Source organism: Chlorocebus sabaeus, chromosome 15 (genome assembly GCF_047675955.1).
Source record: "Chlorocebus sabaeus isolate Y175 chromosome 15, mChlSab1.0.hap1, whole genome shotgun sequence".
NCBI lineage: Eukaryota > Metazoa > Chordata > Mammalia > Primates > Cercopithecidae > Chlorocebus > Chlorocebus sabaeus.
Window position 1 is genome coordinate 82,513,380 of NC_132918.1, and position 72,089 is coordinate 82,585,468.

The 72,089-nt window shown below is 38.6% G+C and overlaps 1 pseudogene; it reads right to left on the bottom strand.

Annotated features, from left to right (window-relative positions):
* Nucleotides 1-22,174: 22,174 nt before the first annotated feature.
* On the bottom strand, nucleotides 22,175-22,286 carry LOC119626080 (small nucleolar RNA U13; annotated as a pseudogene).
* Nucleotides 22,287-72,089: the final 49,803 nt, after the last annotated feature.

A 72,089-nucleotide genomic window follows, 5' to 3' on the forward strand; every position in this document is an offset into this window, starting at 1 on the left:
TTCTCATTTACAAGTTGCAGCTAAATATGAGGAGGCAAAGGCATGAGAATGATATAATGGACTTTGGAGACTTGAGGGGAAAGGTGGGAGAGGGGTGAGGGATTAAAGACTGCACACTGGGTACAGTGTACAATGCTTGGGTGATGGGTGCACCAAAATCTCAGAAATCACCACTATGCAACTTATCCATGTAAACAAAAAAGCACCTGTTCCCCAATAACTATTGAATTTTTTTAAAAATAAAGTTCATTAGTGAGAGAATCTCAGTGCTCATTTAAAAAGTCCTCTGTAAGCGTGGCTCCTCAGTGTCATCCCTTCCTACATGCCTGGTCATAGAGGACTGCTTGATGGTGGCGTTTAGGGGAGGGCCCCTCTTCCATTCTTAGGCTGTGCAGGAGAAACACCACAGTTGTCACTTACAGAGAAATTCCCAAAAGTTGTGGGAGGGGTGAAGGGCAACAGTAACCTCTTGACCTTGTTAGATATTTGGAGTTGGGAAATATCTGAAAGGAATAACTGAAAGGAAGCTTAGAAGTCATAGAGACACACTTTCTTTTTCACCTGGGGAAACTAAAGCAGACAGAGGAAGGAACCTCTTCAAATCTCTACTCTTTGAGAATATTAAGGTGACCTTTAATAATTATCACTGAATGGATGGGAAAGTCTGGAAACCTTGGACTATCATTTCCTTAAACACAACTTCTTTATTTTTCGGTCTCTTTATCACTAAAACGTAGGACAATTTGATGGTAACTAAAAAATATTTCTAAATAAGTGGCCATTTTAAAAACAGCACTAACATTTTTACATAGCTCTGCAGTTAAAAGAAACCCTCATTTTTATAGCCTGATCTTCTTTTAAAATGTATTCTGGAGGTAGAGATCATTGTTTCTACTGTAGAAAGATATAAACCAATCTCAGCCCTTTTTCAGGGTGGCACTGAAGACTCAAGTTGGGACTTCTTATCTCTTTTTGCCTATTTCCACATGCTCTCCAATTTGTTCACATGAGATTGAGAAACATCCATTTTGAAGATGCATTCAATGCCTGCAATGTTTCCAAACCCCAACTTCCCTTCACAATGGTAGAGCTTTTCATTGGCCCAGCTTGGATTCTAGACTTTGGATTTAGACCCCCCTCCTTGTTTGGTTGCAATGGAGTCTCTTTAATTAGATGGGTCAGAAAATATTACCCTACATCTTCAAATATTAATAACTTCATTTGTTTCCAAAACTCAGAGAGAGTGTCATAAAAATTAATGTGTGTGCTGGTGAAAATCAATTGCCTTCTGTTTTCTGGAATGATTGTATAGGAAATTGTGGGGAATTGTGTGGACTTTTATTTTTTTGCCTCTGGGGCAATACATTTTTAACTAAAGGGCATGACTTGATTATATTTGTGATGCACCAAATGGAGACTTGGTGAAAATCAAGCCCTTTGTTTATAGAAGGATAAAGTTTGGTGAGATATAATACCAAGAATGAAAACCCAAGGAAATTATATCAATCAAATATCTCTCATGACTTTGTCTTGAGTATCTGAAATTTTCCTCTCTTCTTATATTTTTGCAATTGAAGCTAGGCTAAAGCAGGTTCTCAATGAGCTAGGTACACAGAACCAGACTTGAAGAAAAAGACAGATTTATAGTGGGTGTCACAATCCAGTTAGTGAAAGAGGTTGCTGATTTGTAAGCCATAATTCTTATTGTACTATATTACCTACCTTCTCCACTTACTCTTAAAAAAAATCAAAAAACAAAAAACTAACATGGGGGTAAAATTAAGCAATGTATTCATTTGTTCTTGTATTTTCAAAATGAAGGTATTTTTATTATATTTAGTTAAGACTTAGATCTTTTTTACTCTGACCCTACCTTCATGTAACATTCAGTAGTGTCATGTGGCATAAAATAGGCTGAAGGCATTTTTGGGGTCCAGTCATGAGGAAGTTGAAATGGGAATACACTTAGGTCTGGATTTGGTAGAATAGATTTTATGTATTTCACATATCCGAACATGAATAAGATTCAAAATTTTATGCAGAAAGTTGGGAACATTTCAATACATCATTTTATTTTATTTTATTATTATTATTTGAGATGGAGTTTCGCTGTTATTGTCCAGGCTGGAGTGCAGTGGCGCCATCTCAGCTCACTGCAACCTCTGCCTCCCGAGTTCAAGCAATTCTCCTACCTCAGCCTCCTGAGCAGCTGAAATTACAGGCATGTGCAATCATGACTGGCTAATTTTGTATTTTTAGTACAGATGGGGTTTCTCCATGTTGGTCAGGCTGGTCTCAAACTCCCGACCTCAGGTGATCCACCCATCTTGGCCTCCCAATCCATGTTGGTCGGGCTGGTCTTGAACTCCTGACCTCAGCCACTAATCCTGGCCTCCCAAAGTGCTGGGATTACAGGCGTGAGCCACCCCACCCAGCATCAATACACCATTTTAACTGGAAAGACATATTGGAACATCTCATTAAATCAAGTGAGGATTTACTGACTCTTGATTTGGACATAAACAAAGGATGCCTTGTTTTGTCCCTTCAAAATTTTTGAAGAATTGAAGGAAAAATCAGATAAAAATTAGTGGATATTTATTGCACTGTAGATCAAAAAGTATCCGAGACAAAGCTCAATCAATTTAGAAGTTTATTTTGCCAAGGTTAAGGACAATGCCTGGGAGAAAAAACACAGACTCACAGAAACAGTCTGTGGTCTGTGTGTTACAAGGAAGTGTGAGGTCCTCAGTTCCTAGTCTTCTTGGAGGAAAGAATTTGGCCAAGAGACCAGTTAGTAAAGAAAGCAAAAGATTTATTAATGGGAGAGAAATAATACACTCCAAGAGTGTTGTGGGAGGTCAGGGACCCCGAATGGAGGGACAGGCTGAAGCCAGGGCAGAAGAACATAAATTGAGAAGATTTCATGGATGTTTATCACTTCCCCAATCAATACTCTTATAATTTCCTATGCCTGTCTTTAATCTCTTAATTCCATCACCTTTGTAAGCTGAGGATGAATGTCACCTCAGGACCCTGTGATGATTGTGTTAATTGCACAAATTGTTTGTAGAGCATGCGTGTTTGAACAATATGAAATCTGGGCACCTTAAGAACCGGATAACAGAGATTTTCAGGGAACAAGGGTGATAATCTTAAAGTCTGGCTGCCTGTGGGCCGGGAAGAACAGAGCCATATTTCTCTTATTACCGAAAATGGGTAAGAGAAATATCGCTGAATTCTTTCCCCAGTAAGGAATATTAATAACTAACAGCCCTGGGAAAAGAATGCATTCCTTGGGGGGGGGGGGGGCCTCTAAAATGGCCGCTCTGGGGGTGTCTGCCTTATGCAGTTGCAGATAAGGGATGAAACACGTCCTGGCCTCCTGCAGCACTCTCAGGCTTGCTAAGATTAGGAAATTCCAGCCTGGTGAATTCTGGTCAGACCGGATCTCTGCTCTTGAACCCTGTTAAGGTGTTTATCAATGACAATGCATGCACAGCAGGACATAGAAGTTCACTGGTGATTCTAGTTTTCCCCTGACCTTGTGATCTCGCCCTGACCTTCTGCCTTGTGATCTTTTGTTGTCCTTGAAGCATGTGATCTCTGTGACCCACACCCTATTTGTACACCCCCACCCCTCTGAAAATTGCTCATAAAAACTTGCTGGTTTTGCGGCTCAGGGGGCATCACAGAACCTGCCAACATGTGATGTCTCCCCTGGACACCCAGCTTAAAATTTCTCTGTTTTGTACTCTTTCCCTTTATTTCTCAGAACGGCCGACACTTAGGGAAATAGAAAAGAACCTACATTGAATTATCAGGGGTGGGTTCCCCTGATATCTTGGAGGAAAGAATTTGGCCAAGAGACCAATTAGTAAAGTAAGCAAAATATTTATTAATGGGAGAGAAATAATACACTCTAAGAAAGAAGTGGGCTAAGCTGGCTGGGAGCAGCTCTGAAAGTTCTGCCTTGCAGTTTGTGTTACGCTGGACTATTTCTTTAAGTTTCAGCTTTTGTCTTAAGTCTCCACCTTTGTCCCCATATAGTTCCCTCCCAGGCTTGTGGGATTCTCCCTTACTGTCAATTGATGTTCATGTGCAGGCCTGGGATCAATACAACTCCTACCTAATGGTGGTGTTGCTCATTACCGCCACCCCAAGAAGGTCGTATAGTGATTAAATCTGTACTTACTGTACCTGTGTACCTCTTAGGACTTTCCCCCTTGCCCTTCTTCCCTTCTTACCAACATGTAGCTAGCTATGTTCTCACAGCTTAACCACAGAAAGAGTGATTACAGGGCATCTTAAGGGGGGTCCTGGGGAGTTACTTTCTGCACAGAATCTCCCCTCCTCTCTGCTTATATTTAGCATGCATGTTTTGGGTGGTATCTGGGGCATGAGATTTTGCAGAGCTTTTCCCCCCTGGGGATTCCTCTCCTGCTCATGTCTAATTATCTGCCTACACTAACATGTGCCTTCCTTCAAAGATGATTTTGAGCGCTTCAAATTTAAAGGGGAAAAGCAGGCTGGAGGGTAAAGAGGGAGTGTATGGTCACATTACTGAATCTACATATTGCAAGGAAACAGGAGCAGGTAGGAGAGTAGTCAATTATGTATTTGTCTCCTCAGTAATTGGCACTGCATATAAGATAACGTGAACATAGAGTAGCTACCTGTGGAGTTATTTGGCCTTTTATCTGGAGCTCTCTGCTTAGGAACAAAAGGAAAGGTAACTTCTTGCATGTCTCAGCTTTCAGCTTATTTTTTTTTTTTCTTTTGGCATCGTGAATTGGGGTCCCAAGTTTTAATTTTCCTTTCACAGCATCATTGTTTTTTCAATTTTTTGTACATTTGAAAATTTTTGTAATAAAAATTAGAAACTGTTTTACAATGAATGAAACATGAAACAATAATGATCAAGATGAGCAAAGAAATGGATAGAAGTTTTCTGATATTGAGAAGCAAATTATAACAAAAACAAAAATTACCAAACAAAGTAATTCATTAAAAGGAAAAGATAACTTTCACATGGCAATAAAGACAGGCTGTTGGGTGGCTTGATACTCCAATTAATGAGTCAAGTGAATCATATAACAAGTCAAAAAATTTGAAGATATTCTGTAGATTTGACTTGGAATGCTAATGGCAATGAAGAGAATATAAAACCAATCATTTGCCACGAGAACAAGGGTATTTTTTACAAACTTATTTTTTTTAAAAATGCTAACAAACTTGTTACTCATTAATTCAAAGAGTATTCAAGATAAGTCACTACTCAAAGAAACCTGAAGAAATACTGTTTACATATGAAAGAAAATAAAGCTTTTCCCTAATTGGACAATAATCTTAACATTTTGCATGACATTATTAATAAAGAGTTATAAAGCTGAAAGGAATTTATCTGTGTTGCAGATGAGTGATGACTACCTGGGCTGATAAGGCAGGGGTAAGAGAATTTACCAAGACAGTCGTAGATAGAGAAAGGCAGATTCACTAGAGAAAGTAGGAAAATACGTTGCAAGGAGGCAAAGGACAGCCAGCAAGAGAGGAGCTGATTGCAAGGAAACAAAGGCTTGCTGGAGATTTTATATGAGGATAGTTCTTGGGCTGATTGATAATACCAAGGTAGCAGGGAGCTTAACTTGCATACTTCTGTTAGTCTAGGTGTTTGGTAAATTGAGGCATTTGACGATAGGCAGGAGATTTCTGAATTATGTATGTTATTTGCACAGGATGTCTCTATGTTCTGGGCCATAAAAAAAGGCAGACCTACAGCTTACCTGCTTTATCTCTTTGCTTTTCCCTGGTCCCCCAACCCTGACTCCTTTTCCCTAATTAGAATGCCACAATCTAAACTATTAATATTTTTTTTTTTAATTTGACTAACTGTGATAGAAGAAAACTATGTCTTTCTTCTTCTTTTTTTTTTTTTTTTTTTTTTTTAGACAGAGTCTTGCTCTGTCACTCAGGCTGGAGTGCAGTGGCATGATCTTGGCTCACTGTAACCTCTGCCTCCCAGGTTCAAGCAATTTTCCTGCTCATCCCCCTGATTAGCTGGGACTACAGGCGCATGCCACCACGCTCGACTATTTTTTTTTTGTAGTTTTAGTAGAGATGGGATTTCACCATGTTGCCCAGGATGGTCTCGAACTCCTGAGCTCAGGTAATCCTCCCACCTCGGCCTCCCAAAGTGCTAGGATTACAGGCATGAGCCACCACACCTGGCCTACATCTTTGTTCTTTACAGAAAATAACATCACAAAATGAAGTTGGACCATTCTTTAGTTCACCAGCAGCTTCTGCTTCCTGCCTATAGGAAGCCAGCTGCCAGTTAAGAAATACAAGTATCTGAGACCACCACGCTGTGAAAAGCCCAAATCCCACAGAAAGGCCCTGGCATGAGGTGCCATGTAGGGAAACAGCACAAGGGTCATGGAGGAGCCCCACAGGAGTAAAGAAAATATCTTGGAAGCGGATCCAAGCACGCACAGCCCCAGTTGACGCCCTGCGGATCCCACACAGATTGTCTAAACAAACCCATCCTAAGTTCATGACTCACAGAATCATTAGATGTAATAAAATGTTTGTTTTTATCCATTGAGTTGGGGTTCGTTTGTCAAACAGCAATAGCTAATTGGAACGATCTTATATGATTCTCATAACTGGCCCAGTACAGATGAATTGTTAGTCTCATTTTATGTGTGAAATAGCCAAAAGTTGGAGAACTCAAATTATATGCCCCATGTCATACAGCTGGTAAATGACAAAGCCAGAGTTCAAACCAAAGTTTGTCAGGCTCTGAAGCCCTGGTACTTTAGGCGCCTTCCTGTATTGACATTCTGTGTGCTGAAAGCTGACAAAGCTAGGAGATGACTGGTCAAGCAGGAGGCCCCTGAGGAGGTCATATTCCCAGACATACTGAGAATTGGGCTCAAATTGAAGTTTGAGCATTCAACTTCTACAGAGTAGAGCAGTTAGTAATATGCCAAACATTCATTCCTTGGCAATTATCACAACCATGTTTCTTTTCCATCCACAATATGTTTTTATTTGCCTCCAAGGCACAGTTGTCTTTTAAAATGCTTTCTTTTAAAATCAGCTTTATTGAGATATAAAACACATAGCATAGAACCCACCCATCCTAAGTGCACAGTTGAGTTATTTCTAGTAAATTTACACAGTTGTACAATCATCACCACAATCCACTTTAGAACACTTCTATCACCCAAAAAGTTCCCTCATACCAACTTGTGGTCAATTCCTATTCCCACAGCTAATCCCCAGCAACCACTGATCTGCTTTCTGTCTCTACAGGTTTGCCTTTTCTGAAAAGGCTGTATCAATGGAAGCATACAATGTGTGGTTTGCTGTGTCTGGTTTCTTTCATTTATAATTTATCAGCAATTTGTTTCTTTCAATTGCTGAAGAGTATTCTATTGTATGCATATCTTATGCTTGTTTTTACATTCACCAGTTGGTGGACATATGGATTGGTTCCAGTCTGGGACTGCACCAATGGCAGCATTTAAACAGTGTTTGATTGCTTAAAAAGACTGACAGGACCCAAAGTGACGATGCTTACGAAGGAGACAAGAATATAGCAATGTTATTCAAGTAAGAACCTCAGGCACTTCCTATCACATTCCCCACAGTCAAGAAGGTTGACCAAGATTTGTGAAGAGTTAGGGGAATCCAAATTGATTATTTAGGGCCCAGGGAATCTCCATCCTTCAATGGCTTGTTCTCTAGACTCTCAAATCTAATCTTGAGTTTTCTTGGATGCAACTCTCATTTTAGACAGCTACTGCTTATGAATAATACAATTTAGAACATTGGCTTTACTTGACAATTCAGTTTAATTATTGGTTTTTTTAAAAAGGGATATTCTCAAACCCTCAGAATCATGGATGGCACTACAAATAGATTAGTTCATGATTATGATAGTGTTGCTAAAATGGTAACACAGTGATGTCTTTGAATGAAATATGCAGATAAATACACTTTTACTTGATTATGCAAATGATCCTTTTTAACAACAAAATGGAAGCAGACAAATCTTTAAAGTATCTGAAAAAAAAGTAACTGGATTTTCTCAGGATAAACCAATAGTTTACCTTCTGATCTTGAGTAATTATGTCTGTCTCATCCAGTAGCTTCTATTCTCCTGAAAGGCAGGAATTGTCTCATTTTTATTTGAATTTCCTTTATGACTAGTACAGTGCCTGGCACACAATCAGCACTCAGAAATATTTTTGCTGACTTAAAGTGTCATCACAAGTTGCTTTTTACATATGCCAGTTCCTTTACTCCTTGGGAGGATTTTGCAAAGCGTTACAACTCTAGTTTTCACAGAGGAAGGAACTAACCCTAAGGGAGGGTAAGTGATTTGCCCAAGATAGTACCACTAGTAAAAGACAAAGTTAGGATTTAGTCCTGGCCTGATTTCTATAGTGTCCTTTATAGACAGGAAAATAGAACAAAAAATAATCTAAAACAAGATGTTTCTTTGCCAGCTTGCTGTTGTGGATTTCATGCTTTTCTCTCCTTTTTACACCATTGATTTATCATATTATGCTCTTCAATTACATGTGGCAGTTTCCTCCCACAATGGCTCTGCAGTCTGTGCTGTAATTGCTCCTCACGGAACCTGGGCCCACATACCTACAATTTCCCCATCAACTCAGCAGCCCCTACTGCCTCCAAAGGACCATGGCTAATACAACCCACAGATGTATACGCACCTGTGATTACTGCCATTTTCCACTCAGTTATCATTAAGAAGCACTACTCTAGAGTGCCTTTTAAATATTGTGTATTGGCAACACTCTGATGCGGGTAGGTGGCTAAGAACCATTATCCTCCAAGTCATTATTGAAAAGTGGTACCCTTAAGGTGGGAGCTGACATGTTCGCTCACATGATTGAGGGAGGATGCAAAGTTCTTCTAGAATTAAGGTCCATTCCCTGTTGTTAAGGTGAGGGCACAAGGCTTCTTCCTAAGTAATTAGTTAAGCTTCCACTTAAGGGGGAAGGGCGGGAAACTTCAGTTAAAAAACTACTAGAGTTTGTGCTGTACAAGAAAAAAGTGGTTGAGAAATAAGGGATTCCCTCAATTTCTTAGGTATATAAATCCCTAAAATACATTTCAAAATAAACTCAAGCAGGTCATGGAACCCGAGAACTAAAAAGACTTTGAACATATGAGGAAATTTCAGTCTACGCAGGGAGCAGGGCTTGGCCAAGTCACTCAGCAAGTGAGTAGCCAAGAATGAGATTTTAAGACCTCCCAACATGGGCCTTCTTCACCATTGTCCAACTGAAGGTTGAGGCGGGACAGTGATGCTAATTTTGCCTTCCATCCCTGGGAGCTTCTTTCAGAAGCAGTAACAGAAACACCAGGTTTCTGGGACAGTGGCTCCTGCCATTGGAAGAACATTATTTCTGGGACACCCAAATCCAGAGCTTAGTCTAGAAACTCTGGTCAAGAAAGTCAAACATTGCTGAAGAGATTTAAAATGAAAAGCATAAAAGTGCTAGTACATGTGTCTCAGATAAACCCCCGTCTCCACCTCAGGACTGAGAGAAGCTGGTCAAAACGCTGATTCTAGAGACCCGAGACACTTCTGGGAGAGATTAAGGGATTAAGTGCAAGGATTTTCCCAACGAACCTGAAGCCCAGGGTAACTAATCATTGTCACAAAAGAAGGGCCTCCCTTTCCTCAGGGTTAACTAAAAGTAAGGAGCTGCAGGAAAGACTGAAAAGGGGTCCAGAAGGGCTGCCTTGAGGCAGGGACATCATGGAGAGCCACAGTCTGAGGAACTTGACTGGCATCCAGCAAAGATAAGGCTTAGCTGAGGCAACCACCGCCTAAAAACACCAACGAAACAGTAGTCACAGCTGAACATATTGGGCACTTATCATGGGCCCAACACTTTTTAAAGTGTTCCGTGTACATGACCTTATTTGATCCTCATAGCAGCCTCTGTAATTCTAATAAGAATTAGAGAACGTGGTAGGGCCACTTTCAAAAGTTCTGGGAAAGGATTACTATAAAGGAGAATCCTCCCATTAATAACATTTTAAAAGAGACCAGTACTATTTTGAGATCTCACCACTTCTTTGTGTATGTATAAATAATAATTTTTTTTTGTATACATGTTAGTTTGAACCAAGGGAAACCTTCCATTTTATATCTCAAAAATGATCAAATAGCAAAAATTGTATATGGCTCAAATATATATAAAATGTATATTCTTTGTTGGAGGCAAGTGAAAAAGTAGCAGGCAAATACAACAGTGTGGATATGTGCTATGTAAGGAGTAAATACTGTGTATGCTGAAGAAAAAAAGACATGAAAGAGAGTTCTAACCAAGTTTTCAGTGAGGTGAGCAGTCAGGAGAGACCTCTACAGGAGGTCTCTTTTTTTCCTCTTAGAGGAGAAAATGACATCTATGTTAAGACTTGAATGGATGACAGTAAAGGAAATTAATCACTAGGAGCCAGATTTAATAAGTCAGCAATGCTTTGCATCATGATGAAGTAGCTGGTACAGCACTTGCACTGCTACTGTAAACAAGTAAAAAACTGGGCAAAATATATGAGGAAAAAAACCATTTGCAGACATCGGATAACAGGCATCACAAGATCATAATTACTGGGAATAGGAACACAAACAAAATGAATCCTTTAATTTATTAAAATCAACACATTTTGAAAGATTGAAATAATAAAGAATATGTTCTCTGATTTTACAGAATTAAATTAGAAATTAAAAACAGAAAGAGATCTAAAAATAAACAACGTAGTTGTAAGTAACTCAGGTTAAAAAAGAAATCACAAGGGGAATTTAAAAATATTTTGAACTGAATGAAAATAAAAATAAATGTGTGGGACACAATTAAAATAGTACCTAGAAGATGTATAACTTCAAATGATTATATCAGAAAGTAATGAATAGTCAAATCAATGATTTAAACTTACATGTTAATCTGCTACAAAAAGGTGAGACAATAAAATTTCAAGTGAGTAGAAAGAATAAAATAGTAGAGATAAGAGCAGAAATCAGCCAAATAGAAAATGTACAAATAGCAGAGAAAATAAATGAAACCAAAAGCTGATTTTTAAAAAAAGAACAATAAAACTAATAACTTCTATCTAAACACACCAAGAAAACAAAGAAGACACAAATTATTTATATCAAGAACAAAAAAGGGAACATGATTACAAATTTTACAGTCACTAAAAGAATAATAAGGTCTATTATAAATAACTTTATGCCAATAAATTTAACTTCTGATAGGAAATGGAAGAATCCTTTGAAAACACACATAACCAAAACTGACAAGAGAAAATAGAAATTCCAAATAATCTATCTAAAAATAATTTTATTTCTAACTAAAAATGTTTCAGAAAGAAAAATCCCAGCCAAGAGATTAATTTCAGACATCTAAGGAAGAAATCTTAATAATTATACACAATCTCTTTCATGAAATAGGGAAAGTGATGGTACATGAGCTGTCACTAGATAGGCATTCAGACAAAACATCAGCAGCACCACGATGACCCTGCTTTCCTAACGGAGCCTTGTGGCATCTACAATTCCACTTTTGGGCACTTATCCAAGAGAAATTAAAGCATATGTCCATAAAAATGCTTGTATACAAATATTTGCAGAATCATTATTTATGCTAGATTAAAAACTGGTAACAATCTAAATATGCATTAGCAGGAGAAGGTATAAACAATTTTAATACATATATATGGTAAAATACTACTCAGAAACAAAAAAGAATATATTACAGATATATGCAAAAGCATGGATTAATCTCAAAAGCATTACACTGAGTAAAAGTAGCCAGACACAGAAGATTGTGTGTGCGTGTGTGTATATATATATATAAATATATATGTGTGTGCGTGTGTGTGTGTATATATACATATATATATATATATTCGAAAGTATAGATTTTTCTCCTGCTAAATCCATGCTCCGTATGCACCATCATTACTCCAGTACCTTGAAGAGCTACAGGAATCTGGAAAGGACCTAAAATACCCTATGTTCAAATAACAATAAGCTCAACACCTTTTAAATGAAAATGTTTGCACCCACTGGTGGTAACTTGAAGCCATAGGAGAAAGATAACATTTATTTCTGAAGTATCAGTTTTGATCAAACCTGCTTTAGTTAGTAAGATTATATATATATACACAAACACAGAGACATACACACAAGACCAAAATATGTGTAAGAAACAAACACTGATGTACTATGGAATATAAAAATTATAAAGTTTTAAAGATAAAGCATGAGGCTGGGTTGTGGTGACTCACACCTGTAGTCTCAGTGCTTTGGGAGGCCACAAAGAGAGGATCGCTTAAGCCCAGGAGTTTGTGACTAGCCTGGGCAACATAGTGAGCACTGTTTCTACAAATTTTTTTTTAAAAAATTAGCCGTGCATGGTGGAGTGTGCCTGTAGTCCTAGGTATTCCGGAGGCTGAGGTGGGAGGATCACTTGAGCCCAGAAGTTGTGGGCTGCAGTGAGCTATGATTGCACCACTGCACTCTAGCCTGGGCAGCAATGAAACACTGACTCAAAGAAATAAATAACTACATAATGAAAGATAAAGTATGAGATTTTGAAGACATTTTATGTTTTCAGCAGGCTAATTTAACCTAAATTTCTAGGTTTCCTTCACCTCCTGCCCTCCACTTCACGTCTTCTTCCTACCCCTGTGAGAGGTATCTCTATTCATTCTCCTTGGTCATTCAGAGACTTAGATGGGTATGTTTGACAAAGACTGATGAAAGGCATATGCTAACAGGTACCAAGAACTAGGAGATGGTGTCAGATGCTCTTTGGCTTTCCTCAGCATCACCTAACCTGAAGAACCTGGAGGACTCTTGCTTGGGACACTTCCCAGAAGAAGAAGTTGTCAATCTTGTGGTTTGACCATCCCATTACCACCCTTTCTACTTATTCTATCCATCTTCCATGACCCTGATTGCACCAGGCCACAAACAGTCCTTAGTGCATTGTATACTCAAGAACCTAGACCCAGAGGCTACAGAGAGGGCACACAAACATGTGGAAAAGGAACTTCCAAGTTTTTGCGAACACCAATACTAGCTGACTCACTACCTGAATCACCAGGAGAGAATGAACGATGGAAGGGGCATTGATAGTCTCCCATGCTTCTGTGCGACCCAGAGAATATCAGAGCTTCTCAGAGCAGTTACTGGAACATTGGCTCTTCTTTATTTATGGACTTTAGGATCTATATACTTCTTTGTTTTTAATACCACATGTTGTTTCTATCAGAAGATTTTGTTGTAATGAGTCAGTGCTTCTCACTGGAACTAATACTGGTCACAGGGCATGTTTTAAAATTTAATGGGATCATTTGGTTTGCTACTGGTATTAGTGGACAAGAGCCAGGAATGACAGACATTTTGCATTGCAAAGGACAGCCCCAAACAACGAAGAATTGTCCTGCATTCCATGTAAAAGTTAAATATCCTTTTTTATACTAGTCTGACCCTAGCATTTAACTCTATTTTATATATATATAAAATAGAGTTTAATATATATATATACACACACACACTCACACTGCTAATGGCATTTGAATTCCATTGTAACACACCTGTGCTGATCTGCATTTGTGCCTATGGCATGCAATACAATTCTGTGAAGAAGTGCAAGCATTTCACTCCTTGCTCATATACTCGAGTGTGATGTGCTCCAGCAATTGCATTGCTAAAATGTTGTTATTTTGTTACAAATTACTTCCCTTTATTTCTTCATGTATTAAGTTCAGGGCATTATATTGCAGTCTGTGAAATGATATGTTTATAGATTACATTATCTATGATTTTTATATCCAGATACTAAATGGGATACCACAAAATGTTTGTTGTTGTTGCTTTTGTTGTGTGCATGTTTGTTTGTGTGCTTTGTTTTGTTTTTTTTAGAAAAAACAGCATTAGATCTAAAAGTCAAGAAAATGATGGATATAGGTGATAAACATTGACAGCTTAAACAAAGACTTGAGGGGTGGAAAAGAAAGTCACTGTGGTTATACAATTAACAGAATTTACAAAGTGATTTGATTCAGTGGATTATAATTAAGCTCTGTTTCAACTTTCCCTTCTGTAGGCTAAATAAACCCAGAGTCATCAACCAACTTGGCCTGCTTTACAAACCTTTTGTCATCGTGGCTGCTGGCTTCAGAAGCACTTCCTTGGGTCTCTAAGTTGTGTTCAGTTATGGCTTTCCAAACAGAGCTTAAACATATTAAGCGAGAAATCAAGTCTCCCAATTCCCACATAATACACCATACACTGGCTCACAGATCTGACCATGTACGTGAATATGCACATGTAGCAGACATTATCAGTGGCCTGTCTATATTCTCCCATCTCTTGTATATGTCGAGTGGCTTGCAACTGCCAGCATCTGCATTTCTTTCATTAAGAGTCTTCTTTGGCCACGGAAGCCCATCATGAAGGAGGCTGGAAGTGCAGCCCATCCACATCCCCCAAATAACACTCAACCTGTAACTTCCTGGAGTAGGTATATAAATACTGGAGCTCCCTCATCGCTTATATGGGATAACTCTAAGGTGTGTGCCCAACACTGCTCTCCAGGGTTTCCTCTGCAGAATTAAACTCCAGTCATCCATAGTAATAGATGATTTGATAAACAACCCCGTGTCCACTGCCTTCCCTGTCTCATTTTCCCCTTCCTTCACCAGTGCTTCTGGCACCTCCCAAATAAACTGCTTTGCTATTGTATCTTTGTTTCAAGGTGAGCTTCTGGTGTAAATCGAACTATGATAATTTGTCATTCATTGGACTAGAGTCCTCTCATTGTAGAGGTCTGTAGTTGAAGAGCTCAGGCCTAGGAGACAGACCTGGACCCTAGCTCCCATCTGTAACAACTCACCGTTTGAGTTTAGGCATGTTACTTCTCTCTGGGCTTTAGTTTTCTTACCTTTAAAATAAGAATTTGGTTACGTTAGCCTTTCCCAAAATGCACTCATTGGAAGAACACTTGGTTTTTGAAATGTTAATAGTTGTTATGGGGAAAACAGAAGAGAAGGAAGAACATTTCTGGTCTGTATCAGGATTATGCTGAAGTAAAAGTAGGAGTGCCAGCTCAGTGCCTGACGTACAGTAGTCTTGCAATAAATTGTGATTGATTCGGAATACTAATGAGTTAGCTCATGCTCCACACAGAATTGCCATAGACAGGGGTTCTTAACCTGAAGTCCATGAACTTCCTGAAATTATAATTAGAATTATGTACCCTGTGCTCCTGTGCCCTTTCCTGGGGCAAATTTCTCAGTTTAATTAGATTTTTAGGCTCCCTACAAAATTAGCTCTGTATTAAGCCATTTATTCTTATCAGTTGTTTTAAAACATAACAGCAAACCACTACTTCCATTTCAGTGATTGATCATCAATAAGCACTTACTAAACATCTTATCTCCTTTTTGGAGGAACAGTTTCTAGGTCTTTGTGCAGTGGTCAGTTGTAGAAGGATGTAGTTGAAGAGCTACATAAGAATTTCTGAGATATGAGTACAAATTGAATAAAATGATATTTAAATATAAGAATTCAGTTGACAAAGGAAAAAGAACTAATGGGTTAAACAAACAAACAAACAAACAAACAAAAAAAACAAAACAAAAAACCCCCTGTATGTCACAGGAAGAGGATCGGCATTTAGGTAGAAATTTAAAAAAAGGTGAATCTGGCCAGTTTGATGGAGATACGCTGTGTGTTGGAATGGGGGTGGGATAGACACTAAATGGGTCAGGATGATCAGGCTGCTGTTAGAACACTTTCTCCACTCTTTTCCGTTAGAGCAACAGAACACAAGTCTTAGATTAAAATGTTTTGCCCCACCGTCAGTCCATCCATTGGATCAGTGTGTCCTGGTGTTTATTATTATTATTGTTTTAATGTTCACTACATCTGTCTTTGGTGCCTCAATAGCTTGCACAGTCCTTTCCTATGTGTAAGGCCTTAATAACATTTTTCAGGCTGTTTGGAGATCTGATGTTATCCCAAACCATGAACAGCGAGCTGTCTTCATATGAATCAACCTCAAGGAGAATGGAACAAACCACTAGAGGTGTTCCAGTTCCAATGTTTTTTTTCAGCGTTTTTCTCCATACAAAGCCTAATCTTTGGTTGTTATTGACAACTGTTATGACCACATTTGAGAGTGTGTGCAAGGAGCTGTGTGGAGGAAGTGTGGAGGCAGAAAGAAAAAGAGACAAATTGGCAGAAATAATTTTAAGTGACGCCTTTTCCCCCAATTACTTAAACTCACCTGGCTTTGTCTACATCAAGAGAGGCATAATTTTCTTATTTTTAAAAACAAATTATGCCTCAGTAGAAAACAAATACATTATCATGGGTAAAAGGCAAATACATTGTCAAAATAATTGCTATGGGAGATAGAATCCAGTTTCAGCAAACTCTTTTCAGTTTCTTATAGGCAGCAAATTGTGTTTAATGAGAATAAATTAAACAATATCATTGGTACAATGACCTCTGCTACGCTTTTTCAGTTAGAATTTCTAGCTCAGTCAGTCTTCACATTTTTGTGAGTTAATAACTGAGGATTTTAAGTACTGGTAGTTGTATGCTTGGTAACTATTAAAGAGAAAATACATAAAATGATGTTGTAGTTATTGTTGATACTGGTTGTGGGACCACAGCTGGGACTGTCACCCATAAAACCTATACATAGCCTCCCTCTGTAGTCTTTACTTTCTCATGTCAAGGTAGTTTGGTTTCAAGGGCAAGTATCTCAAGAAAACCTGATGTCACCTGTATCATCTTTTATGACCCAGACTTAGGTCACTCGGACTCAGGTGTCCTTGGCTCAAGTCACAGAACTCACTCCTGCTCCCATAACAAACCAACCCAGACTTATTTGCTTCAGGTCAACATTATATTATAAGAAAAATATCTGGGATTAGAGATAGCATTGTGGCCATTTTAAAAAGTACAATCTTGCACACATAGAAAAAATGGTATCACCATTTTTGTAACATTCTTAAGTGAATATATGAGCTTATTACACCTGGCAATGAGATTTCAGTGTCTCAGTATCACCTCCCCTCATCGAGCTTCTCTGCTGTAGAGCAAATGCAGGTAAAACACACTCCAAAAAGATCAAGGCAAAGAGGCACTGCTTGCCACCCTTACTATGCCATTTCCACACACGGAAGATTGTCCTTCTTGGTCTCTACTGAGCATACCTTCCAGCACATTCCATATTCTGCCCTTTCTAGCCTTCTTTTAATCATTCTGCTACCTGAGATTTATCCCGCATTCAGACAACAAGGTTGAATGAAAATACGTACCTCGTCACAAAACAAAGCATCTCACAAATCAACTCTGGCTACATTTTTTTGGCAGAAATAATAACAATGACATATGCAGCTACCAATTTTGAGCACTTAAATGCCAGACACTGGGCTAAGTGCTTAACAGACGTTAGCTAAAGTAACCATCAATAGGATAAGAAGACAGGTCCTAGCATTATCGTATTAAAAAAAACCAAACAAACAAATCAAAAGGCTCCATGAAGTTTATTATAAATTTGCCCAAAGTCCCAGCTAGAACGTCATGGACTGGAACTCACAGAAACCTTGCTTTTAATCATTATGTTGTTATGCTTCTATACAGACTAAGATTGTCTATACAATGTGACACTGATGGACTTGCATGATCTGGACCGTATTTTTCAGGTTTAACTGTTTTTCTCCAGCCCTATGCAATCTATGCAATAGTGACGTAGTGCATCTTACTATATCCCCTTCCTCCAGAGACACATAGTCACTTTCACTCTTTTGTACATGTGCTTAAGGCATCTTTCTATTTTCCAGTTGGCAAAATAAAAATTCCCTGTGAAATGCCATTTCCTTTAGGAATCCTATACTGACTTCCTCAGACAGTTAAATGTCTCTCCTCTCAATCTCTATGTCACAGAATACATTCCTCTATTAAAGCTTCTCTGAAATCATTGAATTTAATTATCTGGGTGTCTTTTCCACAAGGTACTATACTACACGAGGCCTGAGATGTACCATTTGTCTGCAAAGCTCAAAGATGAATACGGCACTTGTACCAAGTAGTCATACATTAACTATTTTTTAGAGCTTTAGCTTCTTGCCATGATGAAGTGCACTAGCCTTCTTGTACTAAATAATCATAAACTGGATAAATACTATAACTGTTTTCTGATGTTGAACCAAAGGTAGTGGAAGACTGTGCTCTCTGAGAGCTGGGAAACCACAAGATAATCCCCACAATAACTGTGGCTTTCTGCCTGAAGGCACCTTTCAGACTGTAGGGCAGTGAAAAAGAAGCCAAAACAGCACAGCTACATCACTGAGCTAAAAAAGATAGAGATCAGAATTTAAGACTACTGAAGCAGTCGGAGTTTCTGGAAACAGGATAGGAGGGAAAAGGAAGTTGAGTAGAGAAGGAGTTCCAGAAATCTGCATAGGGAGCCCTTTGAGTCTTTGGCTGAATATTAACCTGTATATATGCTAATTTCATATTTAGCCAAATTTAGACAAATTTCATAAAGTTATGCTAAAAGCATTTACCAGAGGGAAAAAAATACTGGGGAACTGTGAGCTAACCAAACCCCAGGGTTTGCACAGGGCTAGAAGATGATTGCATTCTGATCTGCCACAGTGGAGACATTTGGCTAAACATCCCAGATATGCAATAAAACTTAGAGAAAAGCAATACTTTAGGAATAGAATTAGCAGAACCCTAAGGTAGACATAATTCCAGTCCTAAAAAGTTTATGAATAAATCTCAAAAGGAACATGTTAATCCTTGAGCAAATTCAATGCCGAGTGGAACAAAACACAAAATTCTATTATGAAAGTAGACAAAATTCTCCAAAAACGTAATGTCTACAATATCATCTGTACAATCAAATTTACTATATATGTAAATGAACATAAATATGTGATCCACAACCAGAGAAAAGTGAGAAAAATAGAAACAAAGAAATGGGAAAAGTGATAAAATTAGTAAACAAGAATTTGAAAACAACTATTATAATTATATTCAAGATTTTAAAGGATAGCATAAGCATAGGGAGAGAATAGGGAATCTTAATAAAGGGAAATGTAGCATAATCAAATGGAAATTCTAGAATTGAGCGATGTAATATTTAAAAGGAAAAAATTATAAGACGAGTTTAATAGCAGATTAGACAGTCCATAAGAAAGGTTAACAAACTAGGATAGAAGAATAGAAATTATATAAATGGGGAGATGACACAAAAAATGCTGAGGGAAGTGAATAGCATCTCTGTGAGCTCTGGGACAATATAAAGGAGTCTAGTATGTGTGTAATTGGAATACCAGGAGGAGACACAAGAGAAGTTGAAGTGGTGAAAAATATTTACAGAAATAATGGTTGAAACCTTTTAAATAACATGAACAATATAAATCCATGGCTACAAGAAATTCAGTGTACTTCAAGCAAGATAGACACAAAACTAGACCATAGTATATTAGAACCCAATTGATGTAAACCAGTAATATGTAAAATTAACAATAATATGCAAAATTAACAATAAAGAAAAAAATCTTAAAAACAGCCAGAGGGCAGAAGAAAGGACATATCAAAAACAAACAGGAGAACAACTGATCATCAATTGTTCTCAATTATCAATTATCACTGATTTCTTATCAGAAACTACTCAAATCAGAGAAAATTAGAACATCCGATGTGGTGGCAAGAAAACCTGTCAACTTAGAAATCATATCCAAAGAAAATGTAAAAATGAAGGCAAAATAAAATAGTTTCAGATAGACGAAAGCTGAGAGACTTTGCGACTAGCACATCTTCCTTTGGGCTGAAACTCTCTTTAATGTTCTAGCCCAAAGGAAGATGACATTCAATGGAAACTGAGATCTACATAAAAGAATAAAAAGAGCCAGAAATGGGGCCAGGCGCAGAGGCTCTTACCTGTAATCCTAGCACTTTGGGAGGCTGAGGCGGGCAGATCACTTGAAGTCAGGAGTTCGAGACCAGCCTGGCCAACATGGTGAAACTGCATCTCTACTAAAAATACAAAAAATAGCTGGGTGTGGTGGCATGTGCCTGTAATCCCAGCTACCTGGGAGGCTGAGACAGGAGAATTGCTAGAGCCCAGGAAGTGGGGGCTGTAGTGAGCCAAGATCACAGCACTGCACTCTAGCCTGGGGACAGAGTGAGACTCTGTCTAAAAAAAAAAAAAAAAAAACAAAAACAAAAACAAAAACAAAAAACAGAGACAGAAATGGTAAACACATGTATGTATTTGAATTTTTTCTCAACTCTTAAAGTTTTAAAAAGACAACTGACTACTGACTATTTAAAAAGGAAAAATAATGTGTTATAGGGTTCATAGCACATGAACAAGTAAAACACGTGATAACAATAGCACAAAAGATAGGGCTGAAATGGAGACAGAGTGTTAAAGAGTATTTACTTTACATGTGAAGTGATATATATTATTTGAAGGTTGACAGTGATAAGCTAAAGATGTGTATTATGAACCCTAAAATTACCTCTGAGAAATAAAGCAGAGGGATGGCTAATAAACCAAAAGGGAAGATAAAATAAAATAATAGAAAGTACTTAGTTGATTTAAAAACAGGCAGAAAATAGGGAGAAAATCATGAAGAACAGAGCCAAAAATTAGAAAGTGAATATCAAATTGGCACAGTAGTACTCCATATAATAATTACATTAAATATAAATAGACCAAAAAAATCCAGTCAAAAAAAGATTTTAAGATTTGATTAAAAAGGAAACACTAGCCATGCAGGGTGACTCATACCTGCCATCACAGTACTTTGGGATGCTGAGGCAGAAGGATCACGTGAAGCCAGGAGTTTGAGACCAGCCTGAGAAAGAAAGCAAGACCTTGACTCTACAAAAAAAAAGGAAATAGCTGACTATAAGCTGTTTATAAAAGACACATATTAAATACAAAAGACTTATGTTAAATATAAATACATAAAAATATAAATATAAGTTAAAGTTAAAAGATGGAAAAAGACAAACAAGGAAATTTAATCATAAGAAAACCAGAGAGGTTCTGTTAATATAAAACAAAGTAGATACAGAACAAGGAGTATCACCAGAGATTAGGAGGGAAATTTCACAATGATTAATAAGTAACAATTCATCAGGAAATCATAAAACATGATCCTAAGTGTGTATGCACCTAAATACACAACTTCAAAATACATAAAACAAAAACAGAGAATTGAAAAAAGGAAAAATTCCACAACTACAGTTGGAAATTTCAAAACTCCTCTCTCAGGAATGAATAGAACAAGAAGGCAAAATCTAATAAGGAGATAGTCTTGAGTAACACTATCAATCAGCTTGTCCAATGGACATTTATAGAAGACTACTCAATAACTGCAGTATACAGGTTTTTCTCAAGTACACATGAAACACTTATCAAGAGAAGCCATATGTTAAGCCAAAATCTGAGTGTTCATAAATTTTTAAATATATACAGAATATAAACATCTATTATATATAGAATATAAAATAGATATATAACTATAATATCTATACAGAATATAGACATATAGTAGATTATATATATCATAGAATCCAGGGGTAATGTGCAGATTCGCTACATGGGAATATCGCATAATGCTGGGATTTGGGCTTCTAGTGAACCTGCTTCTAGTGAACCTATCACTGAAATAGTGAACATAGTATCCAGTAAATAGTTTTTCCAACTCTTGCTCCCTCACTCCGTCTCCCCTTTTGGAATCCCCAGTTTCTACTGCTTCTGTCTTTATTTCCATGAGAACCTATTCTTTAGTTCCCACTTGTAAGTAAGTGAGAATATGCAGTATTTGATTTTCTGTTTCTGCATTAATTCACTTAGGATTATTGTCTCCAGCTCCATCTATGTTGCTGCAAAGGATGTGATTTTATTCGTTTTTATGGCTATGTAGTATTCCATGGTGTACATGTAGCACATTTTCTTTATTCAATACACCATTGATGGACACATAAGTTGATTCCATGCCTTTGTTATTGTGAGTAGTGCTGTGATAAACATATGAGTGCAAGTGCTTTTTTTTTTTTTTTTTTTTTTCCTTTTCAGGTCAGATGGATAATGTGCTGATGGCTGATGTCATAACAAGATTCAGAGGGTGGCACATCTCACACATGTGCATGAACATCCAATCATCATGTTCATGAACTACAAAAGGATCTGCAGGTATCTTTTTGATAGAATAATTTATTTTCCTTTAGGTAGATACCCAGTAATGGGAATTGCTGTGTTGTATAGTAGATCGATCTATTTTTAGTTCTTTGAGAAATCTTCATATTGTTTTCCATAGGAGTGGAACTAATTTACATTCCCACGAACAATGTATAAGTGTTCCTTTTTCTCTGCATCCTCACCAACATCTGTTATTTTTTGACTTTTTAGTAATAGCCATTCTAACTGGTGTGAGATGGTATCTCCTTGTGGTTTTAATTTGCATTTATCTGATGATTAGTTATGTTGAATTTTTTTTCATATATTTATTGGCTGTTTGTATGCTTTTTTTTTCAAGAAGTGTCTGTTCATGCCCTTTGCCCACTTTAATGTTTATTTCTTGTTGACTTACTAAAATTCCTTATAGATTGTGGATATTAGACCTTCACTGGATGTATAGTTTGCAAATATTTTCTCCCTTGTTGTAGGTTGCCTGTTTACTCTGTTGATTGTTTCTTTTGCTGGGCAGAAGTTCTTTAGTTTAATTAAGTCCCATTTGTCTATTTTTGTTTTTGTTGCATTTACTTTTAATGTCTTAGTCAGAAATTCTTTGGCTAGGCCAATGTCCAGCAGAGTATTTCCTAGATTTTCTTCTAGCATTTTTATAGGTCGAGGTCTTACATTTAAGTCTTTAATCCATTTTGAGTTAATTTTTGTATATGGTGAGAAGTAGGGATACAGTTTTATTCTTCTAAATATGGCTAGCCAATTTTCCAAGAACCATTTATTGAATAGGGTGTTGATATAGCTTGATATTTGTCCTTGCCAAAATCTCACGTTGAAATGTAATCCTAGCTAGGCATGGTAGCTCATGCCTGTAATCTCAGCACTTTGGGTGGCCAAGTCAGGTGGATCATCTGAGGTCAGGAGTTTGAGATCAGCTTGGCAAACATACTGAAACTCTGTCTTTACTTAAAATACAAAAAATTAGCCAGGTGCAGTGGTGTGTGCCTGTAGTCCCAGCTACTCAGGAGGCTGAGGCAGGAGAATTGCTTGAACTTGGGAGGTGAAGGTTGTAGTGATTCGAGATCCTGCCACTGCACTCCAGCCTGGGCGAAAGAGCAAGACTCCATCTCAAAACAAACAAAAGAAAGAAAAGTAATCCTCAGTATTGGAATTGGGGCCTGGTGAGAGGCGTTTGGGTCATGGGGGCGGATCCCTCATGGATTGCTGCTGTGCTTACTGTAGTGAGATCTCAAACGATCTGGTTGTTTAAAGTGTGTGGTACCTCTTCCCTTCTCTCTTGCTCCTACTCCTACCATATGAGATGCCTGCTCCCCCTTCACCTTCCATCATGATTGTAAGCTTCCTGAGGCCACTCCAGAAGCTGAGCAGATGCTGATACTATGCTTCCTGTACAGCTTGCAGAGCTATAAGCCAATTAAACCTTGTTTCCTTATAAATTACCCAGACTCAGGTAGTTGTTTGTGACAATGCAAGAACAGCCTAAGACAGATGTTCTTTCTCCATTGTTTATTTTTGCCAACTTTGTTGCAGATCAGTTGATTGTAGGTGTATGGCTTTGTTTCTGAGTTCTCTATTCTGTTCCATTGGTCTATGTGTCTGTTTTTGTACCAGTACCATCCTGTTTGGATTACTCTAGCCTCCTAATATAGTTTGAAGTCTGGTAATGTTATGCTTCTGGCCTTATTCTTTTTGCTTAAGATTGCTTTGGCTATTTGGGCTCTTTTTGGTTCCATACAAATTTTGGACCAGTTTTTTCTAGTTCTGTGAAAAACGACATTGGCAATTTGATAGAAATTGCTTTAAATCTGCAATTTACTTGGGAAATATGGCATTTTAATGACATTGATTCTTCAATTCCATAAGCATGGAATGTTTTTCCATTTATTTCTGTTGTTTCTGATTTCTTTCAGCAATGTTTTGCAGTTCTCCTTGTAGAGATCTTTGACCTCCTTGGTTAAATGTATTCCTAGGTATTGTGTGTGTGTGTGTGTGTGTGTGTGTGTGTGTGTGTGTGTCTATTGTAAATGGGATTGATGTCTTAATTTGTTTCTTAGTTTAAATGTTATTGGTGTATAGAAATGCTACTTATTTTGCAGATTGATTTTGTATCTTAAAACTACTGAATTCATTTATCAGCTCTAGGATTCTTTCGGAGAAAATTAGAGCTTTCTAGGTATAGGATCTTGTCATCAGCAAACAGAAGATTTGTCTTCCTCTTTTCATGTTTTGGTGCCTTTTATTTCTTTCTCTTATCTAATTGCTCTGGCTAGGACTTCTAGTACTATATAGGAGTGGTGAGAGTGGATAACCTTATCTTGTCATAATTCTTAGGGGGAGTGCTTTTAACTTTTGCCTGTTCAGTATGATGTTGGCTGTGAGTCTGTCATATATGGCTCTTATTATTTTGAGGTATGTTCCTTCAATGCCTAGTTTGTTGAGGATTTTTGTCATGAAGGGATGTTGGATTTTACTGAACACTTTTTTTTATCTGTGCCTATTGAGATCATATAGTTTTCTATTTTAATTCTGTTTATGTGGTGAGTCACATTTATTGATTTGCATATGTTGAACCATTCTCGAATCCCATGAATAAAAACCACTTGATTGTGATAAATTATCTTTTTGATATGCTGTTGGATTCAGTTGGGTATTGTTCTGAGCATTTTTATGCCTGTGTTCATCAGGGATATGGACCTGTAGTTTTCTTATTTGGTTGTGTCTTTGCCAGATTTTGGTATCAAGATAATATTGGTTTAATAGAATGAGTTAGGGAAGAATCCCTCCTATTCAATTTACCAGCTGTTCTTTGAATGTCTGGTAGAATTTGGTGGTGTATCTATTTGGTCCAGGGCTTTTTTTTGATGGTAGATATTTTTATTGCTGATTTACTTTCATATCTTGTTTTTGGTCTGTTCAAGATTTCAATTTATTAGTGGTTCAATCTTGGGAGGTTGTGTTTCCAGGAATTTATTTCTATTTCCTCTAGGTTTTCTAGTTTCTATGCATAGAGATGTTGACAGTAGTCTTTGAGGGTTGTTGTATTTCTGTGTTGTCAGTTGTAATGTCATCTTTGTTATTTGTGATTGTGCTTATTTTAATCTTCTCTCTTTCCTCCTTAGTTAATCTAGCAGGAAGTCTATTAATTTTGTTTATCGTTTCAAAGAACCAATTTTGAAAGGTTCGTGGATCATTTTTAAGATTTTTTCATTGATCATTTGTATGTTTTTTTTTTTTTGTTTCGTTTTTGGTCTCAAATTCATTCAGTTCGGCTCTAATCTTTGTTATGTCTTTTCTTCTGCTAGCTTTGAATTAGGTTTATTCTTGTTTTTCTATTTCCTTTAGGTGCAACATTAGGTTGTTAATCTGGAATTATTCTATCTTTTTAATGTAGGAATTTAGTGTTATAAACTTTCCTCTTACACTGCTTTTGCTGTATCCCAGAGGTTTTGGTATGTTGTGCCTGTCTATTTTTGTTTCAATTTTTAAAATTTCTGCCATAATTTCATTGTTTATTCAAAAGTCATTCAGGAGCAAATTGTTTAGTTTCCATGTACTTGTGTCATTTTGAGAGTTTCTATTGGCACTGATTTCTAATTTTATTTCACTGTGGTCCAAGAAAATGCTTGATATGATTTTCATATGTTTGAATTTATTGAGACTTGTCTTATGACCAAGAATGTGGTCAATTTTAGAAAATGTTCCATATACAGATGAGAAAAATGCATTTTCTATGGTTGTTAGGTAAAATATTTTGTGTATGTTTATTAGGTCTATTTGATCAAGTGTCTGATTAAAGTCCAGGGTTTCTTTGTTAATTTTCTGCTTTGATGATCTGTCTAGTGCTGTTAGTGGAGTGCTGAAGTCCCTTACTATTATTGTATAGCTGTCTATCTTTTTTTTTTTTTTGGTAGGTCTAGTATCCTTGTTTTTTTTTTTTTTTTTTTTTTTTTTATGTTCTGGGATACATGTGCAGAACGTACAGGTTTGTTACATAGGTAAATGTGTGCCATGGTGGTTCGCTGCACCTGTCAACCTAGCTATTAAGCCTATTAAGCCTTGCATCCATTACCTATTTGCCTGGATGCTCTCCCTCCCCTCGCCCAGTCAACAGGTCCCAGTGCATGTTGTTTTCCTCCCTGTGGCCATGTGTTCTCATTGCTCAACTCCTACTTATGAGTGAGAATATGCACTGTTTGTTTTTCTGTTCCTGTGTTAGTTTGCTGAAGATGATGGCTTCCAGTTTCATCCACGTGCCTGCAAAGAACATGATCTCATTCTTTTTATGGGTGCATAGTATTCCATTGTGCATATATACCACATTTTCTTTATCCAGTCTATGATTGATGGGCATTTGGGTTGATTCCATTTCTTTGCTCTTGTGAATAGTGCCGTGATAAACATATGTATGCATGTATCTTTATAATAAAATGACTTATATTCCTTTGGGTATATACTCAGTAATGGGATTGCTATGTCAAATGGTAATGGCATTTCTGGTTAAAGATCCTTGAGGAACAACCACATTGTCTTCCACAATGGTTGAACAAATTTACATTCCCAACAACAGCGTAAAAAGTTCCTATTTCTCCACAGCCTCACCAGCACATGTTGTTTCTTGACTTTTTAATAATCCCCCTTCTGACTAGCATGATATGGTATCTCATCATGGTTTTGATTTGCTTTTCTTTAATGATCAGCAATGTTGTGCTTTTTTTCATATGTTTGTTGACCATATAAATGTCTTCTTTGGAAAAGTGACTGTTTGTGTCCTTTGCCCACTTTTTGATGGGGTTATTTGTTTTTTTCTTGTAAATTTTTAAAGTTTCTTGTAAATTCTGGATATTACAATGTTGTCAGATAGATAGATTGCAATATTTTCTCCCATTCTTTAGGTTGCCTGTTCTCTCTGATGATGGTTTCTTTTGCTGTGCAGAAGCTCTTTAGTTTAATTATATCCCACTTGTCAATTTTAGATTTGCTGCAATTGCTTTTGGCAATTTCATTATAAATTTTTTGCCCATGCCTATGTCCTGAATGGTATTGCCTAAGTTTTCTTTCATGGTTTTTATGGTTGTAGGTTTTACATTTAAGTCTTTAATCCATCTTGGGTTAATTTTAACGTAAGGTGTAAGGAAGGGGTCCAGTTTCAGTTTTCTGCATATTGTTAGCCAGTTTTCCCAGCAGCATTTATTAAATAGGGAATCCTTTGCCCATTGCTTGTTTTTGTCAGGTTTGTCAAAGATCAGATGGTTGTAGATGTGTGGTCTTATTTCTGATTTCTCTATTCTTTTCCATTGGTCTGCATGTCTGTTTTGGTACCACATTGTTTTGGTTACCATAGCCTTGTGGTATAGTTTGAAGTCAGGTAACGTGATGCCTCCAGCTTTTTTCTTTTTGCTTAGGATTGACTTGGCTATACAAACTCTTTTTTGGTTCCATATGAATTTTAAAGTAGATTTTTCCAATTCTGTGAAGAATGCCTATGGTAGTTTGATGGGAATAGCACTGAATCTATAAATTACTTTGGTCAGTGTGGCCATTTTTGCAATATTGATTCTTCCTATCCATGAGGATGGAATGTTTTTCCATTTGTTGTTGTCCTCTCTTATGTCCTTGAGCAATGGTTTGTAAATGAATTTTCTTAGGGTTTCCTTGTCTGGGAAATACTTTATTTCTTCTTTGTTCTGAAGCTTAGTTTGGCAGAATATGAAATTCTTGGCTGGTATTTTTTTTTTTATTTAAGGAAGCTAAAAACAGGCTTTCTTCTGACTTGTAAGATTTCCGCTGAGAAGTCTGCTGTTAATGTGATGGGATTTCGTTTATTCCTAATTTGCTTCTTTTCTCTAGCTGCCCTTAAGACTTTTTTCTTTTGCATTCACCTTGGAGAGTTCAATGATGATATGTCTTGGGGATGGCCATCTTGTATAGTATTATTCAGGTTTTCTCCGAATTTCTTGTATCTGAATGCCAACCTCTCCAGAAAGATTAGAGAAATTTTCCTCATCCCCTAAAACATGTTTTCCAAGTTGCTTGTTTTTTCTTCTCCTCTCTCAGAAATGCCAGTTAGTCACAGGTTTGGTCACTTTACATAATCACATATTTCTTGAAGGCTTTGTTGATTTTTTAAGAGTTATTTTTTCTTTATTTTTGTCTGACTGGGTTAATTGAGAAGATTTGCCCCGAAGCTCTGAAATTCTTTGTTTTGCTGGTTCTATTCTGTTGTTAAAGCTTCTAACTGTATTTAGAAATTCCTTTAGTGAATTTTTCTTTTATATATATTAATTTTTATTTTTTTAGTTTTTTAAAATTTTTATTAGTGCAGAGATGAGGTCTCACTATATTGCCCACGTGGGACTCTTGTACTCAAACGACCATCCTGCCTTGGCCTCCCAAACTGTTGAGATTATAGGCGTTAGCCACCACACCTGGCCCCTTTAGTGAATTTTTCCATTGCAGGAGTTCTACTTGGTTTTTTTCTTAATGTAACTATCTCACCTTTCATACCCTGAGTAGTTTGTTTGTTTGTTTGTTTGTATTGGGTTTCAACTTGGATTTCGTTGGGTTTCCTTGCAATCCACATTTTGAATTCTTCATCTGTCATGTCAAACTTTTCAGTTTGGTTAAGATCTATTGTTAGAGAGCTGATGTGATCTTTTGGAGGTGTCAAGACACTCCGGCTTTTGGTACTGCTGAGTTCTTGCACTGATTCTTTCTCATCTGAGGGAACTGTAACTTCTTAATTTTGAGTTTAGATAACACTTTTTAATTTTTAATTTGTTTCCCTTTAGTGTATGAATGTGATAATTGTTATGTGTAATCATTTGGCTTTGTTTCTGGGTGCTTTCAGGGGACCGAGGCACTGTATAGGTTCCTTGGTTGTGGATAGCTTCTGTGTGGTGTTTTCCTCATATGCTACTTTTTGTAGTCATGTATTGAATGTATGAGCCAACACACTATATCTTGTGGGGCTGAGGTTGCAGAGGTGTCAGGAAGTTTATCTCATTGACTAATAGCCTTTCTGGTAGCAGGTTTTTAATTTTGGTGGTTCAGTTCAGGCTGAAGGCCAGTAGGAGGCCCTTAAGAGTAAGATCCTGCTGGCCCTCAGGTAGGCTGATGTCTGGTGGTAACTACTATCCTATGGAGGAAGCAGGGGGCAGAGATGGGAAGAGATAGTGTTGGGATGTGCTGAGGTCTTGGGGAAAGCAGTGGGAGTCGGGGATGTGTGCACCAGCTCCTCTTCCTGAGCTACAAGTAATGGGACCACCTCTGAGGGCAACCACAAAAATGGGCTCCGGGAAGGACTTCTTCCCCCAGTCCAGTCCAGGACAGGCAACTCCACAATTTGTCTGTCCTCCATTGTAAGAATCCTCCCACTCTGTGTAGGCAGCGGGAGTTGGCCCTTGCCCTCTGTGTAAACCCAAGCATCTTGAGATCACCTTCAGCAGAGTGGAGCAACCAAGAAAGAGTGAAGAACACTCTGTGAGTAGACACACTAGAGCGAAAAACACTCTGTGAGTATACACACTGCTCCCCAGAAGGAAGATCCACTATGTGTCCATAACAGTGTACAGCGGGGTGGGAGATGACCCCTCTCCATGCCTGTTCCCGGGCGATGGGTGTTGCCACGTTTAGTGGTTGGTGCTGTGCCTTCCTTTTCTTTGTTCTGAGGAGGTTTTTGTGGGCTGTACTTCCCCATCCTTATGGGTGGCCCATACCCAGGTTTAGGCCTGCATGGGTCTCACAGCTTCCCAGGAGCCCACCAGTTCCCTGTGCTTGCCGAAGTCACAGTGGAATATATTTTTGTCCATAATGTAATTAAATTGGAAACCACAACAGAAATATGTATGGAAAATCTTCAATAATTTGGAATTAAACAACATATTTTTAAATACAAAATATGTCAAATAAGAAAACATGAAGGAAGTCAGTAAATATTTTGAACTTAATTATAATGAAAACACAACAGATCAAAATTTCAGGGATGTAGTTAAAATAGTTCTTACGGGGAAATTTATGGTTGTAAGTGGGAGAAGGTTTAAAAGCAATGTATGTTTATTTCTTAAGAACTTAGAAGAAAGAAGAGCAGGTTAAATCCATAACAAACAGAAGGAAGAACATAGAAAAGATAAAAACAGAAATCAACTAAATAGAAAATGAACAAACAATATAGAAAATTAATAAAAAGCAAAGCTACTACTATGAAAAGATTAATAAGATTAATAGACCTCAAGCACATAGCCTTGCTTGATTACAAAGAGATTACTAACATTGGAACACTATTTTATTATCTATAGACATTTAAAAAATCTTAATACCTAATGCCAGTAAATTAAGTAACTTAGACAAAACTGGCAATTTTTTTGAGGCACAAATTACCAAAACTAATTAGAAAACAATAAAAAATCTAAATAGCCCAATATTTAGTAATGAAATTAAAATAATTACCAGAAAGGATTCCAAAAAGAAAATTTCAAGTCTTTATGACTTTACTCATCAATTTCATCAAATGTTTAGAGAAGAAATGAGATTGTTTTATAACAAATTCTCCAGAAAAAAGAAGGGACAGGACTTCTCAACACATGTTATGATAATCTTGTTTCCAAAATCAGACACATTATAAGAAAACCACAAACCAGTATCTCTCATAAATGTAGATATGAATTTTGTTAAAAGTACATCATTAAATAAAATCTAATAATATCTTAAAAAGAATAAGATATCAAAACCAAGTGGGGCTTATCTTCAGCATCTTAGTCAGTACTTTGTGCATAATGAAGAGAGATTTATTTTTTATAATTCTTAAGGCTGGGAAGTCCAAGACTGGAGTGGGGTGGGGTGGGGGGTAGGCAGCTACATCTTGCAAGGGCCTTTGTGCTGCACCTTCCCATGGTAGAAGGTTAAGGGCAAGAGAGGGAGAAAAAGACAGGGACAAACTCATCCTTTTATAATTAAACCTACTCCCAAGATAACAGCCTTAGTCCATTCATGAAGGCTCCACCCTCATGGCCTAATCACCTCTTAAAGGTCCCACCTCTTAACCTTGTTACATTAGGGATTTAGTTTCCAACACATGCTTTGGGGACAAAGTCAAAATATCCACTTTGCTTGTATTCAGAGTTGAACTAAGAACCTAACCAGTGTCTTAAAACAAGAAGAAGGAGAAGAAAGAGGACAGGAAGGAGAGGAAGGGGGAGAGGGGAGAAGAAAGAGAAAGAAAGAAAGAAAGAAAGAAAGAAAGAAAGAAAGAAAGAAAGAAAGAAAGAAAGAAAGAAAGAAAGAAAGAAAGAAAGGCCAAGCATACAGATTGAAAAAGAAGACTTGGCGGGGTGCTGTGACTCACGCCTGTAATCCTAGAGTTTTGGGAGGCCAAGGCAGGTGGATAGCTTGAGCCCAGGAGTTCGAGACCAGCCTGGGCACCACGGCAAAACCTTATCTCTACAAAAATAAAATTTAAAAAATTAGCTGGGTGTGGTGGCACATGTCTGTGGTCCCAGCTGCAGTGAGCCAAGATCATGCCATTGCACTCTAGCCTGAATGACAGAATGAGATCCTGTCTCAAAAAAAAAAAAAAAAAAAAAAAAAAAAAAGAAGAAAGAAAGAAAGAGAAATAAAGAAAGGAAAGAAAGAAAAAGAAAAACAAGACTTAAACTATCTTTATTGGCAAATAGAGAGAATCCTAAATAATCCTTTGAAAGTACAAGAGCTAATGAATAAAGTTAGCAAGGTTGCAGGATACATGATCAATAGAAAAACCAATTGTATTTCCATACAAAACAATTTAAAATAAAATTTTAAAATTAAAACATTTTAAATTAGAGAACATTTATTTACAACAATATTTTCAAAGCATAAAATCCTTAGGGATAAATGTAATGCAGTATGTGCACACCTCTATACTGAAAACTACAAAATATTCCCGAGAGAAATTTTAAAAGACTTAAGTGAATGGCATGGTATACCATGCTCATTATTTGAAAGGCTAAATGTTGTTAAAATATTAATTCTCCTCCAATTGATCTATAGAATCAATTTAATCCCAATCAAAATCCCAGAATGCTTTTTTGCATAAATTAGTAAGCTGAATTTAAAATATATATGGAAATGCAAAGAACCTTAAATAGCCAAAACAATTTTATAAGAGAAGATAAACTTTGGAAGGCAGATACTACCTTATTTAAAAACTTATTAAAAGCTATGATAATCAAAACAGTGTGGTATTAGGGAAAGACAGACATATGGATTCATGGAATAGAACAGAGAGTACAGAAATAGACCCAGATGTATATGGCAAGGTGATATTTTACCAAAGTGCCAAATAAATCTAATGAAGAAAGACATTCTTTTAAACATGTGGTGCTGCAAAAACTGGCTACCTATAGATAATAAAATAAACTTAAATCCATAGCTCACATCATACTATAGTACTAACTTGAGATATATTATAAACATAAAAGCTAAAACTATAAAACTTTTAGAAAAAAAAATATATGCTATACATATATATGTATATATGTATATACACACACATATATATGTGTATGACTTCTATTATATATAGTTATAGGTGAACAATTTTTATACTTCAAGAATAAAAAGACTTTACAGTTATGCTTTATAATTCTTATGATATTTTTTAGTTGACAAAGTACTTTTCTACCAATGTCTTTATGTGGACTTTACAACATTACCCCATGAGATTAAACAGTATTAGGATTATTTTTCTAATCTTACAAATGTAAAAATGAAGCTCAGAAATGTGTGTTTTCCAATAGAACTAGAACTGAGTCCTGAGTCTTTGAGGCACCCAGTTCATCATCATTGCCATCACACTGGCTGGTATGCTTCACTTAGGTTGTTCTCTGATATGCCTCTTCTTATGGACTGACTCCTCAGGCTTACCTCTTAATTAGAACAGCCCTAGCACAATACTAAACCCCTTTCCTTGCCAAACTCTAGCTCTGAACGTCTTGTCTTTCCAATTCTAGATTACAGTATTAAACTGTGATTGAGCCTGAATGATCCCATATAGTCCTTCCCAGGTAAGAAATTCATTAGATGATGGTTTCTTAATCATAGCTCAGCTGTCTCCTTGGGTTATTTATGTGATTCTGGGCATGTCACAAAAAGAATGTTGTTGAAAGGCAAAGTAATAAGTATGCATCAATCCTGTATCCTTTCTTATAAATAAATTTCAAGAGGCTCCACCTTCTGGAAGGAAGCAGCACTTTGCTACAGAGGCAAACACATCCCTTGGCATTTTATGAATCCCTTCTGAAGGGAATGGAGAGACAGCTCATCTTAGTGACAGATCTGTCACAGGTAGTAAGAGGGCAACAGGGAGTTGGACCGTTGCCTATTACTGTTATTATTATTGCTGTTGTCATTATTATGATCATGTTACACATTCACTTAATGGTAACAACAGGGCCTGGCCCCAAAAGAAGACTCAATAAAAGATGTAAACTCTGCCCAGAGGCCTCATTTTTAAGTCAGATATTTTTCCGGTAATACATTGTCACAGCCCTCTGGTGCCTGTTTTGGGTATCTGTCTGTGTGCTCTGCCTAGCCTGGCCAGAGAAATGTCAATAAACTGTGCACACAGAGGAATTTTCTCTCTCATGTATGCTTTACTTTTGATAAGCTGAGGCCTATTCTCAAGATAACATGACAGATTTATTGACATAATCATGCATATACTTCCATCTTCTCAAATAGGTCTTGGAGAACCTAATAAAATGCCTGGGGTTGAAAGTGACCTCAGAGATCCAACTACATAGTGGTCCAATTCTGCCCTTCAGTCGCCATCCTGCTTATGCTTGAATGCCCCTAATGTTGGAAAACACAGCGCCTCCTGAAACAGTCCATTCCATTCTTAGATAACTCCGATAGAAAGTTTCTTCTTTTTGTTAGTTCTTAAGTATCTGCTGAGTCACCTCCCTTTTCTTTTCAGAGAGTGGCATTCTCTAATCTGTACAGGAAAACAGGTTTTTCCTATCTTTGCCCATGACTCTGCCCTCACTGAAGTTCTCTCTAGAGAGAACACTGGGGAGTTCTCCTATTGCTCTGGTTTCTCTATGGCTGCCCTGAAAATCCTCTGGGCATCACCTGGAGCTCATGCTCCAAGAAAGGGACTGTTGCTTAATAAGCCTCCCTAAAATGTAGTGGCTTAAAACAATGATCCATTATTTGTTATAATCTGAAGTGTTGGTTGAGGAGTCTGCTCTATTGGTTTCACCTGGGATCCCTGCTGGGGCTACATTCAGTTGGAAAGCTTGGCTAGGCTAGAAGAGGCAACATGGCCTGACTGGCAGGTATTGCAGTTGGTGCTGACAGTGACTAGCACTCCTTGGTTCTCCCACAAGTGGCTGCTCATTCTTCCCTAGGCTCAACTGGCATTCTTACATGGTCTCTGGGTGGCTTTCCAAGGTGGCAAACATGGAGCTTACAAGGCCTCTTAAGGCCTAACCTTGAAAATAGCACATTATTTCTGACACATTCTATTGGTTAAAGCCAATCACAAAGCCAGCCCTGCTTTAGGGTGGAGAAATCGACTCCATGTCTTAATGGAGTGTGGCATATTTTTCGGTCTACCAATGCCCTGTCTGCTAGAACACACGGAAGACTGAAAGTACGAGTGGAGCACAAGGGCTTCCTCCTCTTTTTTCACTCTGTTTCTTCATTTTCTTAACACTAGTCTCTCTGGGTATATGGTGTCATGCAAATTTCTTTTCTAAGGAGTTTCAATTATTTCGAAAGAGAATTATTACACAAAAAGGAAGAGAGCATAGTTGTAGTAAATGTAAACATTGCTTTGAATCTCAAAAATGAAGGAACTTAAAGCCTGTGAGTGGCCATTTTACCAAATCTCAGTCTGGATCTTCGGTCCTCAGGTTCAATAATTCCTGCCCCTTTCATACCAAGGGCCTCAATGTTCAATGGTCTCTATCCAAATTTCCACTCCCTCCACTTTCTTCTAGGAAACCTTACCTCTTTACAAAGGATGAGATTCCCCTTACTCAGATTCTTCATCTTTTCCAGATATAAAAAGGGTTTAAGATTGAAGCATGTGATCTTAGCACCCCAAGCCTTCACTGATGTTGGTCATCAGCCAAATTTCAGACAGGCAGGCACAGAATTCCTGGGGCAAAGTGAACAGAGTGTCCCATATTAGAGTTTTGTATTTGATGGCACCTTGTGAAAGCTGAGGCTGTCAGTTATTCTTTCCAGGAACCTATTAAAATAAGATCAGCTCCTAAGAACAAACAACAGTTGTGTGTGTGTATGTGTGTGTGTTTGTGTGCATCTGTGTATGTGTGTGCATGTACATGGGTGCACATGTGTGAATAGGTTTAGGAGTGGGTTTTGAGGACAGTTCAGGTAGAGTGGGTTTTTATCAATTGAGCATGGAGTCAATTTGTTAGTTGAAAATGAAGTCAGTGAAGCCCCCACTATTGAGTAAGAAGTATCTGGCTTCTTTTCTACTCAGCTTTGATCTCTGCTGGAATCATAAAAGTCTCATGCTGCAGACTGGATTCAGTGGTTTCCAACCCCAACCACACATATACATACACAGACACACACATCTCTGAAGGGACGTGCTGACTCTTTTTACTATGTCTTAGAGGAAATCTACCTTCTTATAATCTCCACCCACCTACAATAATTTTCTGCTGCAGACACACAGATAAGGTCTAATTCATCTTTTTATGAGAGGCTTTTGTGTATTTCAAGATAATTACCACCAGACACAGTGGCTTATACTGGTAATTCCATCAATTCAGAAGGCCGAGGCAGGAGAATCACTTGAGGTCAGGAGATTGAGACCAACCTGGTGACATAGTGAGAGCCATCTCTAAAAAACAAACAAAAAACTAAAATAAAAGTTAGTGGGGTGTGGTAATGCATGCCTGTAGTTTCAGCTACTTGGGAAGCTGAGGCAGGAGGATAGCTCCTTGAGCCCAGGAATTCAAGGCTGCAGTGAACTATGAGTGTGCTGCTGCAACTGCAATCTAGCTTAAGCAACAGAGTGAGACCTCACCTCTAAAAATTAAAAAGAAAAATATAATTACTTCAAAATATAAAAATTAAAAAGAAAAATATAATTACTTCAAAAATATAATGTACTTCATAAGTTTTCTACTGTCATAGCTAAACATTGAGGCTGGCTGAATACAATATTACCTGACAAATGCCATGCGATTGATGCAAAAAAGATAAGAAAATATATTCATGTTCATACCTATTATTTTTATGCTAGATATTTCAGTAGTGCATCTAGCAGAAATTCAAATTGTTAAATATAGGATATAGATAATGGGTGGAATATGGAACATGGAATATTAAGTCATCAATTCTGTTCTATTTCTTTTTGTTTGTGTGTCCAGCACGGTCAAAAAAGACAAAAAGGAAAAGATTGTGAAAGTAGATTGTCTTAATCCATTTTATGCTGCTATGATAGAATACCACAAAGTAGGTAATTTAAAAAGAAAATAAATGTATTTCTCACAGCTCTGGAGGTTGGGAAGTCCAAGAGAATGGCACCAGCATCTGGTGAGGGTCATCCCATCGCAGAAGGACGGAAAATAGAAGCAAGTGTGAGAGACAAAGAAAGCACACTTTTATAACAAAGCCATTCCTTCAATATCTAACCCACCCCTGAGATGACAGCAGTAATCTATTTATGAGGGTGGAATGTTCATGACCTAATCACCTCCTTCCTACTTCCCAATAGTGTTATGCTGGCGATTAAATTTCAGCATGAGTTTTGGAGGGTACATTCAAACTACAAGACAGATTTCATGTTCAATCTAATAATTCTCTTCCATAACTGGACAAGTCCTATAAATCAGGTTAGTAAGTATTTAATAACATTCAATAATATTTATTAAACACCTACTATACATCAGTCACTGTGCACCTGGCACCCAGAAGACCCTGTTGGGTGAATATTAGATATCACTTAATTCATACAACTCTGTGAGGTAGAAGTTATCCCAATTTTCAAGACAAAGAAATTGGAATTTGGGTAGGTTAAGTGAGTAGGCCAAATCTTTTACTTTTCATAAGTATAAAGCTACCCCAGAATTTTTGTCTCCAAACTCAGTACTTCTTTTTACTCTACTCAGTGCATGCCTGTTCTGTGCGTCGGGTGGTGTTTTGTTTGTTTGTTTGTTTTTCTTTTTTTTGCCTTTGTATTTTACCCTCTACATGGGAAGAGGAGAATTCAGAGAGGAGGGGAATATTGAGCTGGTCCTGGAAAAACAGTGGACAGAGGAGGCATAGGAGGGGACAACAATACAGGGAGATTTAAGAGCCAAGATATGAAGAGATAAATTTTCTGGGATGCTCAGTGAATATTGAGTAGAGTGGTCTAGTTTGATGGGGAAAGACCCATATTGGGCATGAAAAAAGGCTGGTTTGGAACTCTGTGTTAGTTTGGCTATAGACCCTGATAGAGTGTGACTAAGAAGAGCCTTGAACAACAAATTAAGAAGCCTTGCTCCTATGGTTGGTCAATTGATTGACCACATTTCCAGAGGTCTAGATATGCCTGCATCAAGGAAAATTCCTTTTTCATTGCCGTTGATGTTAAGCGTGTTCTGGGCTGGCCTTTTCTCACCATTGGAAAGGTAAACAACTATAGGATTTAGATTTAAGTTTAACAATAGGAAGCAAAGTAGCTCCTTTGACCTGTGTACTTACCAGTAGAATGGGGAAAAACGTAACAATTCTTTACATGGCATCTGGCATATATTTTTGGGGGGAGTTCCTAGAAATATTTAGCAACAGAATTCAAAGGGTCTGGATCCAGCCATTTAAGTCTTAAACTTTTCTTCCTCCCAACTCCATCAAGAGGGAGTCAATGAATACTTTTAGCAGAGTTGTCACTTGGTGAAAAGTAGTATGATAGGACCACCAATCTGGGGCAGATGCCCTAGCATGGCTTAGAGTAGAGAGCCAGGAAACAGGAGGACCAGGTAAGAGACAAGCCAGTGGTGGAAGCGTTGTCAGGAAATCTAATACATTTGTCCATGTATTTATTTATTCACTCATTCATTTATTCATTTATTTATTTACTCAACGATTATGTAGGAAGAACCTATTGTGTGCCAGGCTGCAGGTCAAAGCTCTGGAAATCAGAGGTGAACAAACCAGACATAATTCCTTCCCTCAAATTATGTACAGTCTCTCTTCTAAACTTATTATTCTAACATTTTGATGCAGTCTTTGTTTTAGGTTGGTGGGATTTTACAGTATTTGAGATGTTTCAGCAAAGGGAGAGGGTAGTTGGTTATGTAGGGATCTCTCCGACCATGGAGGTAGTTGTTGCACTAAGTAAGAGTCTGACTTAAATTTCTACTAAATATCCCCCAGCATAGGAAGATAAGCATCTAGAATTCGTGTTTATAGAATGTGCATCTGAGCCTGTGATGAGACCTCTACTGGGATTCATCTTAAAAGGAGTCAAGGAATGAAGTGAGAAGATCTTTTTCTTCTTTATTCTCAAGCAAAAACAATGTGGGATAGAGTAGCCATAGGCCAAACCCTCTTAGGAAAGCTGGCCAGGAATGCAAGCACCGTGAAAGTTCTTTCACAAGAGAAGGAGAATTGCCTTCTAGGATTATCCTGATTTCAAACGCAAGGTAGCGTGAGATTGGTTTATTTTTGCTCTGGGCTTGAAAATTTAACGGACTCAGGAGAGAAGTGTTAGGACCAATTTCTGGCCTTGAAAAATTCCCTCTCAGGAGATTGTTAAAAAGGTGCATTTGCAGTAATCAGGTTTTTTTCTTTAGCTTACACCTCCACCTGCATCATTGCATCAATACCTCCTCAAAGCCCCATAAGATTATTTTTGAGAAAATGTAGTGTGTTGCTATGTAACTTCTCTAAGCCTCAGTGTCCTCACCTGTCCAACGGGGTTGATGATATTTTAGCAGCACTAAGTTGTATCACAGAGGTGATAAGCCAAATTAAGTCACTTAGCCAAATACAGTACCTAGTACCAGGCTGTCACCTAATACTTGTCTCATCTAGGAAAGTTAAAATAAATTTTTTAAACGACACACTTTGTGAGAAAAGTTAGGCCAAATGTATATGGAATAAATTATTAGTTATGAACATTTTCCCCAATTTCTAAGTTCCTCAGATTATTTATCCCAAGATTTGTGGGAAGAAGCTCAAATAAGACAGGGTCTAGGAAAACCCATTGCAAGCTATTAAGTATCCTCTGCATATAAGGGACCATCTTAGACCTGAGGGGGCCTGCTTCCTTGCTCTCGGCAAGAGTGTTGGTGCCCCAAGGCCAGCATCAGTGCATGGAAGAGGGCTTATTATCAGCCCTGCGTGCCTGCTAATGATGACCACAAGCAGCCTTGAAGAGGCTTTTCATTGTCACGCCTTGTTTTCTTCCAACTCCAATTTGTACAGCCTGCGGGTTGCTTCACTTCCAGGAGCCAGACCCCAGGGGCTGTTAATAGCCAAGGTCACCAGTGTAAACCTCCGCTCATCCTAGCCAGCATGGCTCTGACTTCCCAAGAGAAGACAAATGACTGATAAACCCTCCCCCGCCCCCTCCGCAAGAGAGGAGAGAGTGACACTTCTCATTAACAGAGGGCTGGTCAGGGAGTAGGATGCTGCTGCCACTCTCATTGCCTCCTGGCACATCATGGCAGGTGGATGACAACTTGTCTCACTGAAGAACTCTGAAACTCTTTCTAGGGGTGCTTTTGGGAGAAGCAGAGGCAAATCCTGCCAGAGCTTTCTGATACCAACTGTATGGTATGTGTCTTCTTCACTATGTACCTAAGGCTGCAGCTTAGTCCTCCACTTGAAATGTAGCCCTAGTGGAGGACCCACCTCTAGGGGGACTCATTCCAGCTTTACTTTCTTCGAATACACGGGCACACACATGTGCACACACACACACCTACACACACACACCTTTTTCCTATTGATTTTTAGGGTAGTGAGTAGTTCTCAAATTTCAGCACGTGTGTGAAAATAACCTGGAAAAGTTATAAACATGCAGTGCCCCACCCCAGACCTACAGGGCCTAGGGAATCTATATTTTAACCTGTTTTCCAGATAATTCTGATATAAATGTTCATTAGATCACATTTTGAGGTATACTACTCTAGGAGTTAAAAAATCAATACAGAACCTATTTTATAGAGTGTTAAAAACTGGAAGAGAATTCAAAGATATCTAGAATAGACTTTCATTCTACAAATGAGACAGTGGATAAAGGCCTAGACTCTAGCTGCCTGCCAGAGTTCAAACCCTGACTCAGCCTCTTACAAGCTGGATGATTTGGGTAAGTTACCCTGTGCTTCAGTTTTCTCATCTATACAACAGAAACAACATAAAATACTACCTACGTCACAAGAGATTTTATGAGGTTTAAATGCATTCATATAGTCAAAGTTTTGGGAAAGTGCTTAGCACATAGTGAACATCCATTAAATTATTTGTATCATTCAGATTCAATCCGAAAAACAGAACCACTTCGAGTAGTGTAGAGTATCAGATATATTACAAGGCTTAGACCAGACATAATTGTGGGAACTCATTATGTTGCTACTTCGGGGGCAGTTTCTGCTTTTGGTGCTGGCCCTAATGTCAGCAGGGCTAGAAACATGGAAGAAAAGATAGACATCAAGTAGAAATATCGAGGACAGACTAGAATCTGCAAGAATTAACTGGAACAATATGTGCTGCTTCTTTAATCTCAGTAACGCTGTTGGCCTAAAAGATAAGCTGCACCCCAGAGTCACACCCGCTCTTGTACCAGCACTCAGAGAAGGTGAAAGAGGGGATCTGGCAGGAGCTGAAGCAGCTGCAGCGTCAACTGTGCTCTAAACCAACCAAGTAAGCCAGCATATCAGTGACCACATGCAAGAGCTTGTAGCTGCCCTCATTAACTTTTAAAGGATAAAGAAAGTAAAATAGCCCTTCTTCACTTTCCCCTTTCAAATCTCGCGTGCCTTGGAACACTAACTTGTGACCAACCTTAACCTGAAATTATATAGACAAGGGAACTCTAAGATTTGTAGTTCCAGCTTAGCTAAGTTGACAAAGTACAAAAACCATCATATTGTCAATTTCTCTTAATACACATCAGGAAACTGAAACAGAGCTGGTGAGTACCTTAGGCAAGGTCACACAGCAAATTTATGGGAGAAGAGAGAAAGGCCTAGGTCTAGGCTACTCAGCTTCTGACATTCAAGCCTCCTGATTGCCACAAAGAACTTAAGAAGGTGTCCCTCTGAATGTTTCTTAAACCTGCGTAGGGAAAGCCCAAGGACACGATGGATCTATTTCAATAATACATTCACGGAGGGCCTGCTAGGTGCCAGTTAGTCTGTCATTAGGCAAGTAGGACTCCCTTCTTTGCTTACAGAGAAGAAAACTGCACTGGTAAGTACAATAAAAGGCCAAAGAGATACATGCCTCAAGGGAGAGACAATGGTAGTGTTTTAGGGTGGAACTTGTTAAAAGATGGGTTATCAGATCATGTCAAGTGACTTTTGCCTAATACTCAAAGGTCATCAGTCTAGATCCTATTTCTCTACCCTCTTATCCCTTGCTACTTTGCCCGAATGAAGTACAGTATATGGGACAATTTACTTTGAAGCCTCTTGCTACTATGATAACATGGATACTGTTGTTTTCTCCAACATCCGTCTGAGTAAATCAGGCTGAGTATAATCTCCTTGTCACAGTGATTGCTTCAAGTTACCCAGACCTGAGCCAGGTACTAGAGTCCATTGGTTGCTGGTATTGAGATGATCACTTAAAAAATTATCTAACTCTTTGAGACCAGCCTGGCCAACATGGTGAAACCCTGTCTCTACTAAAAATACAAAAATTAGCTGGGTGTGGTGGTTCACACCTGTAATTCCAGCTACTCAGGAGTCTGAGGCAGGAGAATCACTTGAACCCAAGAGTCAGAGGTTGCCAGATATTTACTCAATGGTTGGAGGAAGTGCATTTCCTCTTCCACTGGATACTAAAAAGGAATTATAACACTGATTGTGCTATCCGCAGCTGACAAACACAGAAGGAACCAGTTGTAGCATAGAGCCAACATTATGGATGGCAGAATGAAAGAAACATCGAGCCATTGAATCAACCATCTCTGAAGTCTGCTTGAACTCTGGGCTTTCCAGTTAGTTGAGTCATTGTGTTATCCTGTGTTTGAAATAGTTCAAGTTGGACTTTTCCATTACTTGTTATAGAAAACAACTGCATTAATACATGCGCCTTTGAATATGCTGCAGATTGTTTTCTCTGCTTAAATAACACTTCTTACTTTGCCTAAAGTCTTCTACTTTTCTCTCAAGAACTTGTTTAATTGTCTCATCCATCTCAAAGCCTTTGCCGATCTATTTCCAGAGCCTCTATTCCCACTTAGCTTCTGATATTCTTTCAACTCATGTCTATTTTTTCCAGAGGTGCCAAAGACCATCGGGCTTGGTTTTATGTTGTGTTTCTATGGCTTTTGACTTTCGGTCTTTCATTGACTCTGGCTTCACTGCTGCCTTTCTGAATCTTCCCAATTAAGAAAACTTAGAGGAGAATGGCCACACTCAAAGCACCCAGGATTGCCAAGACAGAACCTTAAACAAATGAGAAGGTACTGGAGTCCCTTTGGTTGCTGGTGTTGAGATGATCACTTAAAAAATTGTCTGACTCTTTGAGACCAGCCTGGCCAACATGGTGAAACCCTGTCTCCATTAAAAATACAAAAATTAGCTGGGCATGGTAGCACACAACTATAATCCCAACTACTCGGGAGGCTGAGGCAGGAGAATCCACCTGAACCCGGGAGTCAGAGGTTGCAGTGAGCCAAGATCGTGCCATTGCAATCCAGCCTAGGCAGCAAGAGCAAAACTCGTTCTCAAAAAAAAAAAAAAAAAAAAAAAAAAAATTGTCTAACTCTTTGTATGGAAAGTTTGGAATAATCAGGGACTCCTATCAAGACCTTTAGCCTCCACCATGCAAACATCATATAGGATGAATCACCTTCCGGATCCTCCAACCAGGGTCTTTGTTTGACTTGCACAACTAAAATTAGCAGTTCATTCACAGTCCATAATGGCTGGGGAATTATTTCATACACATGGGACAAAGGAGAGGGATCCAAAGAGGGGCCTCTTCCCTAAGTCTCATTCGTGAGATTCTTCTCATTGAAGAGGCACTCTCAAGCGTCCAATTTGCTGCAATTATAGCAATCAAAAAAGCATTCAGGCTCCTTCCGCACCTGACAAGCCAGCTCATACATTCTCACCAACAGTGGTGGGGTGGATGCTAAGGCAGCTCCCATCCCCCTGATTCCAGCTACAGCCACTAATACCACCCTCATCCCCACACCCAGAGCTAGAGCTGGTTCACAGTCCAAGGGATTCTGTCGTGTCAACATCGATGGTAGACCTGTAGCTGCCCAGATTCACATGGGCTCACTGGTTCTCCAGAAAGAGACTGGTTTGCCTTTAGTATTGGCTTATAAATATCTCTACCCCCATAGCCTGAAAGAGAACTGATGAAAGACAAACTCCTCCATTATGTAAGTTTCTAAGGGCTGATAAATAAGTTCCTGCCATGATAACAGGTGCAGGTGTAGCGCCATGGAGAAGCTGGGGCCTGTCTGATTGCTGCATTGTGCCAGCATTCATGTTACTTGAATGGGTGCTTTGTGAGTACACAGTCTCTGCAGATTGCAGGGACCGGCTGCTGCTGGTGAAAGGGTGGGGGTCTGTTGATTAAAGTCCCATTAACAACACACAAATAACTCTCAGCTTCCTCTTCTCACTTGCCTCTTTGTTCTAGGCCAATGGCTCTCAGGAGAGCTGAAAATGTTATTTAATTATTTCTAACCCCCATACTGCCGCTACTGGGACTCCTTCTGGAATATCCATTCCCAGCAAGGCATCTGTACTCATTCTCATGAGCCACTCCAGGCTTGCCAATAGATGAAAGAAGTCTGCAGCCACTGTAAACAGTCAGGCTGGTGTTGAGTCACTAATGTGGACCACCACCGTGCCACTCCTTCTGCACACTCCAGCTGCCCCACCTCTGACATGCTTCCGTCCACCTTGGAGGCCAGCTGACCACAGCCCTGAGATCATTTCTCGATCTCTCAATTCCCTCTGAGAGTCTTTGGGAAACAACATGCAAATGTTTATTATTGGTAAGTCTGGTCACTGAGCCTTATGGAAAATTCTCCCCCTTTTTCTCAATTTTCTCGTTATGAAGTGGGAATAATGAGAATACCCAGACTGTCTTCAAAGGGTTATCGTGAGTCCCAGGTGAGATGATACCTGCAGAATGCTGAATGCTCAATTAAGGAGGTGCTCAATAAGATCACTACTATTTCATGACTGTTTCTCTCATGTCAATTACTAGCGTATTTTTAAATATCTTTCTCCGTAGTATCTTTCTATCTCCCAATGTGACGATCAGTTCTCCTAGAGCAGTGCACTTCTAGGTCTTCTGATGTGTTCACACGATTTATCAGGCACATGGAACATGGAATGAACACTTGCCTGGCAGCCAGGAGCCTCAAGCTGGAGTCCCAGTACTGCCTGTGATTACCACATTCCTCTGTCTGGCTGTGTTCCATTAGGTGTTCTATTATCTCCTCTGTGCCCTTACTCTCCCTTCCGTTCTTAAATCCCCATACTTCTACCTTGGCCCCACGTATTGAAATCTCACTCCACCTTCCTATTCAAACCAAATTCCCCACCTTCTGGGAATCCCTTCCTCAGTAGCTGCAGACTACACTCTCCTCTCTTTTCCCAGACTCCTCATTCCTTCATGTTAGCACCACAATGCTTAGCAACTAGTGGCTTTTTAAATAAGAAAAATATAGTCTTCTTCATCTCTTTGCACAACTCCCTTCTCTATTGTGTTTTCCACATTTACATAGAACTTTGGGGCAGAAATTGGCCCAGTGGCCAAATCTGGCCCACTTTCTTTCTGTATGGCCTAAAGCTAAGAATGTTTTTGTATTTTGAATAGTCAAAAAAAGATCAAAAGAAGAAAAATGTTTCATGAAGTATAAAAATTGCCTAAAATTTAAATTTTGGCATCTACAAATAAAGCTTTATTGGAACATAGCCACACTCACTTGTGAGGCAAGTGTGCACTGGTTACCAACCTGTCTGAGTCTGGTAAGGCAGAAGATCCTTACACTTAACAAATTACATGAAACGAATTTATTATTTACAGATAAACAGCAAGGGATAACAGAAGTGTAGGATTGATTGTGAGCGTCTCCCCCAAAACTCAGAAACGCTGCCAGGCAAATGAGGTCTCATCTGCATGGGGCCCACTTGCACTGCTGCTGTGGGACCCTGAAAAGCAGACAACCCTGGGTTTTATACCCTTCCCAGGGTATAAAAGGACTCACTAGGCCAATGTGTTGAAGAAGATCCCGTTTGTAGGTGGAAACTAGAACAGAGCCAGGCTGTTCCAGCCAGTCTCTCCTTGTCTCAGGATGTTGCATTCTCAGTGTATTTTACAGTTATTCCAGGGAACAACAGCAAGAAGGGGAGAGAGCTGGGTTGGTCCAAGGCCACCTGGAGAACCGTCCTGCACCAGGTGTCATATATTGTTTATGGCTGCTTTTACACTACAACAGCAGTGTTGAGTAGTTGCAGTAGGGACTGTTTAACCCACAAAGCCTACATTACTTACATCTGGACGTTTGCAGAAAAAGTTTGCTGACCTGTACTTTAATACAGAAAAACCAATTAACATTTGCACGTGCATTTGGTAGTCACTACAGGCCTATGGTAACATCTCCATTTTCAGAAGCTCAGAAGAGTAAGCTGCTTGTTCAAGACCGCACAGCTTCAAGGTGGCAGAGCTGGTAGTTTCTAACTCACTCACCTCACACTCAGACCTGCACTGTTTTTCAAGACAGTCAATATTTCAGGCAACTCTTCTTTCTTGTAATCCGTTTCCTATCACATGCCTCACTTAGCATCTGCAATGAACTCCCTCAAGAAATGGGAGCTTGCATCAGTGTCTCCCTAGTCTCTCTGAAAATTGATGTAATTGTTAGCAAATTAAAGCCATCAATAACTGGTAAACTGCTCTGCTCTTAGCTGGCTGGGCCCACAAGTGCTTTATCTAACCAACCAAAACTTCTTCCTTGGCTGACTGATAAGGTTTAATTAGGAGGAAGTGACATGTTGCTGGTGACCACTGATTTATAATGAACAGCAGTGAGTTTTTTGGAGGGACAGATAGACATGCTGGCCCCCATCCAAGTCTGCCTGCCTGGCCTGTCTCCTAATCTCTTGCCACCCCCCCTCTTTGCCCGAGTTCGTGTGGTGGGTGTTCACTGGTGTCCTTAGTCTCTGCCTTGATGGCCCTTGGTCTTCAGCCATACCTTCCCTGGGACTTCTTTTCCCAGAGCGTTGTGATTTAGGGGAAATTATTTTCCTACACTGAGCTTAGTTTCCTCATCTGTTGAATGAGAATGATGCTTCTAGCTTTCAGCACAGTTGAGATGATCATGTGTGGCAATTTATGTAAAGTGTACCTAGCACAGCTCCTGGCACATCAGCAGGACTCAGTAAATGATATTACAGAATTTTCTATGATACTACTGTATCTTCCTTCTGAGTCTCAGCAAGGGTGGGCACTAAGCCTTATCTTAGGAAGTCATTTCTTCTTTCAGGAGCTTTATGATTGGGCATGACCCTTTCTCTATCCTTGCCATTCAGTGCTCAAGTTCCCTGACACTTCCTCATAGCTCACTAGTCAGGAAAGCCAAGAGTGTTTGTTGATGTGACTCCTGCCCAGGGAGGAAGTGGTGGTTCTGAACCAGAGCTGAGGTCTCTTGATAGGAATGCCAGGCTCCATGGGATGCCCTTTGTGGCCACTGGGGCCACTAACCAGGCCTTTCTCCCTCCCCCAAATCAGGGTTCCCAGGCTTTCATTGGGAGGGCAGTCTGCTGGAGAATTGTCTCTAGCTTGTGATGCTGATCTTTTTCTTCCATTCAGGCCATCTACTGATTGGATGAAGCCCACCAGCATTCTGAAGGATAATCTGCTTTACTCAAAGTTGACCAATTTAAGTGTTAGTCTCATCCAAAAACGCCCTCCAAGGTGACACATAAAATTAATTACCATTATGCATTAGCATGCAGAAGTACTCTCCATGGTCTCTCCCTGACAATTCTTATTTTGTTTGTCTTTCCAAACAACTGTATTTAAGAGGTAAAACAACTGGAGAGCCATATGATGTTTCTTTCTCTGTTCAAGGTGGTCAAATAATACTAATATAACTATTGCCTCATGGGGAGATTAACTATCTTGATTGTATAAAGCATCTTCAGTCTACTGTCTCATTGTTTTGTCATGTAAGGCCAATGATCAACTGATCCGATGCATCCATTTTTCACGCAGGGAATCTGAGACCTGGCTGGGAGAAGAGGCTTGCTTAAAGTTATCCCCACAGTGAATTAGTTGGAAAACCAGGATAGTTGAGTAAATATCCTGGAGCCCAGCCAAGTAATGAAGCCAGAATTCAGGAAGCTGTTTTGAGTAGATCTGGGATTTTTACAATAAAGGGTCTGTGAGGGATATTTGTGAAAAATGTTGACACTTGATGGCTGTCCTGATTCATTCAGCTACCTAGGTTCTCTCTGCCTCTCCTTGACTTGTGTTTTGTCTTTTAAGATGGCAGTCTTGCTATTTTGCCTGGGCTGGTCTTGAACTCCTGGGGTCAAGCAGTTTTCCTGCTTTAGCCTCCTGAGTAGCTGGGGCCACAGGACCACATCGCTGTGCCCAGCTCTCTCCGTATCTGTGACTAGGTTATTTTACAACCCCATAAGATAGAAATGAAGTTATAGAAAACTGATAGGAATACAAATAATTATTGTCCATAGAAGTGCAAATTGGATCTAATGGAATGCAACTGATATTTTTCCTGTAGATAGTGACCACTTTTATATCCTTTTGTAAATTCATTTCAGCATTTCATATTTGACTAAAAATGTGTGACACTCCCAGTTTGCTTTTGAATTCATTATAACATCTACCAATTCCCTCATTAATTAATGAGTTAAATAAAGCCTTTGGCATGTTTTTATTTTGTATTTATAGGAGAGTCATGAGCATATCTTCTTTTAAAAGGTATTCTTCAGTAGGTCTTAGCGTGCACAATACTTACATTTTATTTATTACATTGACTTTTCTCATTCTACACTGTTCCCACACCTCATTCAGAATAAATGTAATCTCCTATGAGCTTCTGAACATCATGAAGAATAACAGCTCATTTTGTAAAGTCCTTTAGTATTTGCAAAGCACCTTCACTTTGTTCACCTCATTTGATTCCTACAATCAGCCTGGGAGAGCACTCAACATTCGCATTTCACAAATGGGGAAGATGAAGGCCAGAGAAAGAATGTGCTGTATAAAACCGAGGTCTTACATATATATATATGTGTGTGTGTATATATATATATATATATGAGGCAGAGTCATGACCTCAGTATAAGTTTCCTGTTTCTAAGACCTATGCTCATCGCCTTCATTAAGTTATGTCATATTTCCGTGCGTGTGAAATACTGTGGGTCTGGATGCAAAGTCGGGAGCAGGAGAGCAACTATTTTAGAAAGAAAAGGCCAAGAATTCGGATGTAATTGAAGTTGTGAGAAGTTGCAGTTCCATCACCAGGATTTTTGTTATTCAGCTCCCTTTTTCATTTTTCCCCTTGAGAATAAAAGCCAGTTTTACATGTTAATGGATTTAATTACTGCATAGAGATCTGAACAGATAGAAAAGTATCAGGCAGTGATGACGCAGTGATGGTCTATTGAGCAGCATTTGAATTAATTTGGAGTTTTCAATGCTGTGATTAGTGTGGTTATTAGTGTTAATACTTGGAGTTCATGTTAACAGGGTGTTACTGTGAATTGGAAGCACTAAAACAGGCCTGATTTCCTAGTATTTGTTTGTTTATTTATTAATCAGTCCATTCATAATTGGTACGGTACTGACATATAAAACGCCCCCTGCATTCAACTTCTCAGCTTGACTTAATAAAGGATAATATTGAGTCTCATTTACCCCGGTGCTAATAGGTTGTCCTTATCTATTCTGGTGCCTTCCCTACTGTGGACATTCTCTCCTTTGTCCTCAGACCACCACTGAGAGACAGATAAAGCCTCAGAGCGTGAAGAAACAGCCTGAACTGTAGCTTAGGATAACAGTTCTTTGTTCACTTGAACTCTGTGTGATGCTGCAAAAAACATGCCTCCTTTCTGGACTTCAGTTTTCTGCTGAAAGGAAAACTGCGCTTCAGTTTTCAGCTCGGAGGAAATACAGGGATCATCTAATCTAAACCTCTATACAATAAGAGGTTTTGCATTTCCTTTCAGCTCTGTGGTTCAGGGAGCAAATCAAAATGGAGCAACGACTGGAGAGTCATCAAACTCCAGAGTTGTGACTAAAAGATTATCTACCCTAGGACATTAATTCTACAATAGAGGACAGTGAGAAACAAAAGAGGTTAGTGATGTCCAAGGTCAGATAGCAGGTTAAGGTCAGAGCCTGAACCTGATTCAGACATTTTAATTCCTAATCTGGTGCTATTCGCTTCTTTTCATTTAGTTGTCATGTGGTTTTAAAATAGAGTGAATAATATATCAAACTATTTGAATTCCATAAAACTTATACCTCGTTAGTATAAAATGTTAACTTTTGGACATATTTACTCTGCCATCCCCCTCTTAATATGACATTAAATTCTAGCAGAATTCCAAACCCTCAAGTGGCCATCCTAATAAGTAACTGTCATCCTGAGATTGGTGTGTAGTGTTCTTATGTGATTATTGTTGTTAATATTTTTATTAAATATGAAATATTCATTTTCCATTTAATTCATTGAATGCTATTCTTTATTTTTTCCTCTACTGGTTGGAATTATACCTTGTATCTCTTTTCTTTTAGGTGTTACCCTTAAATTGTTAATATGCCTACTTAACATTAAAAATGATCTTCATTTAATCAAAATCTTTCTCACACCAGTGTGTAAAACCACCAATAATCCAATAACCCTCATCCTAAATTCCATGTATTTGGAATTGTCAACAGTTTAATTCTACCCCTTTTAGGCATCCCAATCAGTCATTGTTATTTTTTAATACATTGTGCTTATTTGGATTTAGACGCATATTATTTATACATTTTCTTATCTTTTTTCTTGCATATATTTCTCTAACACATTGAAGATAATATTCTATTGTCTTCAGGTTTCTAGGTTTGCTACTAAGAAGTCTGTTGTTTGTCCAGTTTGTTTCGTTGTGTATAATTCCTCTTTTCTCTCTGGTAAATTTTAAGATCTTTTCCTTGTTTTGTTCTGTATTTTCGTTTCAAAGTATCTAGGTGTTACTGGTGGAGGGTGTCCGGGTTCTTGGCCTTTTAAACAAAGAATTAGACAAAATGCACAGACAAAGCAAGGAAAGAATGAAGCAACAAAAGCGGAGATTTATTGAAAATGAAAGCAGACTCCACAGGGTGGGAGCAGGCCTGAGCAAGCAGTTCAAAGGTCTGGTTACAGAATTTTCTGGGGTTTAAATACCCTCTAGAGACTTTCATTGGTTACTTGGTATTTGTCCTATGTAAATGAAGAGGCTGAAGTGAAGTTACAAAGTTATTTACTTGGTATACACTCTATGTAAATGAAGAGGATATTTCCTGTCATAGCTGAAGTGTTTCTGTTTGATTTAGGTCTAGGAAGTCCTTAGGTTCCTTGCCTCCAGGCTCTATTCTCCCACCTCATAGGTATAAATTCATTTTTCTTTTTGCTGCTCTGAATGTATTTTAAGTCTCCAATCTAAAGTTTCATACCTCTCTGCAACTATAAAAAATTATCAGCCGTTTCTTTAAACTCCTACTAAAAGAATGTTGTCTGCATTCTAATATCCAAAATCTGTCTTCTGTGCGCTAATTCTCTCTATAACTGTGTTTAGTCTCCTCTCTAAACTGTCTGGCAAATTTTTGGTTTCAATAATTTTATTTTTTTGTTTCTGTATGTACTATTTGGCTCTTTCTCAAATCTGCCTATTCTGTTTTCATGAAGTATTATTTTTTCTTACTATTTTATTGTTAATTTCACACCTTTATTTTAAACATTTATTTTGTAGTCTGAGTTAGATGTCTTTCTCTCAAGCTCTTAGCATGCAAACTCTCATTTTTTGTATCTGTTTACTCTCATTTTTTTCATGTACATTCTATAATTTTTGAGTGTGAGCACATTTTCAATGATAATATGGAGATGGGTAGAAATTAGATGTGGTCTGGGTTGTGAAAGTGTCCCTGCAGAAAAGCATTGCAGTTGCTTTTGGTAGATGCCCCCAGAAATATCATGACCCCAGGAACATTTTTTATGTAAATACTAAGGTATAGGAATTACCACAGTGAATAGGTGGTACAGTTTTTTTTTTTTTTTTTTTTTTTTTTACCCTAAGCTCCTTCATAGAATGGATGTGTGAAAGGATTCTCTTTTTCACTGCACTCCAGCCCGGGCGACAGAGCAAGACTCCGTCTCAAAAAAAAAAAAAAAAAAAAAAAAAAAAGAAAGGATTCTCTTTTTATCAACACAGAATCTCAATGAAGACATTATATGCTTCTTTATAATATTCCTGGGTGGGGTGGTATACTGAATAATGGTTGCCAAAGATATTCAGATCCTAATCCCTGGCATTTGTGAATGTTACTTTTTATGGCAAAAAGAGACTTTGCGAATATGTTTAAATTAAGGACCGTGAGATAGGGATCCTGGATTATCCTAAATGCAATCACAACTGTCCTTATAAACAGGGAGGCAGAGAGAAATTTGACCACGAAGAGGAGAATGTGATTTGAAGATGGAAGCAGATATTGAAATGACACATTTTGAAAACAGAAGGGGCCGTGAGACAAAGTACGCAAGAAAGGCACGTCTAGAGATTGGAAGAGGCAAGGAAACACAATGTCTTCCAGAGTCTCCCAAGAGAACACAGTTCTGCCAATCCCTTGATTTTAGACTTCTGGCCTCCAGAAATGTAAAAGAATTAATGTATTGTTTCAAGACACAACGTCTGTGGTAATTTGTTACAGCAGTAATAGGAACAGCTTGACTTAATAAAACAAAGTCTTTCTAGCTCCCTTTGACTGAGAGTGCAGTGTTTCAAAAGTCTCTGCATGGAAACTTGACTGGATTTTCCATGAAGGCTAAGTTTGAGGATGTGGTCACTTCTACCAAGTCAAGCTGGGAAGATATCGGATGACAACATACCACAAAGAAAAAAAAAGAAAAGAAAAAAAAATCAGTGGTAAAAAAATCAGACTTGAGAGGGAAATAAAAATCCCTGATAAAATATGATTCCATGATTCTGATCCTTTTTTATTAGCCAAATCAATGATCTCAGATAATATATCACAGTTGTCAGGGAAGTGGGGATAGAAGATGGTGTTTGTATTCCATATGTTTTATAAATGTTCACATGAACAGAGAAAAGCAACTTGGGTAAATTAGTTTCAATTTTCTCATGTGTAATGGAACTAATAATAGTGCTTCTCTCACATAATCATGGTGAGGTACCAATTTGATGGTGCATATAAAGTGCCTGGAATATATATGCCTTTGCCTTGCATAGGCTAAGGATCTTTGAGGGACTTGATCCAGTATTTTTGTCCAAGAATTATGGGAAGAGAATGGAGTGACCCGAAAGGATTTATAAGAAGTTTTCTCAACTAAAAAAAGAAATACAAATGAAGTTTTGGAATTCATCACCAAAGCTTTGGAAAACAGAAAGTTCTGTTAATTTTGGAAGGAGAAGGGGCCAGTTTAAAATGGAAGATGCTAATGTGATTGCTATGTTGTTCATTCAACAAAAATGTGCCTGCAGGGTGGTTAACTTATGCTAAGTGCTGCAAGGGAAGCAGACGTCAACAGCAACCACACTCTTCTCGTTTAGAACATTCAAATGAACTGTTGTAGCAGTTCACAATGTTGCAAGTGAATTTCATCAGCATCCTCTGAGATGGAGAATCCAGAAACTACTTATCAGCATTTCATGGATGAAGAAACTGACCTTCAGTTTTAACAGGGTCAAAACTGGCTCTCTACCACCTCTCCTAATTCAATGCAGTTGACCCCGTATCATAGACAACAGGATGAGATCTCTCATCTCAAAGGGTTTACAATCAAGTAAGGAAAACAAGATGGATAGAAAGAGGGGTGGATACCACAAGGTAAAAAGTGACAATCACAATAGATAAAAGGACAAATGAATAAGGAGCTTCAAGAGATTAGGAAGTCTGTAACAAGGATGAGAGAGGAGTGCCTGGTAAAGCACAGCAGAAAAGCACTGTGGAGGGGCAATGAAACATATGCATTTTAAAGTTCTTTGCCTTAAAAAATAAAAGCTAATGGTCCAATAATAATACAAATGATTTCTTACTAAGTCAGCATGTTCCATCATATTCTTCATTCAACAAACAATTATTGTGCATGCACTTACCATACATGAGGAACTGGTCACACTGAAAAAAAAGTTATGATGTACCATGGCACTACCCTGATTTAGGGAAAAGAGCACTACATTGTGTCACCAGGAGACCTGCCCTCCAGCCCTGACACCGTGAGTAACATAGGATAATGTATTTCCTCTTTACCTTCGTTTCTTCTTCCACACATTAGCAATCTAAAATTCCTTTGCTGCTCTATCATTCTTAACCTGAATGATGAGACATTTATCTACTCTGTTGTCTTCTCTTTCATGACTCTCTTTTTTTCATTGTCTTACATGATTTTCCTTTCCTCCTTTCCTCTTATTTTTTTCTCCTCTTTCTTTCAGGATGGCCCCTCCTCTCGCCTCCCTACTGGTTATTCTGCTTCTCACGTTCAGTGTCTGCATCTTTTCTTCTTCATTACCTAAGTACATGTAAATTGGTCATGTTGCTGATGCGGAAGCAATCTTTAAAATTGGTTAAAATATGCCAACGTCAAATATGACGAATTCTTCCACTTTTGGACTCCTCATGATTTTAATCAACCAAAATCAGTCAGTTGAGAAATGACAACATGAGGTCCAAATTCCCTTAGCATCAATTTTTTTCTTGTTTTGTCCTTTGATGATGATGGTAAGTGTGTGTGTCTGTGTGTGTGTGCATTGTGTTCACTAGAGTTGGTTCAGGCATTATTTAACCCATCAAGTAACAGTGAGCCCTTGCTATGTTCCAGGCACTGACCGAATAGCTGGGGATGGGGAAGATTAAAAAAAAAAAAAAGAAAAGAAAACAAAACAACAACAGCATCTCAAGTCTGCAGTCAGAATGAGACTTGGGGATGTGGTGGATGTGAACATACGTACATGGTTAGGAATAAAGAAAGAAGCTTTGGATGCATAATGAGGATATTTTGGCCCGTGACGCAGGAATGCCTGGCTCTTGTCTTCAGCACAGGTTACTTGGATGTTGCTGAACACACAGTAAATTGCAGCAGCATGGGAAGAAAATTGCCACTTTGCCACTGAGGCTGGGGTCTGATAATCCATGATAAGGGGCTATCTTGTCAAACCTGATTCAGAGAATGTAATTGAGGCCTATTGACTGCCTTCCTAAGCACCAAATCTGGGACTAATACATTTAGAAATACCCATGGAGAGAGAAAGAGAATTAGGCCCCAGAGGGACCTTAAGCTCATTTAATAAGTTAAGCTGAAGACCAACAAAGCTGGCCAATCTGGCCTGGAGCCAGACATTTCCTGGACTTCGGGCAAAAAAGCAAGAGAGAACACAGCATATGGCTGTAGCTTGGACTAGGTAGAATAAGCCAGGCCGCAAGGAAACTGGGCTTACTTGGTGTCCCTGGTGAAGGTACAGGGAGGCAGAGGCTTCCAAGTCATTTATATTTTCTGAAAGGGTCCATTTCTCTCCCAGGCATGCAAAGCCAGAGGTCCCTTTCCAATTCTGTGCAACAGATTTTTTTTACGAATAGATATAGCAACTCAGGGCGCACCAGTAAATGCTCAAGAATCCAGCCCCTGGTGGGCTGGCTGAGAAGTCCTCTGACACAGTGGCACTGGCTCAGTGGCTGGCTTTCTACTGTAATTCGTCAATTTTCTTCTTTTTGGAAGTGGAAGTAGCTGGAGAGGAAATGCTCCCTATCATCCTCCATTAAGACAGGAGGAGTTACTGGTCTGATGCAGCCTGACTGAGTTTATTTATTTTATTTTATAAATATTTTTTGAGACAGAGTTTCACTCTTGTTGTCCAGGCTAGAGTGTAATGGTGTGATCTCAACTCACTGCAACCTCCGCTTCCCGGCTTCAAGTGGTTCTCCCGCCTCAGCCTCCCATTGGTCAGGCTGGTCTCGAACTCCCAACCTCAGGTGATCTGCCCGCCTCCGCCTCCCAAAGCTGACAGAGTTTATGAGAGGAGCAAGAACATTCTTTCCTCCAACAGAGACCTGGATACAAGACTTTGCTAATGAAGTGCACAGGTTTAGGATGAAGCAGTAGGGTCAACCCTATTTCAGTTTATAAATGAAAGTTTGGGAATGTGGGTAAAGAATTGTATCTGGATAATGTGGTGAATTATATTCTGATTTCTGAGTAAATGCTTACATAAGCAAAATGGCATAACCAAGGTCACGCTGCAGAACCAACGCACAAATGGATCTTCTGGCTCCAACTCCAGGGCTTTTTCCATTTCACCACAGCTGCCAGGGGAGTAGACAGCAGTCTAGGCAAATTGTAGCAGCAGGGGTCACAGCAGGTGGGCAGAGCGTCTGGGAAAAGGCTGCTCATGGCGGATGGGATCCCTGTCCTTAGAGAGAAGACAGGACAGAGGAAAATGGAAAAAGCACAGCAAAGGCCTAAACAGAGAGGGGTGGGGGCAAAACTGGCTTTCCGTGAAGAACCAGAGACATATAGACCAGAAGTGAGGACCGGGTGGGGTATGGCTGCATGCCACAGTAGAAAGCCAGCCAGTGAGCCAGTGCCACTGTGTCAGAGGATGCCTGCAGCCAGCCCACCAGGGGCTGGATTCTTGAGCATTTACTGGTGTGCCCTGAGGTGCTATATCCATTCATATAAAAACATCTGTTGCACAAAATTGAAAAGGGACCTCTGGCTTTGCTTGCCTAGAAGAGAGATGGACCCTTTCAGAAAATATAAATGACTTGGAAGCCTCTGCTTCCCTGTACCTTCAGCAGGTGCTCCACAAGTACGTATCTTGCCTAAACTGCACCAGAGTAGACAATGTCTTACACGCTGCTATGAACAGAGGGGTTATTATAGTCAGAGCATCAGTAAAAGTGAAATTAGGGAGGATCACCCTCCTTAAACATCAATACATTTACCTATCGGAAAGCTCATATGCCTCACGTTCCAGATGCTTACTGTGGCCTTACTGACAGAGATTTGAATATGACCAGGGTTAGAATACTGTGGCTTTGGAGTTAGATTATGGTTTGAAGTCTGGTGTTGCCACTCCATGGTATAAACTTTTACCCCAAGCACTCTTATTTTTTCCCATAAGAAGTTCTTTTAGCTCTCATGGCATCCCCTCTCCTCGACTTGTTACAAAGATTAAAGGTCATAACATGTGAGGTTAGTGCTGTTAGAGAGTCAAGAGAAAAAGGGTCCATCCCCACCTGAGCCTGGGACAGTCAGAGGTGACAGTGCAGAGTAGCTCCACGATTCTATGTAAGTATTTAACTTCTCTGACCATCTGTAAAGCAAAGATAAAAATACCCACTTCAAATTATTTATCTAAGGATAAGATGAAATAATCTTGTGTACATCGCATTTGGACATAGTATGTGCTCAGTTAAAGGTGGCTTTATTCTTGTTGGTGCCATATGTTATCCTCCACAATATAAAACATACTATCTACCATAGAATAGTGATTCCTGAACTCTAATGTACATGAGAATCACCTATGGAGTTTGGTAAAGATATGGATTTTCAGTCTCATCTCACTTCACATGATTTTGAGGGGTGATCCTGAAACATGCACTTTAGTGAGTATTCTCAGGTGATTTTGGTGAAGTCATTCAATGATCAGACTTGGAAAAATATTGCTATAGAATTATATATTAAATAGAAAACCTGGCTTTGGTTCATGGCTGTCAAAACTGTCTAGGTTAGACCTATGTCCTAAAAATGTCCAAATCCCCTTTCTTTCCCTTCTCCCCTGTCTCCAAGCATGACAGAAGCGTCAGTTGTTTAAAATAAGCTGCTACTATTATTAGCATCACCTTTGGATACGTCTTGGCAGAGTAGCTCTCAACCTCGGAAGCATATTAGAATCACTTGGAAAGCTTTCAATCATCCTGACGCCCAGGTCAAACCCCTGACCAATTAAGTAGGGATCCCCAGGTGGACCCAGGCACTGGCGTTTTGGAAGCTTGCCTGGTGATTTCAATGTGCAGCCAAATTGAGAACCACTGCTCTAGATCCACTTTCCCCTAAATCCGTTCAAATATTCTGCCTAATCTGGTTTCCATCCCATGCCTTCTATCTTGGAATTTCTTCTCTTTCAAATTCTTTAGCTGAGTCCACTCAGCAGGTTTCCTGGTTTTGTTTGGATTTTTCCTGATGTCCTGATACCTCTTACCTGTCTCCATTTGGCACTGATGTGCTACTCACCACTCTGTTCAAGCCTGCAGGACACCTGGGATAGCTCCTCCTCGTCTTGGAAAAAGAGGATCACACGTGCCACTGTCTTTCAAACTGTTTTGCCATTTGCTCCTGCCGCAGTGTTTTTCTGACTCTTGCCGACTTATCCTGCCGGAACTCATGCAGAGTTCTCCTCCCTTGCGCAGCCACCTCTGACTATCCCAGGCTCAGGTAGATGGACCCTTTTTCTCTTGATTCTCTAATAGCACTAACCTCATATGTTATGACATTTCATCTGTGTAACAAGTCGAGGGAGAGGGGATGCCACAGCAGCTGTAAGAACTTCTTGTGGGAAAAAATATGAGTGCTTGGGGCAAAATTTCATACCAAGAGGAGTAAAAACCAGTTCAGAAATGCATTTTCAAAATCAAAGAGGGATTGCTAAGCATTCCGGAGAGAAGAAAGGAGGTCATCCACTCTGCAATATGACCTACACTATGATTTTCTCAAAATCCTGAGTGTATTCTATACAATTATTACAAAACAGTTTATAGGAGTAGATTTCTTAGGGCACAGCTAGTGGGTCTGTGTCCAGGGAATTGCAGGGAAAAACAGGTCACCTGAGCACTGGCATAAAGACAAGAATAAGCAGAGGGCTCTCACGGAAGCCTTAGAGAGGGCTTTAGACTATCACAGGTTGTGGAATGTGTGTTAAGGCCAGATTTAACCGTACCTATAATGAGCAGAGAGGCCGCATCCATTATCAGAATTCTTTTTAAGCATTCTCTACGCCCACTGAACTGTGGGTTTTCTGAGAGAAGGGCCTGTCTCCATGCATCCCCGTTTTCTGGGCACAAGTCTTGGCACATAGGATACTCTAAATAAATCTTTGGAGAATGAACGACATAGAAAGAATAGAATATAGGCTTTTTTATTCCCCCCTAAGTTTCAAGGAAGCATGAAGGAGTCCTTATTGTCTGTGGCTCTTTTATGGCTCAGACTAAATTCTCGTTTATTCCCCACTTAGATGCTATTGAACTTGTTTCTCCAAACTCTGTTATTCAAAATTTGATTAATTTGAGCTCAAAATGACATTTCAAAATCCCCTATTCCCAAACACATAGCTCATCAAAAACACCTCCCACTATTTACAATTCCACTTCATTGAAATATGATGATGCCAGGCAGACAGCAATGTGTATTCAGTGGAATTCAATTTTCCTGATCACTGGCTCCATCGATCAGTCTGTTTGCAAAGGGCTGATGCAAGCATTCATCCACTTCGTACAGATGGTGGGTGAGCCACTCTCCCATTATTTCTGCAAGCAGAAAAGGTTGTTAAACTATAATGATGGTATTCTGAAGGATCACTTTATTGTTGTTTTAAGCTTTATTGAGTTTCTATCAAGGGCCAGGAGTTTTCACTATGTGTTCATATTTAATCTTTACAATTGACATTTTGCGGGTGAAGAGTCTGAGACTTAGAGAACTTAGGTGCATTGTCCACAGTTACAGAGCTGGCAATGTGTGGAACCAGAATTCAAACACAGTTCCTGTGATTTCAAAATTGAATACTATCCATTATACTTGGTTCTCCCCTTGGCAGTTGTCTTGGGGCTGAGGCAGGGAAGCGAGAAAGAAGTGACTGAGAAAGCAATAGCAGACAGTCTGAAAAGGAAAAAAAATTACAGTGGCTTATTATTCAACATATTCACCACCTGTCACTCTCTCCTGGGATCCCCACCATGGCTAAATAAGCATTTGTTACTGCAGCCAGAAGGCTACACTTGGCCACAGGCCTGTCTCTTCCCACATGTTGTAAGATCCTTGAGACAGTGCACGCCAAACACAAACACACACACTCAGGGCAGTGGCCAGGCCCAGAGGAGCTGGTAGCATGATGAGCACATGTGGTGTCAGAGGAGAGGTGTCTTGAGGGAAGGAATCTATGTGACTCTTGCAGGCAAGCAGAGTCTTCACCAGAGGTAATGGTTTGGGCATCTGCCTTAGACAGAAGACAGAAAACAGGCCTGGGAGAGACCCATCCAGAATTCCAGTCTACCTGGTAGTGTTGCCAACATGAATCCCCTTGAGGATAAAACCTTTCTAACCCAGGCAGAGCCAGGAAAGTGCTCTGCAGGACCCATCTCAGCCCCACAATTCGGGAAGCATGACTACTGTATCTTCAAAACTTCACTAAATGTTCCTTGTTGTTCATTGTTGTATCAATAGACACCTTCTACTTCATAGCTACCCTCAGTGCATGAAATGCATGGAAAAAAATCTAAAAGAGATTTATATTTTTGATCCATAGGTAAAGTCGGAGAAAAATTGGGAGCATGCTTCTCTTCTCTCTCTCTCTCTCTCTCTCTTTTTTTTTTTTTTGGTGACAAGAGTATCACTCTGTCACCCAGGCTGGAGTACAGTGGTGTGATCTTGGCTCACCACAACCTCCACTTCCCGGATTCAAGTGATTCTCCTGCCTCAGCCTTCTGAGTACCTGGGACTACAGGTGTGTGCCACCACACCCAGATAATTTTTTATTTATTTGTTTATTTTTTATTTTTTAGTAGAGATGGGGTTTTGCCACATTGGCCGGGCTGGTCTCAAACTCCTGACTTCAGATCCGCCTGCCTTGGTCTCCCAAAGTGCTGGGATTACAGGCGTGAGCCACCGTGTCTGGCACTTCTCTCTTTTTAGGCAGTAATTCTAGCTGTTATCAAGAACAAAACTGGTCAATACTTGTCCTCAGTTTCTCTGAAAACTGAATCATGCATCATGACAATTCCCTTCTCTAGTAGGAGAGGCCTTCAAAGTAATCATTTTCTTTATTAGCAAGTGTGAGTGTTTTCACAGACTTCTGGATTTGTTTCCAGGGTCTGGTTAACAAAGATAGGATCTTGTATGGTACTCATAGCAAATCTGAAATAGGTGGGGCTAATACTATCTGTTCTTTCTATTTTGTAGACACTCATGAAACTGAGGCTCGGAGAATGTGCATGACTTACTCAAGCTCACACAGCTAAGTAACAATTATACTCAGATGATATCCGGGTGTTCCGTTGTCCAGTCCAATATCTTGTTGTACATTAAGGCTTGAGTCATGCCAGCATCCCTATGACCGCAGTCACACTTTTATCCAACCTCGAATCCTTAAACCTTAATATTAATTTCTCTTAGAAAAATAAAACATGGTAGATCCAAAATACTGTACTGAATACAATCTGACACCACTCTGAACAGAGAACCTCCAGGAAGCCATTCTGGTGGGTGGCGAAAGGTCACAGGAGGTGCGGTGTTTGAAAAACCAATACAGATTTCAACAATCAGGTTATTAAGCAAAAACTCTTAGATAAGCTTTCTAATCCTATCAAGGGCTTACTCCTATTCCCCACTCAGGTGGCAAAGTTCAATTACATTATAGGTCAAAATAAACCCTTCAGGGGAAAGATTTTATTGTTTTGCTCTCATTCAGGCTAAGTATTTGACTCCTTTTGGACAGCAAGCATCAGCGTTTCAAAAGCGTGTGTGTGTAAGAGAGAGAGAGATAGAGAGAGGATATCTGTACTGTTTTCAAGTCCTGGCTATCATATAGTAAATTTTAAATGTTGTCTTAAACTTGGTTAATCGCTCTGATTGATATTTTGTGTTCCAGTTGTCAAAAAAAAAAAAAAAAAGGAAAAAGGAAAAAACAAAGAAAAGGGGAGCAAAAATAGAAATATTTGAAAAAAGAGGGGCATATGAACATGATACATGTATTATCTTTACAATGTTTATAATACAGTTTATAAAGCAATTTTACCCACATACATTGCTACTTTATTCCTCAACACTACTCCATGTACAAGGTAGGCAGGGTAAGTACACATATCAGCATTTTAAAAAAAATAAACAGAAAGGCAGACTCAGATCTAGAGTCCTGTTTGGGAGCCTCTAGATCATGTCATTTTTACATGAATATTAGCCTTCCCTTACGTAGTGTTTGCCAGTATAAGACACCACTAAAACTGCTTTATGTTGACTCACATAATATCTAGCTATACCTACTCTGATTCAAAATGCAATTGAACTTTATCAGTTTTATACAAACCATGTATTTAGTTTTATACAAACTGAAATATTCCATGGTGGGGAAGGAGTGTTAATTTAGGGGGGAAAAAAGTGAACCATTGGCTATGGCTATATAATATAATACAATTTTCAATGATCGTGCTGCATTTGCACAACACTAACCATTTTAAAAAATACTTTCTCACACGCGGTACCTTTCATTCTCACTGGAGCCCCATGAAGTGTCACTTTCCCCATTAGACATGGGGTAGCAGGAGCTGAGGCTTTGTGTTCTGGAACTAAGTCAAATTAGTGATGCATGCCCAGTGGTGCAGGTGGGTGGCAGATCTTGTAGGTGGTAGATGTTGGGAAAAATGGGAAGAGTAAGGACTGTAAAGTGGAGTGGCATAGAGAGAGAACCCTAGTGGGGCAGGTGGCTCAGTCGACAAAGTCCTTAGATGTGAAGTGAAGACTTTGAGTAGCGGTGGGATTCATCCTTTTGCTTTGTGCTTTAGCCTTTAATGACATCCATCTCCCTCACCTTCCAGATTTATGTTCTTTCATCATGAACCCATTATGTGCTCAAGAGACTGTGCACTGCAGATACTGTCCTGGAAGAGCCCTTGTAATTCTGCCTGCACCCACGCTCAGAATCCAATCAAGAAAAGAAGGCCAGTGGGGTGGGAGCTGGGGGACCAGCAGCCATTGACTCCTGTGGCAACCTGATGGGGTGGAAAATTCACAGGGATGCACAGGCTGAAATGTGTGTGTCCACTGAATTCATGGTGACAGCTCTGCTACCTCCATGGCTGGGCACTGGGGTCATCCACCCAATTCAGTCCCTGAGTTGCCGGTGTCTTGGGGCAAGGTGAAGTCACAGAGTGTGGGCCAGGACTTGGGTTTCCAACTATCACTCAGCAAATATACCCAGCCTTATCATTTAATTTTTCACTTTAACAATTACTTACCAAGCACTGAAAATTAGCACCATGTCAAAAGCTGAATACAAGAGTAAACTTTTATTTATTTTGCAAATACTTATGCAACACTTACTACATGCTATACAGTGGTTTAATTGCTTTATTATGAATAAACAACTTAATCTTCAATAATAAGAGGAATATTATTATCCTCATTTCACAAATGAAAAAACTAAGATACAGAAAAGTTTAGAAACTTGTTTGAGATCACATAGCTAGTGACATTTACAGTTGGAATTTGAATCTATGCTGTATAGTTCCAGAGTGGATACTATTAACCACTGCCTTTCAAAATCTCTGCCTTAAGTGTTTCATAGTCCAGAAAGTCAAACAAATAGTCATGGTAGTTTATAATGTTTATTGCAATTGGGATATAGACAAAGTACTGTGAAGAAGCAGAGTTTGAACAGTTGTACTGGCTGCCTGGGTCCCTGAACTTTTCTGATCCTGGTAGCTACTGTTCTTAGTCCCTCACACTCTATTCTCACTAGCCTCCTACTGACTTTGTCCCATATCTGACCCAGAGACCAACTGTATCACTGTAAGGAGGATTTGCGGCTTCCTGTGCCAGCAGTGCAGGACACTTGGCATCAAGACAGTCTGACCGCTCATCCTGTGTAGGTCCATGCTCTCTACATGGGTTCTTCCTGCCCAACTCTTCTCATCAAGCCCCATCTCACATAATTCGTCCAGAAATTTCAGCCTCTGCCTTGGGTCCTGCTCAGGCTCTCTGGAAAGTACACTGATCTCTCTCTGTTTGGGATGAAAAAGGAAGGGATCTGGCTGAAACATCTGAGTCTTCATCTAGGACCAGGGCTTATTGCACTCTTCAGGCTACTTAAGTAGGTGGCTCCTTCCTTCCTCACTGCTTCAAGTGTGTTCCTCCAGTGCTTGGACAGGAAGGCTGGCCTTCTCTGTGGAAGGGGGCCACTTTTCAGTCAATGATAACTGGGCATTTTCCCAGTGGGATGTATAAACAAGCTTTGAGGTCTCAAACTCCTTAGGACTAAAGCTCTGTCTTCTCTCTGCAACCCTTTCTCCAACTGTATATCTGAGGTCTCAAGACTTGCTGACTGATGTCGCCACCATTGCCTGCCCATTTCAGACACCTCCCTTACCACTCTTCTTCCCAAGTCACATGCCAGGACTGCCATCTCTCTCCATACCCTGCACATCCCATGCTCCATTTATCACAACCCTTTCATGTCCTCTGCAACTGTTTCTAGAATATCACCCTGATGTCTCCTCCAGCAACTTCTGCAATTACAAGCAATTAATCGGCCGTCTTCACACTTGGACTGTTTATTTATAACAAATTCTAGCCATTGGCCTCACTTTATTTTTTTTAGGTTTTTGATCTCAAGAAAATCAACCATTTCTGACACTCAAGGCACTGGCATTTTTCTCTTAGCTTTTTCTTCTGCATCCATAAACAGAGGCCTCTATCATGTAATCAAAGGGAGCAAAAAGCAGAGGTTTCATCCTAAGGCATCTGATAAATACATTTAATCTTTATTTTAGTGTTTTTAGATATGCTAGGCACTCTATTATATTTTTATTTTCACTTTCTTATCCATCCTTACAAAATTATTTTAAATTGGTAGTTATTATTTTAATCGCCCAAGGTGATCTTCCTACCCACTGCATAAAGAAAGACCACAGTATTGTAGTAGAGAAAGAGTTTAATAGACACGAGGCATGCCACGCCACATGGGAGATGGAGTTCCTATGCAAATTATCTTGTCATAATCTCCTAGGTTAGGGGATCTTCGAAGGCAGTTTGAAGGAAGGGGTAGGGTTGGCTAGGTGCTTGCTGTTGATTGATTGGAGTGGAGATGAAATCATGGGGGATCAAAACTGTTCTCGTGAAGACTGAATCACTTTTGGGTGGGCCACAGGAGCTGCGTTGGCAGTTCAAGTGGAGTCATGATGTCAGAGTGTTCAAACCAGAGTGACTCCATCTTAAATAGGAGCTGGGTAAAATAAGACTGAGACCTACTGAGCTGCAGTCTTCAGGAGTTTAGGCATTCTAAGTCAGAGGATGAGATAGGAGATCGGCACAAGATACAGTCACAAAGGCCTTCCTCGTAAAAGAGGATGCAGTAAAGGAGTCAGCCAAAACCCTTTAAAACCAAGATGGTGTTGAAAGTGACCATTGGTCCTCATTGCTCACTATATGCTAATTATAATATATTAGCATGCTAAAAGACACTCCCACCAGCACCATGACAGTTTATAAATGCCATGGCAACATCAGGAAGTTACCCTATATAGCCTAAAAAGGACAGGAACCCTCAGTTCCTGGAATTGCCCACTTTTCTACCAGGAAATTCATGAATAATCCACCCCTTGTTTAACATGTAATCAAGAAATAATTAGTATATTCAGTTGAACAGTACATGCCACTGCTCTGCCTATTCCTTTTATTCCTTTACTTTCTTAATAAACTTGCTTTCACTTTACTCTATGGACTCACTCCAAATTCTTTCTTACACGAGGTCTAAGAACCCTCTCTTGGGGTCTGGATTAGGACTCCTTCCCAGTAACAATGGGTATCAGACATGCAAAAACCTGGAACGATATCTCAGTAGTCTAATCTACAATAGTGGTGTTATTTGCGGGAGTAATTGGGGAATTTGTATATTTTATAACCTCTGGAATAATGACTAACAATCTTATGTCAATTATGTCTGCACCTTTAGAGGACTCAGGTTCCTCTCCACCCCACAGCCTGATGGCCTCCCGCTAGCTTTATAAAAGTGGTTGAGTTTTGCAGCAAGGCCTATTATCATTTAAACTGTAGCCTACATTTCCAAAGTTAGCCCAGCCCAATAGCCCAGGAATAATTAAGGGAATGGCAAGAAGGTGGGGGATGATAGTTCATCTTATTGTTGTAATTTTCTAACTGATATAATTTTTGCAAAGGCAGTTTCAGTATCACCATTTTACAAATGAGAAAATGAGGAATAAAGCATTTAAAGGTTTAAAAGTATATTTTAGAGGACCTCAATGGTTAAAAGTCACCTTATTAAAAGGTTAACATCCAAGATGTGTGTGTGTTTGTGTGTGTACATGCATATTTGTATTTAAAAGGCCTGTATGTTTTCATGTTTTTGTTTGTTTTTCTCTCTTAGGACCTTGTCTTTTTTTTTTTTTTGAGCAAAAGTTTATTTTTCTTCTCTGTTGACTGAATTTGGTTTTCACCTGAGTTTTTGACTAAAACAGTTTTGCAACAGAGGCTACTTTTGTGTTTGTAAGCCTTTATTTAAAGGACAACACGTAATGACCCACCAAACACATGCCTACTGTATAGTCAAACCCAGCTCTTTTTCTTTAAATTAAAGAGAAATAATTTAAGGAAGAGTGTAGTTTAGACACTTAGAAATGTCTTTGTTTAAAGAAAAAATTTTTAAGTGCACTGTAAAAACATCACATGGTCTAGCGTCATAATTACTCTCCCTTTTTCAAGACCCAGGATTCAGTATGGGCTCTGCCCACAGCTCAGAGACCCAACTTTTTTTTAATTTTTATTTTTTATTTATTTTTATTTTTTTTTAAAGGCAGTCTCTACCAAAATAAAATTGGTCTCCTTACACAATTCTATGATAAATTTCTATAATGTTATATTTGATTTGGCATTCATCTTTAATCTTCTTCTAGCACCACCAGTCTTTTTTTCTCTGAATCTTGAGATGTACATTTTGCCATCTGATTTTTCATCTATGAGTTATTTCTTTCAATATACAGATTTAGGGCTATTTAGCTGACAACTGCCAGAGTAAGGAAACAGGTTATCAAGAGTTTGCAAGTCTAAGATAGAAAAAAAAAGGAAGTCTTAGAAATCTGTAAGATATACTTCTATTAGCATGCCTAATACATCTGTGTGTTTATGTGCTGTATACACGTTTCACTACTGAAAATATATAAAGAGTTCTAATTAATTGGCTTAAGAAAATAAAAGCACTTGAATTGAATGGTTTATCAGGAAAAAAGAAAAGACTAGTCAAATGTTTTTTAAAGTTTATGTAACTTAAGTAAAATCTTTAATATATAAGCCAGCTTTAAAATTATTGGTAATGTTAGAAATGTCATACGAATTGCTAGCATACATTTTTGTTTGCATTTATTGATCAAATAATTTCATACTTATCCCTTCCAAATACTACAAGGTGTCAAAATTTGGCATAGGGGTAACAAAACTATAATCCCAGCCCCAAACAGAATGATTTTTGCTTATGTAATTTTTAAGAAATAAGACATTGATACAGGTTTAATGAAAATAGCTGCATCTTGAATTTAGTAAGATTACCATAACTTCTAATCCCATGGCTTTAGACAGTCTAGTCCACAGGCAGTAAAGAGGTTTGTTTTGAGAAATGACTATTACCATCTTTGTTTCAAAGCTAAATTGTAAACTAAGTTCCTCCTAAAGTTAGTTTGGCTGACGCCCAGGAATGAACAAGGACAGCTTGGAGGTTAAAAGCAAGACGGAGTCAGCTAGGCTAAATCTTTTTCACTGGCTCAGTTATAATTTTGCAATGGCAGTTTCATAATTTTAAATTATGACTATCATAGTTTTCATAAATAATCTAGGTAAACAATTAAAATAACAATTGGGTAAATGTAATGGGATACTTACAGACTAACTTTTCATAATTTAGAATATAAAGTTATATTAAATTAAATAATAGATATTTCATTATTTGGGTATTTTCCAATAAATATATGTTGTAGGAAAACATTCTTGGTAAAAAAAAGTGTGTCCTTTGTCCTTTAAAAAAAAAGATGAACAAGTTTGTCTAATTCAAAGCTTATTTAAAGGTTATGTATAAAACAAGGTAAAGGAACCAGGAAATAAGAGAGATGTAAAGAAAGTTATAAAAAGGGTTTTTTTCTGTGGTAAGAAAGCTTAAAGAGAAATAATTTTGGCTAGGCGCAGTGGCTCATGCCTGTAATCTCAGCACTTTGGGAGGGTGAGGTGGGCAGATCTCAAGGTCAGGAGATCGAGACCATTCTGGCCAACATGGTGAAACCCTGTTTCTACTAAAATACAAAAAATTAGCAAGGCGTGGTGGCATGCACCTGTAGTCCCAGCTACTTGGGAGGCAGAGGCAGGGGAATTGCTTGAACCTGGGAGGCAGAGGTTGCAGTGAGCTGACATTGTGCCACTGCACTCCAGCCTGGTGACAGAGCAAGACTCCATCTCAAAAAAAGAAAGAGAAATACTTTTATATGAGAAATAATCTTGTATGGTAAATTTAGTCCTAAAATGAAATGACTGGTTGTTTAAGAAATAGGGATGTTCAAGTCCAAGCATGTCCTGAATGGTCTGTGTAAGTCACAGTAAGGATTTACTAAATAAAATTTTAAAAAACCAAAAACTTTTATACGGTCAAGTTGTTTATAATTAAAGGGAAATTATAATGCTCTTTCTAGAGATTGGGCTTGATGCAACAACAACAAAAAAACACTTATACACTAAATTATTGGTTAGAAGGATGAAATTTTCTTAAGAGATTGATTCACTCTTGATAAATTATAAGTGATTTTAATTCTTTTTTTAACCCGAAGTTTAACTTTTATTGCATCTTGCTGTTTCTCTCCCCTTTTAAAAGGTACGTTTTCTTACAGGCCTAAGGGAAATGTTTTCTTCCAACATAATATTCTGTCCACTGTGGAATATATTTTCTTTTGCCTTTTGTAACTTGTGTAATGGATTTTATGTTTTATCAAAATAATTCATATGCCATTATTATTAACTTCAGTTTGCTTAGGAAAAAACTGAAATTTAATTTTTTTAAAAAATTAAGGTTATTACATTCATGTGTCTTCCTGTATGTGCTTTTAAAATCCTTGTGACATTGAGTTACAGGGCTTTGACTTCTGGATCTAAAAAGGCCACCAAGTCCTGCTAAATCTTAAACACTGAAAGCAATTAAGCCCTCATCTTCAGGCCCTGTAATAGATGGCAAACAAAATAAACTGCATTCCTGAGACTCAGGGCCAGAAATTAAATTTATTCAACTCTTCAAGGTCCAGGGACTATTGCAGTAGAGATTATAAGGGCCAGCTTTAAAAGATAAAATCAGTTCAGTTTCTGTATAAATTAATCATTAATGTCAAAGGCACACTGATGCAAGACCAGCATATGGTTCCCTGTGTCAGATTAACACGGTTTTCTTGAGGCATTTAACTGACTCCTTAATAATGGTTATAAAGGTTATAAAAGGCTTATGGAAGTTACATCTTATGGTCAAGATTTAAACGTTATAGATTGTTTATACATTTTGAAAAACAAATTTAATTGGTTTCATACTGTTTTTATTAGGGCTTATTGTTTGGAAAATTAAATCTCCTCTCTAAAAGAATAAAGGTTTTTGCCTGGTTTTGAAATCTTTTAGTTATTTCTTTGGTTAAAAGAATGACTTATTTTACAATTACTTGTGATCCTATTTTGTAATATCAAGTGTTTTAAACCTTTGATATTTGACGAACTTTTCAAATCAAATTACAAATTATGTCTTTTTCTGACTTAATTAATCCTTTAAGATATTAGTTTCCCTAAAGTCCAAAAATGACATAATTTGGCTTATTTAGTACAAAAATTATACAGGAAGCATTGTCAAATATGAAATGGTGTTTGGTTTTCTTTGGGCTATAATTTGTATAAATATATTATTGACATGTGTTCCAAAATTTTGGGAAACTCCTGTAATTCTGATATGACTTAGTGTACTTTATCAGTAATGATGATAATTGTTATGTTAAAATTATTGTCTACCACAGAGGTAACAAATTTCCTTGTCAATTTTGTCTTTGACTATGGATTCCCTAAAACTTTTTGTCACCCTTGGACAATGGTTGTGTTGTTTTGGTCCTCTTTGGAAGGTGGTTTTATAATCATCTATAAAACTGTAACAGGTACACTCAAATACAGGTTTCTGATAACTTTGGAGACTGTGACATCAGAATAAAGGAAAAACTTTCAGGACTCATGCATAGAGAGCTAAAGTGTTCATGAATATCAACCGGAACATGAATTAACTGCATGGACTGACCAATCTTTTTGACTTTTTGCTTAAAATGTTGCTGGTCATTTGTTTTATTTTTCAGAATCTTGAAACTTTTGAGCTATTGACAGCTTTGGCAAGTTAGCATACTCTTATGAACAAAATTTGGAGCATATTTGTTTCTCTCTACCTGATTTCTCCAGAATTTGGAAACTATTTGTCAGTATTCTTAATTTATGGCAATCCAGTTATTTGCACAAGTGCAACAATAATTTGTTTTCATTTGTAACAGGACTCAGTTGGAGAAGTCTGTTATTTTACCAAGGTTTTGACTGGAATGGTGTGTTGTCCTTTAAGGAATCAAACTTGACTCATGGAGCCAATAAAAATCCTTGGGGAAACTAGCCTCATACTTTATACAGTCCCTCTACAGGGTTTCTGACCTGTGGTAAGTAAAGAATGTCACTTTCAGAAAGGCCCAGGAGCCCCAAGTTTATCTTGGAACCTCAAGAGGAGGGTAAATTCACCCAACTCATAAGTATTTGATGGTACAAGTCCATGGTTGGGTTCAGCTTTAAAAAAGTCTTATCTGAGATTTCTTCCATAGAAAAAAGTTCCATCAAAGCCAAATTTTAAAAGCCTGTGTGAAAAATAATTATTCTTACTGCACTTTATACAAATACTCTGATCAAGTATAATAAAGCAAATCAGTCCTACCATGATTTATCTTTAGTAAAAATGGAAAACTGGAGAGAGAAAAATTATGTTTCAAAAACAATTGTACGCTTGTTATTAGATTCTAGTCTTTCCTAATGTTTTTCGATTTTTATTATTTTCTACAGTTTGGGCTAAATTATAATTTTTCCTGGCTACAAGTCTTCAAAATAATATTTAATTTTTTTCTTCTTTCTTTTCTGTTTTCTCCCGTTTTTGTCCTAATTTGAAATCACTGAAAACAAAGCTGTGTTTTCTTAAAACCCTGTGAACTGAAGCCAGACATCTTAAAGTTCAGAAGAAAATAACAGCAACTTATTTACATACATAAGCCACTTTCATATTTGCCTACTAATGTATGGACTTCAGAGTAATGTGACCTACATCAATTTTCCAGGATCTTTCTTTTGTTTGTTTTTGTTTTTCTCCTTTTCTCCCTCTCTTTTCTCCTCATAGGACATGAGGCTTTACAATCTGCTAAAAATGAACTTTCAGGAGCCACCCATCTAGGAATAAACTGTTCTAGTCACAAGATATCAGAAGAAACTTGAGACTAGAAACTAATTTTCTTCTAAAATGCTTTCTCCAAAAGATTTTTTAAAAGAAAAGGGGGGAAATGTGAAAGGAAAATCTTGGGGCCACAAAATTACTAAGCTAATGGGAAAAGTCAAGCTGGGAACTGCTCAGGGCAAATCTGCCTCCCATTGTATTCAAAGTCATCCCTCTGCTCACTGAGATAGATGCATATCTGGTTGTCTCCTTTGGGAAATCTTATCAGACACTCAAAATAATGCAATTATTTGCCTGTTGCCTATCTGTGACATGGAAGCCCCCTCCCTGCTTTGAGTTGTCCTCATCTTTCTGGATGGAACCAATGTATTTCTTCCATATATAATTGATGTCTCATGTCTTCCTAAAATGTGTAAAACCAAGGTGTGCCCTGACCACCTTGGGCACATGTTGTTAGGATTTCCTGAGGCTGTGTTACAAGTGCACATCCTCAACCTTGGCAAAATAAACTTTATAAATTAACTGAGACCTCTCTCAAATTTTGGGGGTTCACAGTCATAGAGCTGATAAGCGATGGAGCTATAACTGCTCAAGGGGTTCTTCCTGCTAACTGCATAAAGAAAGGCCATGACATTATAGTAGAGGAAGAGTTTAATAGGAACAAGGCCAGCCACACCACATGGGAGATGGAGTTCCTACTCCAATCATCTCATCAGAAGCTCGTAGGTTAGGGGATTTTCAAAGGCAGTTTGGGGGAAAGGGTGGGGGTAGCCAGATAACAGGTGCTTGTTGCTGATTGGTTGGGTAGATATAAAATCATATGGAGTCTAAGTTGTCCTTCTGAATTGCTTTGCTTGTGGCACAGGAGGGAATCAGAGTCATGGATTTCAGA